Here is a 60,948-nt window from a genome sequence, read left to right on the forward strand (position 1 = left end):
TAGAAAAATCATACCAGCCTCTGTCCCACACTGATGATGTCACCAAAGTACTTGATAGCTGGCCGGAATCTTTCTTGCATGTCGCAGCAAAAGAATGCTGTGGTGCCAGGGGATAGGTTGCCCAACATCGTCACCTGAACAAACCCAAAGACAGTTAATTATGTAAACATAAATAGACTCAGTACAAATTTTTTCTATACATTTTAATTTTTTTATTTAGTCCAGACAGTAGTCCAGAAAGTTGTTTGGTTGGAACAAAATTGATGGGTCTATGGATTATGGCTGACCGCCAAGAATAAAGAGTCAGCAGCATTTTCATAATCTTTATCCTTATCCAGCTCAATCCTCTGTCAGACATTCCTGATAATCTCCATTCAAAATCTTAATTCCAATGGTTTTCAATTTATCTAACATATCTGTAATATTCCACATCATGGTATAGCATTTGTGGGTCATTATAGAGTATGATAATGTTTACCAATTGCCCCAAAATACGTACTGAAAATGAATATTCTCAGACACAGAACTACATTGGTATATCTACCAATATGGGGCTTTGGTTTCATCCAAAGGTCACTATGACCTGCTGGGTTATCAGCTATCAGGACCAATGTGTCTACCAATCACTCTACAACAGAGGGCTCAGCTGGTGATACCGTATGCACACAAGCGTTTTTACTGGAACTACTGAAACAGGACACATTTGCCTGAGAATCAGACTCAGAGCCCCTTTCGATCCATACACACACCTTTTTACAGGTTTTATAGTTTGACTCACACCATTTTAAGACAATGTAGGCTACTGTCTTCAGTGGGTAGGCCTACAACATCAGCGGGTAGTGATTGCAAGTGTGTGCTGCTGAATTTGTAGTCTAAAGACTCACCTCTGTTTGCAGCGGCACTAGGCGAAGTTTGCATTTCTCAGTCACCCCAAATCCTTTCGGCAAATCAATGTACTGTTCCCATTCGTCTGAATACAGTTGAATTATAAATTTACTGTGGACGTCGATCTGAGGTCCATATAATGACAAAAACTTCTGAATAAGCAATTCATATCCATATCCGACGGGTACAGAGGACGGCCTCGAAAACAGAGAAAATGAAAATAAAACATGGACATGATTGTTGTTGGTGTGACCATCCGCCATGATGGTTTGTAATGTTCTTCCGTTTAACAGCCTACTACAGAAATGAAGCAGAAATGACACGCCTGTCAGTGTAGCCTATAGGGGAAAGGGACATTTTCCATTTCAGTTTCGTAGCATAATCTCTGTTTACAGTGTGACGTACAGTTTGGCTGTTATACAGAAAATGTTTACTCCTCGACAGGTCTGCAAACGCCTTTGTAAACCGAGATTTGTTAAAACGTTTGTTAACCGAGACCGTAGGTCGAGGTTTACAAACAAATCGTTTTAACGTTTAATCGTTTAATGTTGTCAGAGCAATCAGCTGCACTTGCACTGGTGACGTCACTACACCTCCAAGGCAACATATCAACAACATCAATTCGTCTTCTGTCTGCTTGCGTTTGCGGACCTGGGGGGTGTTCCATCAACGTCGATTAAGGAAAAGCTAGACTTATCTCGCCAAGTCTCACTTACTTTAGCGAGAGTTCCGTTCCATTAAGGTGGCTTATTTTAGTTCTAGCTACGTAACCAAGGTAACTTATACTTCGGAACTAGCCTGATCCATGTCAGGCTAAAAGTCAAGCTAAACTAAAATGTGTTGCAAATAATTTCAAACAGGCGGAAACAGAATCTCAAAAGACAGTTCCGTCGAGTAAATTCCTGCGCGCAAACCACTTTAGTCCCGTGTTCGGAAACGTAAATTCAGACTTTTTGAAGTGCAGACATTAATGATTTAGCTACATGTTTACTTCATCTCCAAAATATATATTAATTTAAATAAACAAGTTAAGAAATAATGTCACTTTTGTTTTCAAAAGCCATTGGTTAATTGACATAAAATAAGGACTTAGAAACTAAGCAGAGCGTCTAGACAAGTTACAATCAATTATGGCGTATCCGTTCTTTGACAACCCTGTGGTGGATGAAGGTGCTCAGATTATACAAAGAGCGTTTATCCCACCAGCCCCAAGGGTCTTCAGAGACAGAAGTAATGGTTCCCTGACCAGTATCTGTGGAAGAAGTATAGGTTCAGCAGGCCCAGCATAGTTTGTCTAGATAAATGTAATTGTCATTATTAAAAATAAAAAAACATAAATATATATATATATATGAAATAACACTTTAGCAACTCTTAAGGATGGCAATGAACACATAAGAGCAGCCTACCATCCTTTGTAAAAAGTAATAGAAAGGAGAGTAGACTATAATAGTAGAAAGGAGGGTAGTAGACTGCAGTCTATGTAGGTAAGCCTAGACTATGTAGTCTGCTGGAATCACACACAAGGAAGCAAACCCACTGTAGCCAAGCCTTGACACTGTTCAGTCTGTCTGCATCTGTCTGTGTCTTTGCATGTGGGACATTCTTGAATGGGCAACTATGCCAGGAAATATGAAGGGTATACCTTGCTCCAAAGCAGTACCTGAATATTATCATCAGTTTTTCAGGTAATCTTGAAACACAAAGAATCAAGGAGGACTTTTTATTCAATTATATAAAGTATTTTCATTGTTTAAAGTAGCCTATATGTTGACAAGCCTGTATATTACCTCTCCTCTGGCTTCCCCAATATTATAGGTGCAATATACTGTCCCCATGGGTGTATCCAGGCCCATTGGAAGACTCAGGGGGTGACTGCCTGGTGCCCCCAGGGTTGAAAGCGTTTCTAAAATGCCCAGAGTGGCAAAAATTAGACCAAGTGCCCTACTGTCTGCCATTCACATTGTATTGCACGGATTTATTAACGGATTTATTAACTTTTGAGAACGTCTTCTAGACCAATAGGAACAGCGTATTGCTCCAATTATTACACTAGTATATAAGAAATATGATTATGAAATGTATTAAATGTTAGGATGATAAACAGCTTTTATTTTATAAAAGTATTTTATGTCATTGAATTGTTCCCCAGTTACATGTCACTTGATGTTAGCTATAATTTGTTTATTGTTTTGTAACAATTATTATTTATTTTGTATTATTTTGTGTTCAACTCAATAGCCTAGTGTACAATGTTAAGCAACGTAATGTGATCTCTGCTCTTGAAAATAATATCCTCCAGAAACATTACGATTGACAAGACAATCTCCAACCAACAGTAGGCCTACAGCATCTATCATGTTATCTATCATCCTGTCCTGCTCAGTCCTATGCAGATTTTTTTGGCGTGCCTGTCCGAGGTTTTAAATGAAATCATCGGAATGGCTACTTCTAAAACCTCATACCAAAGGCCTGACTAGTATGGCTGGCATATTTACTACAAGAAATATTTTTTTTTATATAAAAAGAAGACCTTATATAAATTCTGTATAATGTCAGCAACATTTATTTTTTCATGTTGTATATCCACAAGTTCCTGTTATTGGTTGGACTAGTTACAACACTGAATGCTTTGCAATAATTTAAGTAACAACACAGGTACACAATCTCTCTCTCACACCAAACTTTTGATAAAGCTTGAGATTCCTGTGCACAATGTTGTTTGGACCCCAGTGGGATAATAACTCATGACAGCAGCTTGTGAGGTCTTCCCAGTGTACATATAGTGCATATAATAACAGTACCCTGAGAATAAATAACTGAAATGTGCTTTTTACTCAACTTCAGTTGCTGAGTATGGAAACTATAGTTATATACACATTTATGGCAACAACACAGGAGTATAGTATTGGTTCAGTAGGAAGAATTATTTTAGAAATTTGTACAAACGCATTACAAATGCAATTGAGCAAAATTTGGCTAGATATAGAACATATTTCCACACCTACCACAAAGGTGTCGAAAGATGAAACAATGGAAGGAGGTTGCTAGAACAAAATGGTCATTCTTTTTTCCTTAACCTCTTCAACGGTAAGCAAAACAACTTCATAACCAGTTCATTACTATTTTCAGTACTGAGGAATTATAATCCTAGCCAAAAAAAATTGGACTAGACTTTCACAGTGCTATCAACATGTGTTTACATTGTAAACTACATATTGTTTTACAACATTGGCAAGACAGATTCAATAGCAGTAAAAACAATCAACAATGTTTATATTAACAATGAACAACTAAGAAACGTATTATTCAATCAGTCCCTATTTTAACACACCAAGCGCAAGATTCGGTAACAGATTCCTTGTGATGTGTTTCCATTAACTATAACTGGTGCTGGCCAAATGTTTACAGTATATGTCAAACTTAATTTGACAGTGCTCATCACTGGGAAGATTTATGTTGATATATACTTAATCAATAAACATTAGACAGAATCTTGTTCTTAGTGTATTATTGGCCAGCCTTATACTGTAACTGTCGGTTGGCACAATAAAATTGTTTTGTTTCCTTCTAATTTTAAAGTGAGAAAAGATGGAAATTACATTACTGATTATTGATACGGAAAACATAATTTTAATATACATACATACATTATTGTTTTTACTAAAAGTGTAACTAAATCTCGTTGAGAAACTGGAGGATACATAATAGCCAAACTTTGATTCAAGAACACCCATTTGACTTTCAATTATGTCAAGTGTATTTATCAAGTGGTGTGGTTATTTCATTATCAACATTATGTTTATTTTCATAAATGTATCTAGTTGTAGTAACAATAGATATTTTACTTCAATATGTCAAGTATAAAAGCTCTACAGTTGCTGAAATATTTTGTGAGAATTAGGAGAGGCCACTCTTGAGTCACATTAGATTCTGAGACTGACTGTGCTGATTATCATTGTTGACCACTCCAGGTCAGTTTGATGTTTTAACTGGACGGGTTTGAGAATAGACATGTGGAAAACAGACACCCCGGTCAGCTTTCACTGAGGTTTTACAAATCACATAAGGCTAATTCAAAATGTGTTCCACCGTGCTCATGCTCATGAGGACATTTGATCAATCAATACTGTGTTGATGCCAGTTATTTCTATAAGAACACCTTCATAAATGATTCGATGAGCCTTTAATAATGGGTTCCCAGTTTTTGTTTCTTATCAAATGTACAACGCCATAAATGAGAACATCCAATTTACAGCCGCTCTTCTTTACAGCACCATCACGTAGCCTTCTTCGTGAACCAATCTTTTTTTGTTTTTAGCCATGTGAAGTAGCTACAGTTTCCATTCACCTGCCAGAATACTCTCATAGATGGAGTCAGTGAGTGGAATGTAGGACTTCTCAGAGTAATCCAAGAAATAGAGGAGGTCAGAGAAGGTTGAAGGGTTGAAGCCAGCCTCCACTAGTCGGAATTTCTGCTGCTTAAAGGTACCAGTCATTTCCATTGATTCCTGAAAAATAGATGGCACAGTTGTGATCTTATTTTACGATTATTTAATTAATAGCTTTCAGCCATTATGCTTTGGCAAAGTATGCGTAGAAAACTGACTCAAAGGAATACCTTGCATTTCACGTATGAAAAAATAAACATATATCACATATCACAATGCTGCTTTTTCATGTTCTGTCAGCTACTAAGGGCTGTAGTAAGCCAATCCTGCCAGAAGGGGCCAGCACTGTCCCACAGATGTTAACAAATGTTCTTGATGCCCCTGTTTAATTTAACAATCAACCTGCAGTACGAATCATTTTCAGATTCTGATTGTGGACGTATTTTTTTACCAAGACCGGTTTTGTAAAAGTTTGGTCAAACAGATTCTCGCATAAAAAAATTATACAAGCACATCTTTCAAAAAAGCATCCAAGCTGACCTGAATCCTTATGAATAGTGGACGAGCATATGCAGGTAAATGCTTCATAGCATAGTCGAATAACTTCTTCCCATCAAACGTGCAGTTGGGCCTCACAATAATGGCTGCCATTCCAGCTCTTCCCTCATTTCCTATAGATACAATGGCTTTCCATTAGTTTTACAATTTTTCAACAATGGTGTCTCAATTAAGGAGATCTGACAAACGATCTTTAATTCTGATTTCAGGCAGGGAAAAGTGCATCTCAAGAGAGTGGTATGGTTTAATTGCTAATATTACATTCATAATTAATTTCACATTGGGGACAATTATAATATCAACACTCCATGACCTTTCAGGGCAGCTTCAACTGTTTGCTTGCCAACATCAGGAAGTTCCATGAGTGCATGTTACAGACAATACGCACGCACACACAGTTCCTATAAGCATGCTGGTTTCAGTGAGAGGAAAGGCCCACATAAAGTACCTGGAATTTCAACCCCGTAAACATTGGCCTCCTGGATAAAGTCCACCAGTCCAAGTACTTCTGTCACCTCTGTGGTTGCCACATTTTCCCCCTTCCACCTGAAATCATATCCACTTGCATTTTATGAATGCCTGTTAACACATAATAAATTATGGTATGGTGTGAAAGGTTTTAGAATACTACAACAGAAAAGTAGTCAGTGTTATCAAGCAGAATACAAGTTGTATGATTTTCTTTAAGAATCAGTACAATAGAATGAAACCAAGATCAAGGAAAAAGGCAGGGTAAGAAATTGTTTTTATAACAGCTGCAGTAGATCCTTGTACACCACAGCATTTCTGTCATGTTAAATTGAGAATTACATTTTTACACGTCTTCATTCATGTATCTAAAATATTTTCATCGTGAAGCAAGTGATAGGTACAGTAAAATCACACTTCGTACCTAAACGTGTCCCCCACTCGGTCCTTGAAACAGATGAAGTCCTCATCATCTTCAGCCATCAGGTCCCCTGTGTTGAAGTAAGCATCTCCTTTCACAAACACATTCCTCATCAGCTTCTTCTCAGTCAGCTGCTTGCTCCCTGCATAGCCAAAGAATGGGCTGGTGGGACCCACCTTGGACAAGAGAAGGCCTGTGTCACCTGAAAGGAGACATCCATGTAAGGGGAGACATTTTATACACCCACTGAGATCAAATTAGTTTTTGAACAGGATATGACAATATTATTACAATATATTATATTAAAAGCCAGAAAATCAGACACACAACTCAATAAGACATACGCAGGACAAAATAATAAGTCCATAATCCTTTCCTGTACTGTACGACGAGCCAAAGAAATTTACAATTAGCTTTACAAACATTTACTGGGTGGAGAAGACTCGATGAATTACAAGGTATTTGTGCACAAATTTGTGCACAAGGTTTGAATATGTTTGAATATGCTAATATGCTCTTACCCTTTTTCACGTGTTGACAAAATCCCTGCTTGTCATGCACTGGCTCATCTTTGATTATGTCGTATTTCACCAAATCATACTTGAAAATAAGCTAAAAGAAGGACACAGACACAGATAATATTTAGTTCATATGTGGATATTACTGGGGATCAGAACTGGGTGGTATTGCAGAAATCAAGCATTGTGATGGAGCCTAATTCCAAAGGTCAAAGCACAGAACTGTATGTTCCCTCTGAGACTTCGATGGTGTGTGCTTTACACACATACAAACAAGAATATGGCATAATGTCTTTTAGCCAATGGCATTGAATTACTAGAGCTTGGTAATGGCTCTGAGAAAATAGGTATTACATTATTTGTTGTGTTTATTTTCTGATTCTGTTCACAAGTCACTACCATACCATAATTTCAGGAATCTATGTGCGCTTGTGTGTCTGTCTGTGTGGTTTTATAGTGGCATTTTAGGGCAACGAGTGTCCAACAATTATCTCGAGAACCGAGCACTGCAAAGTTGTAGTTTTGCATATGTCATTTGTTTCAGAACCCAAAGACATGCTGTGCTGTGTTTGACGTTGTTTGGGTAAGCGCTTCGACATCCATACAAATATATTGTAGCGACAATGCTCTTGGCACCCAGAATGCACCGCGGCAGGCAGAAAACCTAAGAAGTATAAGGTTTTAGCTTAGTTGGATAAGCATTGTTTAGAGTTCTATTGTTGTGTTCGTTCTGTTTTGATATGTGTAATGTGATGATCTGTAGTTTGGATAATTTGAGTGTTCACCCTGATTGTGACTGTTGGCTAGTTAGATGGCTATACAAGCTGTCCGATGTAAAAGTGTGTCTGTAATAATAAAGAGTCGTGAGCAATATTCCTTCTCAATTCTTGAATGCTAGCTGGCGCTACAATATTCTTAATATCACAGCGACACTGAACTGAATGCTTGAGCCTCTGATCATGAGACACTGCCCCATCCCACTATCAGTCCTCAAGGGTTATGCAGTTGGGCCGCCAAACAAATGAAAACAAAAATATGAAAAATGAATAAATATCAAAATATTTATATACTGTCAGACGGGGGGGGGGGCGGGGCTACTTTGTGCGATACACTAATGCGTTCTGCAGAGAAGGGAGACTGGCGTTGGTCACAGTTTGGAATGGAAGGGAGAAAACAGGACAAAGGCGGATATCGCTATTTTTTTATGACGACAACGTAGTTAAGGCGGCAGGCGTGTGTTGCTTAGGCGGCCTCCTTAACTGAAAAGTGCTGCGGGAAACCCTGCTGTTGTTAAATGATTATAAAAATATAATCATTTGCATGAATGAAGTGCATAAGTGACTACATGATGTGGAGGTTGAACAAGTACTTTTGAGAATTTCAATTGTGATTAGAGAAATGTAGGTACCAAAGCCACTGAGAACAACTGTCATCATCACCAGCTGCATCACAGGCACTGCACAAATCTATAATTCCAGAAATCTGTGTGTGTAACTGACATCTCACTCAGTGACTGTATCCCGGGCACTGTGCCCCATCTATAATTCCAAGAATCTGTGTGTGTCACCTACTACATCATGGGCACTCTATATTTCCAGGAATCTGTGTGTGTGTGTGTGTGTGTGTTTCACCAACATCACGATTGCATCATGGGCACTGTGCACAAGTATGTTTAATGTGTGAACTTCCAATGTATATTTAACATACGTACAATTGTACAGGAATAATTAAATATTATATATACTGCATACTGTATGTTATTACAAATCTAGAGTAGTATTTGCATGGATGTTCATTTTTTTAAGTAAAAGTTTTATTTAAGAACCAATTTCTTCTAATTTTGGGAAATTAAAAGAACAATCTTCAGAAATCTTAAATCTAGCACCAGTAAATCAGATAAATTTAATGTACACATACTATGACACAGTACACTAATGCTGTTTTCCAGGAAACATGTTCACAAAAGCAGTCACACTATGAATATCTGGCCTACCAGTTACTGTACTGTGTAAACACACAGAAATATTTCAGGCAAGACTTGAGTGTTTTTCAAGCATTGAAACCATTCTCACTTAACGTCCTAATAGCCTATTAGTAAAAGGGCCATACATTTACATTTGACATTTTGTCATTTAGCAGACGCTCTTATCCAGAGTGACTTACAGTAAGTACAGGGACATTCCCCCGAGGCAAGTAGGGTGAAGTGCCTTGCCCAAGGACACAACGTCATTTTCACGGCCGGGAATCGAACCAGCAACCTTCGGATTACTAGATGATACACCTTGATACATTTGTCCGCCTATGAGTCTAACAACTTCGGAGTTGTTAGACTAGAAAATGTAAGAGCAATGTACCTGTTCGCACTTTCTGACACATATGTGCTTATAAAGGTTTGTAGACAGTCTAGAGTCTAGACTATGTTAACTGTTTAACTAAACCTGTAGGCAGGGTAGGTAATGTTTTTTAAAGCACTTTTTGTCATATTTGCTGAAATAAACTTCACACCCTTATAGCAATCAATAAATCAAATGCACTGACAGTAAAATTAAATAAATCTGATATCAGTTGCTGTTGCAGAACTCTAATAAACACAACCAATCATTACGTTTGTACCAAATGCAACTAGCCTGTCTACCTACCTACCGGCGCACACTCTGCCCGTACACTCTTTGCAGTAGTCAGACAGCGCATTTATGTGTTTTGGGGAAGTAGCTTTGAAGGGAGGGGGTGGGATATTTTGGGTTGGATACTTTCAAACTCAAGCCAAAATTGCTGGTTTCACAAAACGTACCTACCCTGCCTTTAATTGAGCTTATAAAATGTTAACGGACTAAGATAAAAATGTATTCTACCAGTGCACAAACAAGGTTAATTTAAGTAACCAACTACTACACCTGTTACAGCACTGTAGCTATGTTGGTCTGCTGTACTGCTGTATCATGCATAAGAAAACACAATGAGTCGGTAGAGTGAGTGGTCATTTGAATTTCCTTTCTTTTCAGACTTTTCACAAACCATACCTTTGCACATAAAACATTATTTTCTTGTTTTCAATAACTGTATATTTCCATCTTCACTTATTGTAAACTAGCACAGTTTATGTTAGGTTGTAGAGACAAACTGCTGCCATAAATGTTGGCCTGTACATACTGCTCCTATGCTGTTCATGGTAGCCTAGCGTAAACGCTAACCACTGCCGGTTGCCATTAATACATTCCCCAGTAGTACACATTTCCTGGTGGAGTTATTTTCAGGCACCCAATGGGATTGCATGCTAAATGTGTCTCCTTGGTGACAGTCCCTTAGCAACAAACACAGATAGAGCTAGAGTCAGGATGCACCATGCTGATATTCAAATGGAGTAGATGGCTTGGGGATGCATGGAGAGGATTCAGGAATATATATATACCTGAATCCTATATTTAGATATAGATATATATAGGATGTCTATATCTATATAGATCATGCTATATTATATGTGTATAAATATATATATATATAATATAGCATGATTAACTGTTATTAATTGTTATCAACAAGAGTACACATCTTTGATAGGGACAATCACACATAAAATCTGTGGGGGGTGTATGTCAGCAATACTGTCAACTATTTCCAAATATCACTTAAATTTGATAAGCATTTGGTTAAATACATATGCAAATTGAGGGTAAATCCAAATATATGACACTAAATCCTTATTTTTACATGTTTTGTAACTTCATTCTGGGTCAAGAGGCTTGGGCAGTGAGACATATCCAAGAATAGTTAAGGTACTGTAAGAGATAAATCCAAACTAAGTCTCCTCATTCCCCTCCTACTCTGATAATACTATCAGTGTGTGGAGTCTGCTGACCCCCTGCCTTGCTTGCTTGCCTTTCATACAACAGCTCTAGTTTTAGTAAGCCTCAATCCTTCAACAAATACCATTTAAGTAACTACACAATGTTATGCAGATTGTTTGGATTAGCAAAAGAGGAATACATATGATTTATTTGTTTCTTGTAAGGACCTAGAGTGAATAGGACTGCAGTTTCAATGCTTTCAACTGTATCCCGTTACCATGTGACAGTAAAAGTAGATTAAATCAAGATGAGTATCTGTCTGACAATGCAGTCTACTTATGTGACTTATGTGATTATAAGCTTAGATGTTTCAATTTAAGGTGAAATATAATTGTTAAGGTTCCTAAATATAAAGTACCATACATGCATGTATTGGTTGCCCAAGTAAATATATTTCACAATCTCATAATTTCTCAAGATGTACTGTATGACTTTACAAACTAGATTCAGCAGCTCTGGTAAGCTTCCTGCTGACAATGTTTGACATCTTGGTCACCTAGAACCCCACCTGCAACCTAGATAATTCCTTACCTATATATAGAACTTTGTGCTCCTCCACCAACATGTTGTTCATGGGCCACATGCTCATCTATAGGTAGTTTAAATCCTTTTTAGATCAGAGACTAATTTGCACAACCTCAAAATTCATTCATGGCATTCATAATTCGACAACCCATTTGTAATATCAACATTATCCATGTATAATTTCTGTATAGTATTTTAAGAATTGTTATGGTGGGGTCGAGCCTTATTGGAGCTTAGTTAAGTCAAACATGCTTCTAACTGATGTGGCTCACCTTTTGGTAACCTGTTTGACATGGTCCAGGAACAAACTCATACACACACACACGCACACACACACACACGACTCACCCACCAGCACATTCACAAACACTCTGGTACGAAATGTGACATAGCTATGCATTCCTACAGATATACATTACTATAAATACAAGTAGGAAATGAGTAAAATCGTGTTAACTCAACATCACTGCAGAACCTGAAGAAAGATATAATGGAATGGATTATAATGCTGGGTGACCAAATTTGTTGCTATGAGTCTAGGTAAGAACACCCCACACCTTTATGGTTGACACAAGGGCAAGTGTTCAGATAAAGAAGAACCAATATCCAAGATCCAAACAAGTTTTGGATTCTGCTCCTGTTAACTCGAATCCAGATATAGATGGATTTTTTTTGTCAAATATTATGGAAAGACTTTCTAAAACTGACTCCCCTAATAGCATATCTCAAACTAGAGGACACAGTTTTAGTATCTCAAACTAGCTGTTGTATCTGTATTTAGTTGCTAAAATAACTATGCTAATGCAGCAAAACACTTTTTGTAGACATCTGTGAGAGGCATATTCGGAAAGACCCATATTCTTTACTAGATTTAAAATAAGTAAAGAGTCACAGTTGGGCTACCACGCAAACCACATGTCAGACAAACTCACTTTATAAAAGAAGTTGGAACGTCCCACCACTCCGATCTTGCCAATATGGTTCATGAAGCACAGGTTGCCCTCGGTGGAACCATAGAGCTCACACATGCGGATCTCACCAAAGCGCCGATGAAACTCCCGCCACACATCCTGTCGTAGCCCGTTTCCCACTCCCATATGCACCTTGTGAACTTTTTCTCCCTCGATCTGATGGGAAATGTAGTACAAAAAGAATGTTAACAAAAACAGGAAGCAAATCTGTGCTTATCTAGTGCTGCTAACTAATGTAATGTAATAGTATGTTACAGCACACTGACAGTGATAAACAATTAGTAAATAAACTGAGTTAAGGCCAATGTTGACTACCTAAACCTGGTATTCCTTTTTAAACTGACATGCAAACAGGCCAGTTTCTCACTCAAATGATTATGTGGTCCTGTGAGCACGTGCTTGTATTGAGGGAGAAAAGATGTGTGTGTGTGAAGAAGGGAGTGTGTGCGCGATGCATATGTATAGAAGTGTGCGCGCCTGAGTAGTCTTAATAAAGGAGTCAGTCACACCACCACATTCTGAATCTGGCTGTGGGAAAGTACTATTCCATGGGATATGACTGCCCTATCTGCTTATCTTATTACTCACTGTTCCTAATTGTGGTCCTCAGAGTGGAGGAAAACAAGAACAGAGCTCAATCATAATATCATATTCATAACCATTTGAGTCAGTAACAATACTACGCTGATAATAGAGCCAGAGTCCTTTGTTTTGTAGCTGCCATGGCTGAATGAGTGTTCCAGCTTGGCTTGTGTGGGTGTTAGCATGTGTATCTACTTGTCTCAAGCGTGAACACATGCGCATGCATTGAAAGCAAATGTAAAGATTGTCCATATGTCCATGCTGGTGGTCACATATTGGGTCTTTGAGTAAATGTGTGTGTATGAAAATTATTTTATTGATGAAGTAAACTTCTGCCCATCAGCCTGTGTACACAGCCAGCCTTGTGCCTTGTCCATTGGGCCAATGGGGAAAAAAGGGGACAAAGGGGGCTTTGAGCACTGTGCACTTGTTCAGTCCCAGCAAGCGTTTGTGTGTGTGTGTTTGTGTGGGCTGGGGGGTGTCTGTTTGGTGTCCCTAGATACTCCATGGGAAGACAGACACAAACAAAAGTTTATCCTGTCCTTCCATCATGAAAATGCACAATTGGGTACAATGTTTTTAGAACATCGGTTCATTCTGGTGTTGTCTGCCTTCGACCGAGGAAGAGAGAAAGTGAAGTTTTCCAGGAAAGGCATATAATTGCTGGAACAAATTTGATTTAATAAATGTTACAGGCCACAGAAAACCCCCTAACTTGTGATGCTCATACCACTGCACATCAACCTCATGGTTGTTATTTTGCAAGGCGGTGACCTGGGACTCAATAATTTATTAATAATAATTCATTCAAATGTTTAACAACAACCCTCATTCTGTAAACTGTTTAAATGGTAAACTCTTGCAAACCATCAATAGTAGAGTTAGACCAATATTGGTTTGTCATTACCAATACCGATGTCTGGACAGCCTTTGCCAATATGTAATATATCATCTTTTTTTGGAACGCCATAAATTGACCAAAACCAATACAGAAAACTGCTTTACACTGATAATTTGATTGTCCTCATGAATTCAATTGTTCCAAAATCTGTCTAGCGTAGCCATTCAACTACTATGACCATTTGTGGCTTGTGACATGCATGCACCTGCACATATTTATTAAAAGTTTGACAGACTTGTCAGATTACCAATTACAGCATTGGTAATCGATCAATATCAGATGATTGGCACAATAGATCGACTACTAGAAAGCTTATGATGAGGGGTAATAAAATATTGAGAAAAAATGAGAGTAATTAATAATGGATTCTCGACCAACGCTAAACTATTGATTTACCACTGATAAAGAGTAATAAAGCATTGACAACCAATTGTCAAATCAAAATCTAATCTAATTGTTTAATCAATGTTGACATTAACAATTAAGTCAACTGATAAATGAGACAAATACCTCGGGCTGGTTGCAGAGGTATCGGCAAAGCTCACCGATATACTGAAAGATAGTTACATCATAATTTCTACAGTCACTCCAGAACTGTGAGGCTGAGAATTTCTTTTTCAGGACACATGTAGCACCTATGAGAGGGAGAAGAGCATAAGTATGAGGGTTGCATATGCCAAGTAGCAAACTTTTCAACTGGGTCTTGGGTTTCTCTTGACCAGACAATGATGGCTTGTGTACTTGGCCAAATAAACTCAGAACATTTGGTGCAGGTCCTTCAGTGATGCAGCTGTGACAGTATAAAGTATAAAGTTCTTTCACTATTAAGTAAACACAAGTTGCACTTATTTTGACTGTCTGACTGCCAGGAACATAGTGGTCCAACATTTTGAAGGTCTTTGACCTGTGTTTCCAAGACTGAGTTTGTCAGGACGTTGCACTGTCAACTTCGCAGGTATCAGGCACAAATATACAACTAGCCAACAAATTGCCAATATAGTATTGCAAAACCATGGATAACATCATGGATGTGGATATGCAATATCTATTTATTAAAAATCCATAATAAAATTGAGGACAAAAGCCTGCTTTCATGAATGTGGTTTTGCAGAATCCATTTGTACTGTATGTGTCTTACAAATTATATTGTTAAAATGTATTTTGTTCATTTTTACTTTATCATTTTTATAGTGGTGGGACGATCAGCTCACAATTCAATATTGTCACAATTTCAGAATTAGTCAGAATTATAAACGAATAACGAATCTTTTGGCACATGTCTTTAAACAACTTGAATTCAAAGTCAGTTGCTATCCCTTGGTTGCTATGTCCTTTCCAAATTCTTCCATTTGCATGGCAAAAAGAACAAGAAGAGCCTTAAACACAACGGGGTGGAACTGGAAAATTAACATAACTTCCATTAACTCAAAATTTCAGAAATGAACAGGCATGTACCATGTTGTAACTTGTTTGTTCAGGGTTATTGATTACATCCAAATCTAAACTACACTATTCTCCTTTACTTAGATCTGAAACTACTGAATCAATTAACATAAATGCTGTGTGGGACCCCACGTACTTGCTTTCATCTCATGGTTGTTTTCAAATGAATGGTCAAATGGAGAAGGGGAACTAAGGCTTAAATGTAGGAACTTCTGTATATGAAATCAAAACAAATATGAATGGACAGAAGGCAGTGGCGGATCCTACCCAGCAAAATGGTCCCTCCGATGCCAATCATGGAGGCAGCGCTATGGTAGAGAGGGAGTGGGGTGTAAACCACATCATTTTGGGTTGCTCCGTAAGCCCAAAACCCTGCAGCTGCTTTCAAAGACTGGATGTGGGTAATTACTGCAGCCTTGGGCAGACCTAGGACAATGTTAAAACATGAAATTGTGTTAAAACTTTTAATCTTTGTTTCTGGACTGACTGTTTCGGAATGTGGTTTCATGACCTATCGTAATGTAAGTTAGCTAGTTGTATAATATTCTCATACATTCTGATAATCAAGCTTTAAACATACAGTCATATTTCCAGAAGTGCAAATAGTAATTTCTTATTGCAAATAATTGGCTGTAGTAGCAATGGTGTCTGCCCTCCCAAACAAATGGTTGGTAATATGCAGGCCCAAAGGTAATTCGCAAGCGAAGAATTCCATCAAAAACCCCAAAACATTTGACCTGTAAACAGAGCCCATTGCCACCAGTGTAGGGAGTTCTGTGAATTTAGGGTTGCCACCCGTCCCTTAAAATACGGAATCGTCCCGTATTTGAGAATAAAATAGCGCATCCCGTTTTGAATCAATATGGGACGTGGTTTGTCCTGTATTTTCAGAGTTGTCTTCAATGGAGCACCCCATGCAAATCATCCCCACCCGCATTCTGTGAAGACTCATCCTATTCTGCCCCGGATTGGGTAATACTCGCTGCCATCGTTGGTTTGATCGGTTTGTTTCAGGTTCACGGCCAATCACAGTCACAGGAGGGTGGGTCTCTTGGCGGAGAGTCGATTTGAAAGAATGGCAGAGGCAGCTCCAGATACCCCCGCATAATAAGAAGTACACTTATAAAAGGAAGTAGGCTTGACATGCTCCAATACTGCTACTACGTTTTTTTTTTGTTTCAGTTTTTCTTTTTTCAGTTTCAGATCTGTTTTTTAGTTTCAGACTTTTGGCCCCGATTTTGCGTAGGGGGCGTGGCTTCAACTCAGAGGCGGGAATTATGAGTGACCCCCCCTGGAGCCAGGCCCGGGGGTGGGGCTCGATGGCCTTTTCCCATGGGGCCCGGAAAGAAGTACTCGTTCCCAGCAGATGAACGAATCGTTCACCACCAACCGTGTCTTCAGATCAATATTTCGTTCTTCTGCCAACCGAGTCTTTGGATTAATGTTTCGTTCTTCTGCCAACCGAGTCTTCGGATCAATGATTCATTCATCTGCCGGGTATGAGTCTTTGGATATTTTTTCATGTGACCTGTATAGGCTCAATACTGGTAGCTAGAGGAAACCGAAATGATTCGTTCATTTTGACTGGGTCTTTGGGTACGAGTCTTTGGATCATTTTTGACGTGACCTGCATAGGCTCAGAAGAAGAAACAGTATGAGGTAAACAAAAAGTATTTGTTTACCTCATTCACTTTCGCGTGATTAGGTTTAGTAAGACCTGAATGATATTCGTTCACCAGTGATAATTATAGGTGTTGTTTTTTTTACTTTTTTTTTTTTTTCTCGGCCATGAGAAAATGAACGAATCGCTCTCTGAGACCACATTTACATTTATTCATTTAGCAGACGCTTTTATCCAAAGCGACTTCCAAGAGAGAGCTTTACAAAGTACGGAGGTCACTAATAATAACAACAAGATAGCCCCAAAAACATTGCGGGAAGCCAAAACATGAAGCACATATTGTGAACAACCAAAATAAGTGCCAAAGGGAAGAACCACAAGAGAATGTAGTTAAACAAGTTACAATTAAACAACATGAATCGCTATAAGTGCAAGTGTACCTGTAGAAAAGCAAGCAACAGTAAAAAATATTCTACTACTCGTTACTCACGACTACTACTCGTTACTCCCGAGTCATACTAATGATTCGTTCAAAATGAACGAATCGCTCACGAACGACACAGTCGGCATGGCGTCTACTCCGCCAAGGCAACACGCTGGCGCCAGCGCACAGTTAAGACATGTGAAAGATATTACCGTTTTTGAATAGATACTTGGGACATTATCCCCGCAGTGGCATTTTTTTGGTCATTAACACATACCCTCAAAAAGGCTAATATCTTTCAGTCAGTAGGCTTGTACTCCGATTTTACAGTTTTCTTGCGCTTGTGCGGCTTATATTTCGAAGCAGTTCATAATCCGGTTTTAGAACAAAAAAGTGGCTTTGTCTCAAGATCTCTACAGACCGTGCAACTAATTTAATGCTCAACACTTGAACGGGGGTTTATTACTTGAAAGAGGAATTATTTAGGCTACTGTGTTGTCTCAGTTACACTATCAGGGCTTGGAAATACAGTGACTTGCTAAAGTAGGCAAATGGCTAGTAGAACATAACATTTCATAATAATTTCAGTTAATCAAACAGCTGCAAGACCCAGTGAAATGGTATAGGCTAGCTAGCTCTAGCAAAATAACGCTAGCATTGCTAACAACATTACTAATTCAACTTTGGTAGTGTAACCGAGCTCTTTGTAAGTTCGTTTTATATCTAATTGTATATGATCCTGTGGACAAAAAGATCCTCAGGATTTGCAAGTTAGCTAAACTTATACTATATCTAAAATACTTTTGTAGACATAACAATGGATTCTGCCACTAAATGAGTGACTTGGCTTTATTTCTGGACATACTATCCACAACCGAAGTGTGTTACACAATACTGTAGATCGATGCGGCTTATTTTCCGAAAAATACGGTAATCAGATAGACGAGAGATCGGTTCCCAATTTAGCCTAACATTGTGTTTACATTTGTGTTAGTAGGTATAATAAATAATACCTGCACTGTGTCCTAGCTTGTACACTGACATTCTAAAATTATACATCCAAAGGGTTTCTTATCACACAGATTTAATTTGGTCTTGTTTAGGCCAATTCCAAAACTTTTCTTTGCTATTAGTTAACATAATATATATGAACATAAATATTAGACTGTACATTTGTAATGTGGTTGGGCACCAAGTTATTTATATTTTTCAAGTCCATTTCTGCTTGATTTCTGCTACCTGTCAAGTCAAATTGCAGTGTTTTTTGGGGTGTGTAAATTCACTTTGTTTTGTAAATAAACTATGCACTGTGTTATTTCTGTAACACAGAAATGCTATTATAAGTCCCCGGTGCTTTTTTTCAAAAAAATATTTTGGATGTTCCAGCACTTATAGACCCAGATTATACTGTATGAAAACAGTGACCCAAGACTCTGGACTATGGACACCCTGAAGTAGCCTTGGCCACCCCATAAAACTCTAGTTCCGCCACTGCTTTCCACCAAAGTGAACCGGGAGCTATTTCGCAGCTGGTGCTAGAGCCAGTTCGGAGCTGGTTCAAGAGCGAGAGAGCCACCACAGAGCCATGTCAACACGTCATTGTATACGTCTCATCTTTCCCAGCAACGCTAGCGCGGCAGCGCCAAACACAAAGCAGAGCACGTTTAAAGGCTGTTTATCAATCCGAAGAACGCGAGGTTGAGATGCGTGTTTTCTTGGCTATTGCGCAATACCCTGGACTCGCAGCAGAATGACAACACTGGCATTATCAGCGCAACATTTTATAAACTTTTGCTGTATAGTGCTTGTGTATTACATTTGTGTTAAATATAGACTCAATAGCTCATAACATTTGTGTTTGTCATTTCACTCATTTGATAGGATTATAACGCAGCAACTAGTGTCTGCACTGCTATGCTAGCTAGGTAGGTTATCGAAAAGTCGGAGCAAATTTACAAATTAGCAGTTTCATCAAGAAAATAAGCACATTTTCAGCAACTACACTGCCCACTTCTCGTTACATTTTAATTCAGATGCTGATTTACAAGTACCGTTTAGCTGGAATATGAATTGTAAAAGTAAAAACTGCAATGGCGGTAATCCCGCCCCAAGCGGTTCTTGCTTGGTTCCCAATCTAGTCCAGCTCCAAAGTGGTGCTATTTGCGAACCACGTACGAACCACTTTTCCGGTTCTCAGTCTGTCGAAAGAGAAAGAACTAGTTCGCGATTAAGCACCGGCTCAGAACCGGCACCCAAAATGCGTTGGTGGAAAAGGGGTATGTCTGTTATCCCCGTGGGGGATTTAACTTGTTGCTCCCTGCCTCATGTCATGCATGCTGCAGTGAAGGCCGGCAGCGCTTCCCAATGTACATCCATTCCGCCAATGTTAAACCATTTGTAATGTGTATGAATAAATGGTGAGATCAATCACGTGAGTGTCTTGACTGAACTTTTTTGTTGTTGTTTGAATACATGGTTTTATTTTTTAAGTTTTAGACCAAAACTTACATTTTCAATGTGAAGCTTTAGTTTTTCAACTATAGATTTTTCCAATTAACAAAACATTTGGCCATGATTTAGCTCCATACTACTTCTGGTCCCCTGATGTTAAAAGTCTTTTTTTGTGGTCTCCCTGTCAGACTTTGTTTGCCTATGTTTATTATCGTCATAGCTCCGATTCAGCTATATGACCACTTGAGTTGTGATGGAGAGACTGAGTTGTTGATTTACCACCACCCCCCCCCCCCCCTACAGCCTACAGTGTTAACAAGCTTTTTAAAACATCTATGTTGTAGGCTAGTAGTTGTCTCGCTTGCGAAAGAGATTATCAGTGACAGACACTAACCTGTACAAAAAAACTTTAAATAAAAGAAAACTGCAATTAATGTTATATGAACACTTACCAGTGGTACCAGAGGTAAATATGTAGAGAATGGGGGTCTTAAGGGAGGACACAGACCTCAGGCTCGGTAGGATTGGCTTGTCAGAGGCCTGCTCCATCTTGTCCAACAGAGTCTGGACATCCATGCATAAACTCTCCCTCTTCATGGCCCACACAGATATGTTGTCCTCCCGAAGGCTGGGTAAGATGTCCTCTAGAGTGTCCAACAGGTCTGAGGAACAATGGTGAGAAAGTGACTCAAACTAATGGCAATTTGTGACTGACTGAAGGTGATATTCAAGGTTCAACAACATCCAAGGCACTGAACAAAAGTGACTTGTGGAAGTGACAAACAAGCCCTTGTTCTTAAGATGTGGTCTGATGAGACTAAAGTGGAAGTTTCTGGCCTGAACACTGTACACATGTTGGGTAAATCTAACACTGCGCTGAGTAAGACAATCTCTGATTACAAATGGTCAGCTTTGCTTGACCATATTCTATAGAATAGATTTATATTTAATTTCAGAAAGTAAACTGAACGCATTCACTACAGAATGTCATGTTTGGCAAAATCCAATGAGAATCAGAATGAAACTAGCTTGACAGATCACCGACTTGAATTGCAAGAAATGAATACTACAAATACCACGTAGTACCTGTTGACGCAAGAGAAGAGACTCAATGTAAATGTAAGAAATGAGTTGCTATGATTTAGCCTAGTAAACAACACTTATTGGAACTTAATTTGAAACCAATAAGGGAGTCACTGAAATAGTGTTTCCAGACAGCAAATTAAACAAACTTGTGTGTGTGATGTGCAAATATCCCAACCAATTACTGTTGTTGCTTATTTAATTCAGTTGACAACAGATGAAAGCCATAAGCAAGAACTATTGCTTTCATAATACAATACGACTCTATACGGTGATATTCAATGTACTGTATGTAGTTTTCACTTCCAAATTGGAAAGGTACCAGTGGAGTAACATAAAACAAGAGCATTTTGCGGGGGCTTTTGAATTAACGTTGTATTGATCTTGAGCTTGGACAAGCAAGGATGACCCTTTTGGCTGTTCATGAGTCACTGACCCTAATTCACATAAAATATGAAATGCACAACACTGAGTACCACTAAACAATGCTTGTTAAGTGTGGTTGCTCCCATGAATAAGCATATTTCTTCGACATTTTATTTTGGGCCTATACGTTTTTCCTTGATAAAACTATTCTAGCATTGGCATGCAGTATACAGCTCTGGAAAAAATGGAGAGACCACTAAACCTTTTTCTTTCATTTTTAAAAAGGTTGAGAAGTACAATTTTTGAGTAAGGAACAGAAGAGTCCTCACTCAGTTGTTCTTCTCAACTTTTTTCTTTAAAATTTTTCCAGAGCTGCATGGATTCCGATACCAAGTTATTTTCAGATAAGTTACTAAGCACAATATGTATGAGTCAGACCACATTTACCTAATTTGTCACGTGGTAAGGGGTGTGACAGGTGGGTGGAGCAATCTCAAGCGTTGCAACATATAGTTTTCTGTTCAATTTAAATTAATTTCCTTTCGCATTCTTGTTTTGGTAGATTATATGTTACCTGTATATGACGTACTGTACAGAGGGCACTGTGTTGTAAAACTGCTTCATTATCTTAACATTTACCTAACGACGGTGAATAGGCTATGAAGAGCTTGAGCGTAAGTGACACATTTATCACAAGAAGTATCTAGGCTACACAACAATGCGTTTACCTGCACCAACAACAAGAGTCTTTGTCCCACAGCAATTGAAACAGTGAAGTAATGATCTTGACTTTATGTTAGTGTTGAGGAAAGCCACAGAGCATCCGAGTTTGTTCAAACCGAACCAAACGCACACAAAGTCGGGTTCGTTGTTCATCAGAAGCGCAACACAGTCTCCTTTCTTCAGAGTCCCTTGTTCGAGGAATATATTAGCCACTTTGTTGCTTCTTAAGTTGATGTCTTGATAGGTGTAAATTATCCCCTCAAACATTAAAAAAGGTTTGTTAGGGATTTTTTCTGCCTGTTCGACAAATCTGTCCATGACAGTGAACACCTTTGAGGTTAATTTGTATAATTCCAGTTGTGCCCCGAATCTTATGACTCTCGCCAAATAAAATAGATCCTTCCAAAAGTAGGGAAAGCATAGTTTCTGTACAACGTGCACGGAAAACAATCCCGCCACAAAAGCTGTTACCCATCCTAGTGAGGAAAACATCATGCCTACTCAGAGCAGTTTTTTAAATAACTGGAAAAGGAAGACAAATTGATTTTTCAAGACTGTCTACCCCAATACATTGTCGTAAAATTAAGTCCTTGCTGAAATACTCAAACCGTTCAATTAGTGTGCTGTGTCCTCTCGTTTCTATCCTTATTTATAAAACGTACATGAAATCATGTGACTCTTGTGCAAGTATCTACCCCTGTGGGCGTGTCTATGTAGAAGTGCATTTCTTTGCATGCTTTCTGGTTGTTGCTGGCTGACTGTAGATAACAACATATTTAAGAGAAGCCTACTTCCCTGCGTTGAGACATACATTAGACCTGGGCGTTATTAAGAGAAGACAACGAAGGAGCTCGCTGTGACTTTGAGACGTCATTTCTCTTAATAAAATGCTGTCAGTAGGACACTTGACTGCTGTTACATAGCCTATTAGACAACAACCGGAAAGAGACTACACGATTACAGTAACTGTCAGTGAACTCTCTCCTTATATCTCTCATTGCATGAATATTGTCCTAAAAAGGGAAGTCAGGTGTCTGAGCAGTTAGGGAATTAGGCTAGTAATCCGAAGGTTGCTGGTTCGATTCCCGGCTGTGCAAAATGACGTTGTGTCCTTGGACAAGGCACTTCACCCTACTTGCCTCGGGGAGAATGTCCCTGTATTACTGTAAGTCGCTCTGGATAAGAGCGTCTGCTAAATGACTAAATGTAAAAAAATTTAGAACATGTTTTTGTTTAGTCTATTTAATTTCATTATGTCATAAAGCATTTTTGCTTTACTTTTTTGTGCCCAACACTTTTGCATGTGTAAATAGGACTGTCTTTTATAATATCCTCTATCAGTTGTTTAATATTCCAATAATGAAAGAAACTGGCATTTTAAGTGTTTTCATTGAGATAAGGAGGAATACTTCTCCTAATTCTCTTTGTGTCTAGTTGAAATGTACCCATGTGTCTATACATTTACAAAGGTCACACTGTACTGTACTAGACCAATTTCTTCTTTACCTTTTGACGATTTGGTGTTACCTCCGTTCTACCTCCAGAGTACCAAGCCCTAAATCTGTTAGAGTACCAAGCCCTTTGAATCTGCCATTCAAAGAAGACAGTCTGAGAAACTAGTCAAACAGGACATTGAGAAACATCACTAGCTGTTCTCACACATTCGCCTCCATTCATTCCTTTTGTGTGAAATAGAGCAACGTTTTACTTTACTAGTGTAAGTGTAGCCCTGCTTCATGGTGGTGCTACTAAAGTGGCAAAATTATAAATTTGGCAGGTGCTATTCAAAATGTTCTAATCACAGTTGCCATTAGACAATACATTTTTATTTCACTGCAAAAGTAACTTAGTAAGAGTAATAATAACAGTAATAACTGTAAAAAAAAGAAGGCTAATAATGTAGTAACATTAATCAGTAATTAGAAACAAGTGAGTCAAATAAGCCAAGTGACACCTGGTAAAATGTCTTTGTGAAAAGAAATAAAGAAGCATGATTTAGGGCTTTGTTTGTGGCATGAATTAGAGCTTTGTTTAGAGCTATCTATCCATGGGTCATTACTTACAACCTTCTGGCCTCACCCATCAGGTTAGTGTGTGTGGGGGGGGGGCAAGGCACAGTTCAAGCCCACCTGGGGACCCTGTAGAGCAGTGTTTCTCAACACCTGATTCAAATGAGTGTTCGTTATCAGGCTTCTGCTGAGCTTCATCACGACCCATTCGTTATTGTTGTAGGACGTCAACAGTTGCTATGTGTAAGAGGGAACATCTTTCTACCCAACGTTGTTCCTGTAGAACTACAGTACCACAATATCATCAGTTGTAGCTAACCTGTTTCAGATTACCAACCAAAATCAGGAGCACTGGATTACTTTTGTAACTTGTGGGACGGTACAGTATATCTTCGTTAAAAGGTTGCCATGCGTACCTGTTTTCAAATGTGAGATCATTCAAACAACTTATATTGTTCTGTAGATGTTGTAGATATTGCTTATATTGTTCATCTTCAAATGTAACTAAATACATTCTAATGGCGACAGTTAATGATTGATGGTAAGTACTGTCTATGGTCTTTGCAATATTGAAGCAATGCAACATTAATCCGTAGATTTCTCTAAAAACAACACATTCCCTCACATTCATTCATTACGCACACCCAATACACCCACTCCTAACAAAATAGTTCAGGTAAAAAAAACAATGCTAAACTTTAAACTTTAAGCTCTGATGCTCAGCTCAGATCTTTTAGATCAGGCCAGTTTCTATCTCCGGAACCTGCCTCAACCATTGAGGTAGGGCCACAGATTCTTCTGCTTTTTCAGGTCACCAATTTCCAGTTCTGAAGTCTGCCTGACCAAACTAGGCTGATTGAATCCCATGTCTGTCATATTACATCACATGCCAATCAGAGCCAGTCTGTCCTAAGACTATCCTATCTTAGAATGGAATTAATGGACCAATAGGTGTTCCTAGTGGTTGTCCTTTCAAGGACAAGTTAGCTAACAAGGAAACCTTTTAATTTGTGTGGTATTGATATTGTGTTACTCATCCATGTTCATGGGTATGATGGATCCACAATATTATTGGGGTTTTAAAACGATTCAGCCATGACAATTTCTGTAAACAAACCAATTTGCACCTGGCTAGGGAATAGTGTGGCGAAAATGTATTTCATCGTATCGAAGTGATGTATCAAATTAAGTATTGTAGCAACATTGTGTGCAGGTTCCAACTATTTTGTAGGTTATCACACAAGGGTAAAAAGTACAACATAAGATAAACCTTTATTCGTCCCACAATGGGAAAATTTGGGCATTGCAGCAGCAAAGTGGACAGAAGTATACATAAAATGTACAAAGTACGAGATATTATAAAAAAGATAACACAAAAAGATATTGCACAGTAGTTTGCACTTTAAGTGTGTCCATGAGTTATTTACAGTGGTTGAGTCCTGTGTGTGTTTGTGTGTAGAGCAGTGCTAGTTGTATAGTCTCACAGCAGCAGGAAGGAAGGACCTGCGGTACCGCTCCTTCTCGCACTTAGGGTGAACGAGCCGGTCGCCGAAGGAGCTGGTCAGTGCAGTGTCCTACATAGGGTGGGATTCATTTTCCATCATTGATGATAGCTTTGCTACCATCTTCCTCTCTCCCACCACCTGCAGGAGACTTTCAGATATGCAGGGAGACAGACAGCCTCTTGGTGCTACAGGATATTGTATGTTCAAACAGCAGCACCACGGAGGAGGGAGACGAATAAAGGCACACAGCAAACGTTTTCGTTTAATTTGTACTTTTTCACTTACACACACACTTATTACCCCTGGGTCCAGTGGAGCCGAAACACCACATACTGTGTAGGGTGGGGTGCACAGTAAGCACTGAATGAAAAATTATTTTACATTTTCTTTTTGTAGGTGTGCCTGTGAGGTGTGCTTGGTTGCAGATGGATCCGTTTTTTTACTGAAAATGTACAACTGATATTTCTGTATATTTTCAATAAGTATGCTTACTTATTATTTATGAAGATGGCACAGAATAAAAAGCATACATTTATTGCTGCTCATTTACAATTCAAAATACTAAGAGGTAAGTGTAAAATGAAACAGGGTTCTCTTGTCATTTCCCTTAGTACAAGAGGGAATGGTGAGAGGCTATGTTGCAGCCTCACATAGTTGAAACAGTTGCATTAAAACGGTTTAAAACTTTAAATGTGCTTTAAGTTTTGGACTGACATTTTGGATGCAGTTTGAAGATCTTTCAAAACAACTGTAGAATTTATTTTTTTATTTTTAAACTAAGTGCCTCAGGGCAAAACAAATGTATCTAATAATGACTTTGTACTGTAATTTAAATGGCACTTGTTTTTCACAAAACAAAGGTAAAATGATTGGTGTCATTATTCAGGGTTCATACACATTTGGACCAATGGATTTCCATGACTTTTCAATTACTTTAAACCAAATTTCCATGACCAAACTTTTTGTGAAATCTTGGTGTATACGTTAAAAAGTGATAAAATGTAGTAGTTAAACAAACAATCAGAATTCCAAAGCATACAGTATACCTTAAATGACACAAATGAATGAGACAATAGTTGATTAAAGAATAAACATTTATAAATGTACTCTGGTTGACAGGCATTCATAACACTGATCACTGATAAGAGCTTTAGTATGTAGTAGCATCCAGCTAGTGCACACATTTCTTTCTCTTTTTTAGTGCAAAATTTAACAAAATGTTGAGTTGGCAACTAACTCTTTGACCATTAATCAACAAAAACAATTTCACATTTAAACAGGTTTATAAAACAAAATTTGCATAACAAGTGCTTTCTTTTTGTGTTTGACTGACACACACACACACACACTTCTGTCCCCTTGAGAGGCTAGTGAGAGAGAATAGCTGGTGGCAACCTGACCAAGTTGTAATGAGAAAAAAAAAGTGCTTTCTTGCATCTTACTGTCCTCGGGACCTTAACTGAACAGTCACTTGCCAGCTTAGCGTTTCATTTCTGCAAGCTTCGCATCTATCTGCTTTTCGATCTCCAGCAGAGATACCTTCTTCTCTTTTGCAGTTTGGCGGAAGCTGTTGGATTTGGTGATGAAGGTCAGTTGGCTTGTAGCTTCTGCTTTCTCAGCATATTCATCTGCTGATTTCTGAAGTGCGCTAATATCAGTCTCCATTCTTGCCTTCTTTTTTTTCAAGTCATCCAGCTCATCTGTGAGGGCCTTTCTCTTCAGGTCAATTCCTTGCTTCTCCTTCTTTCTCTTCTCTTCATCCAGGTACCCATGGTACTTCTGCCTGGCTCTTGCAGCTGAAAGCAACAGTTCTTTGGTGATCTCTACCTTGTTTACGCCCCCAACAGACCTGACATGGTCGACAATGAGCCTGTGAGCCACCAGGGACATCTCCTTCTGATTCTCTACGATCATTTCCTTGTTGATTGAGAATCCACGCTCAACACTGGCCTGTCCATGAGACAGGACAAGCAGTACCTTCACCACATCCCACACTCTGGAAAATGATGGTTTCGACCCCATTGTCTCGTACAGGAGGGTGTCCACCCGGTCTGTCTTGGGGTCAAACTCCCTGAAGTTGGCCTGAAGAGCAGCTGAGTCACAAAACTCACTGAACTCTCGGAGGATGTCATCGCACACTGACTCGTCTACATATTTGGCCTCAACAAGTGTGTGCAACATTCTTCTCATTTGGGGCACGCACAGATCCTTGGACACGGCCATGCGTCTTGGGTTAAGGCACTGCATGCTTCTCACCAGTTGGTGATGCACTGGGCCCCTTTTCAGCAGCTTCTCAGTCAGGGTGATCAAGAGTTTCTTACAGTCCAACTTGACCTCCAGAAATCTTGATCTCTCTCTGAAATCTTGATCTCTCTCTGAAATCTTGTTGGAAGACTTGAGTTGGTTTAGGGTGGTTTCTGCTGCAAATCCAATGTCAATATTGGAAGAGTCTTTGTGCAGACTGCTGTCCTGAAAAGCAACATGGAGGAGCTTCAGTGTGGAGGTGGCCTCCCTCAGGGTGTTTTCCTTCAGAAATCGTCCCATGAGCCCTTCAAATATTGAAATGAAAATAATGATAAATTTCAAATTTTTAACATTTTAATTTTGATCACTCTTAATTGGCAAATTCACAAAATAATAGGTCATGTGTGAGTATGATACACAATCTGATCAGACACGCCAAACAAGTGAATAGTACCCAATTCATAAATTCATATTCTAGATGCTGATTAACTCAAATTAACCCTCATTACACTAGAAGAGGGACGGTCCCTCGCAACCCACCTTTTACATTTTAATAGGTACAGTACAGAGAAAGTTTCAAAGTTGTTCAAATGCTCTATAAAGAAATATATTTTTTATACGTTTTATCATCAAGTTATGTGGCGGTGTTGTATTAACCTATTACATTTATCCAACATATTACTCCAAGACTAATTGAAATTGTCAAAATGTTACAAGACATTTAAAAGCCAAAATAGAATGTTATTCTATTGCAATGCTTAAAACAAATATGAACATGTATGCCTTCAAAATATGTTTATGCTTACCTTTCATTAGTTTGAAAATTTTCTCACTGAGGAAGGGAAGCATGGGTTTGTCTGTTTGGTAGGCGGTGAGGAATGGAGTGACTTCTCTTGCAACGCTATTCACACCCTCCAGGAATTCGCGATGTTGCGATCGCACCAATTCACGTGAATTCAACGATTCCCCGCAAATTCAGCGCGACGTTGCAATTTTAACCAATCACCACATTTTTCCCGCAACTTTGACCAATCATCGCCGTCTCGCACAACTGTCTCCAGTAGGGGTTAAATCCAGTGTTGCGCCTGAACGTGTTCATTGAACGAAAGTTCATGAACTTGTTGATAATTTTGGTGAACGTGAACTGAACGTACTGTATACTGCCTGATAAACGATACTGTGAACGTATTCATTCTGGTGTCTGTGAATCCTTTCACTCTTTTTAATTTCGTTCAATAAGGTGCCAGATTTCTAGAGACTTCCAGGCGAAAAACACACCGTTAACAGTCCTGTATCCAGGGTTGCCCAACCAGTCAATTGCTGCGTGTGATTTCTTCTACTGTCTATGCCTGGCAAGCGTGAGAGCGCCGAGTTGAGTAGAGGCCGAGAGCGGTATTGCAGACAGATAGAGATTTCAATCTTTTTGGTTAAAAAAAAGGGAGATTCCTCCCTTCAATGCATGCGAATGTAAATCCTGGTTGGATAAGGATTAAAAATGGGATATGATGAAAATTGGCATGTTGGTAAGGTTATTTAGGGGACCATTTCTCAATGGTTTTATTGTTTGATGAATGTTAGTTAGTTACTTAATTTTCAACCAATAACTCAATTAAAATTACAAAGAGGGAAATTCGCAACTTTTTATTGCAACTTTCACTTGCTCCCGCAATTTCATCGCAACAAACACCTAAAAAACACCGAACTATCATCACAACTTTTTGGAAAAGCTCCCGTGAAATAAGGAATTTTAGCCCACAACTATCACAAAAAAGGCCCGCGGAATCCTGGGGGGACTGGCTATTGAAGATTGCCACTTTCACTGTGAAGAGAGGATCTGCACAGCGGTCCTTCAGAGCCTCAAATGACTTCACCTTTGGATTGGGTAGTTCACCTTTTCCTACCATCTCAACGTAGGCTTTTACGTGCGGCCAGAGCAGCATTCCTTGTTCCGACACGTTGACATTTTCGATCCATCGGTGATTACAAAATCGAAGCATGTTGGTGCTGCAACCAGTTGCCGTCACAAAATCTTTGTGACGAGCAGGGCTGCGTTTCCCGATAACGATGGATCGTAGCAACGATCGAGCAAAATAACGGAACCATCGATATTTCTTACGTGCGTTTCCCAAACATGCTCGTAAGGAGTAGGCTAATCTATGCGCTTTCAAAAGCTATGAATTTTCAAGAGACACTTTAGCTACTGTGTCTTTGGGAACGGCCTGTAAAACTTAGATTCGTCGTACGATGGATTCTACCATCAACGTAGGCTTACGACGCTTTCGGGAAACGCAGCCCAGGGCAGTTGTGGAACAGCCAGTAAATGCTGGAGAGTGTGTGTTCAACTTCCCAACCTGTAGATTTGCATCCATCTCTGAATGCGTTGTGGAGTATATGCAACCCACACGAACCAATGTTGACGAGCGACTTTCCCACATCCTTTTGCACACTCTTTTGGAGTATTTCGAACACTTTCCAGTTCACATTCGGGCCGTCCATAGAGAGGTTGTTGACTCCAATCTCTGACAGCAGGTTGGTCATTTTCCCAACGACATCAAGGGCAGATGAATGGCCCATGAACTCAGAGCCAATGTGTTTGGTCTTCACATTGGCGCCATCCCATAGCCTCACATGCAAATCCATCTGTTTGGACTGTAAATAGTGGTTCAGGCTTTCGTCAAATAGCATTACATAGGCCCTTTGTTTCATAACGTTGGACAACGTGAGACTCTTGAAGTGTGGAGCGAGTCCGGACGAGCAGAGATATGCGCATTTGCTTTCGCCACAAGCAAATTGTGTTGCAATCTGGCTATCGGGGAACATTCGTTGAAAGAGCAGGCTGGCATCTTCGGATTATTTAAAATAATAATGAGAATTAGCCACCTTCAGTGTCCACATTACCTCCACAGTTAGGACTTCATTTTTTGTTACAGCACCGGTTATCGACCCCTGCTTGGTAGCAGCCGAAGAGAGAGACGTGCTGCTAGGCGTAGCAGTTGACCTCGCTGTGGTGAGAAAGCCGGTGATGGGTGCTGCTGGCTAGTTAATGCCGCCTCTCCCATGGTTGAAATGTCGAATGTTTTTCCACCACACAAATGCCATTTTGCTCGTCCCGGATCTTTGTCTGTTGTAACCCATGACATGTCCCTTTCCATTTGTAGCCAAGCATGGTTAAATCTACACTTTCCTGGCATTTTGAATTATCCCGCGCGCTTCCCTGAGTTACTGTTGCTATGGCCATCAAACTTTTCGGTTAGTATGAGAGTGTATGCCTGCTTATATTTTGAACGTATTTCTTTTAAAAGCATGTGAATTATTTAAAACTCAGCGTAAATGAACAACATGAAAATATGATTATAACAACTTTCCATGACTTCTCCAAAACGTTTGGGATTGTATTTTTTTCAAGCACTTTTCCAGGCCTGGAAATAACCATTTTAAAATTCCATGACTTTTCCAGGTTTTTCATGACCGTATGAACCCTGATTATTCATATGGTGTCACAAGCTAGATTCCCTTCTTCTTGTCAGTGTCCTGGAGGTCCATCTGAATTCTTTTTAATAATTACCGTATTTCTTCGATTAAACGCTGCCCTCAAATAAACGCTGCACCAAAAATTTACATTTAATAAACGTGGAAGAAATACGGTAGTAGCAGCATGTCATTTTAATGAACATTTTCTTGTGTTGCACTAGGGGCCCACTGCTAGCTAAATACGTTTCAAATATCACATCAACATACCTTACTTAGCAAATGACACTAGCTAGCTAGAGATAGCTGTTAGTCGGCATTAGAAGGGAAGCTTACGAAAAAATAACTAGAAAACGAAAAGCAGTCTAGCCTAATTGCTAACGCCTGTCTAGGTTATCTATTAAAAGAACTGGAGAGAGGCAGGTGCTCTTGCGTTAGCAAGCTAAACTAGTTTACATGGCTACAGATAGGTGTTTTCGCTATATAGCTGTTCTTGCATTCCTTGCAAATCAGCGTTAATAAAAAGCAGATGAGATAGAGATAGCTAGTCTAGCTAACATTGACATCCATTATTTTTACGGTCTATGGTCCTAACCTATATCTAACAATGTTGTCACTGGCAGTATCTTAGATGGAATCATGATTCAAACAGTACACTCTGGGAACTGAAAAAAATCCCCCCAAAACGTAAATAAGCTTGAAATGTATATGAATATAATAAGTTTACTAGAAGTGATCATTATGTGTCAGTAACAATGTCCCTGTCTGAAGACTAGGGGTCATATGATGTGACTGGATATCCGTGCTGTAAGTAGGGAAAACCGCGCTTATCCACTCCAATCTTTTGGATATTTAATGGCATTGATTGCTCTACAGGACTTATGATCATCATTAGGGTGTTGATATCACAGCCTGGAAACATAGCTAGCTACATGTTATCACCCTGGCCTTTGCCTGTGGCGTTTCTGCAGCTGTGTTGCCATTTTAGGTAGCTAGCTATCTACCAGAAGTTTACAAGGTATTAAACTAATGTCAGAGAATGTCTAATATGGGGAGAACTGCCACTCTGGAAACATCCGGCTTCTGAACTGAATTTTTTGTGTAATTTGAATGTTGAATTCGAAAGGGGAGGCAAAAAATAAACACTGCAGGGTGTTAGATTTTTTTAGTGGCTTTTTGGTCTTAAAAAGCCTTTTAAAATGTCAATGACATTTTACACATTGTACGACCAAAGATACTGCTTTACGGCAAGCTCTGGTCACTTCCTTTGTTCTCTCGAGGCATCGACAACACAGCTGACAGGTTAGGCTCTCCCTGTCAATACGCATGCTAAAAAGAGTTTTGGCTTGCTAATGTTGTTAATGCTCTGACATTTTGGTTCCCCTTCGGATGCCATCAAGCGGGATCTCTGGTCTTTGTCAGTCCTTCACTAACCAATCAGCATTCATTAGCAGAATGCTAGCGTGTTATGGGCAACAACGACTCACCCTGTAAGAAATCGAAAGGACATAAGCACTCGTTCATTCAACTTTCAACCTATAATCCATGTTGAACATGCAAAAAAATTCCAATCCAATCTGACATTTCTCAACGACAATCAGACGAAAGAGACAAATTTAGCCATTTAGCTCCATAGACTCCCATTCATTTTGCACTCGCTCTTGATCACCACCAGTGGAACTCTGGTGGAACTGCTACCAAATTCGGTACAATGGGTCTTAAAGGGAGTCGACAGGCTAGATCTCGAGAGGGGTGATCTCGAGCTGCCTCCACCATTCTTTCAAATCGACTCTCCGCCAAGAGACCCGCCCTCCTTTGACTCTGATTGGCCGTAAACCTAAAACAAACCAATCAAACCAACCATGGCAGCGAGTATTACCCAATCAGGAGCAGAATAGGAGTAGTCTTCACAGAATGCGGGTGGGATGATTTGCATGGGATGCTGCATTGAAGACAACTCGGAAAATACGGGCCAAACCCCGTCCCGTATTGATTCAATACGGGAGGCGCAATTGTATTCTCAAATACGGGACGATTACGTATTTTTATTTCATTAAGCGTAATTAAATTCATAATGTAAAAAAATGCAAAAACACCAACAGTTAAAGATGCCTTTTTATTCCGATGTGATACTGTGTTGTGATATAGCCTAATACTGTTTTGTACAATAGTATCCGAGTTGGTAGACAGTCACTGTCAGGGCGCAGTGTTACTTGTCCATGAAGTACACACTTTCTGCAGATTACTGTACCTGTTCAGAATGGACAGGGGACAAAGCTGTTCGTGTTAATTGGTGGTACGGTTGTAGCTTGTTCAGTTTAAGCAAATGTTAGTTTGTATTGTAGGCCTAATCATAAATTGTAGATATTGATGTACAGAATGTTTCATTTGAAGCTGACGATAACCATCCTGTCATCAGCAACTTCTACTATTCCTGTGTGGCTGGGAAAGAGATATGCAACCATTTGGTTGCCTGTTGTTTCAGTGCAGTACCACGCCTATATCCAACACAAGCTTTCTGCAAACTATCAAAAGTCATGGTTTTGCATTTTATAACGTGCGTAGTAATGACATCCATTTTCTTTTTAACAGGGAATCCATCCTGGACCAGTTCACGGTTTACTTGTAAGGAAACTGAAAACTGCTGGCAGAAGTGGTGTTAAGTCATTATAGGGCCTACGAAGATGATAACATTATTTCATATATAGTCGAGATTTAAAAAAATATCTTAACATGTCCAAAATAAATATGTCCTGATTATGTTTTTTGTTGTTCTTACCTCTCTACAATGTTAAACTAGTGGTGATGGAGATTTGTAAATTTGGTTTGTAATAGTTTTTTTTTTTATTCTGCCAATGTCGTTAAAGCGGCCCGGAAACCGCTTTTCTTCCTGAGGAGACTGAAGAAATTTGGCATGGACTCAGTCATCCTCACTAACTTTTACAGATGCACTATAGAGAGAATACTGACTGGTTGCATCACAGTGTGGTATGGGAGCTGCACAGACAGGGACCATAAGGCCCTACGTAGTGTAGTCAGGTCTGCTGAGTTCATAATTGGCAGGAAGCTCCCAGCCCTACAGGACACACACGATGCCTCAGGAAAGCTGGCAGGATTCTAAGAGACTGTTACCACCCATCCTTCAGTCTTTTTGCCCCGTTGCCTTGTGGCAGGCGATACCAAAGCATTCGGTCTCGCACATGCAGACTGGACAACAGTTCGAGTCCCGGCCGTGCCAAATGACGTTGTGTCCTTGGGCAAGGCACTTCACCTTACTTGCCTCGGGGGAATATCCCTGTACTTACTGTAAGTCGCTCTGGATAAAAGCGTCTGCCAAATGACTAAATGTAAATGTAATATACTGTATTGTATATTATTTTGTATATTTAGGAGGTTTATTATATTGTAGCTTATCATAGATGTAATCTATGTTCTGACCTTGTGTTGTTGTGTGCATCTGACAATAAAAGATTTGAAACTTGAAACAATTACGTTTCGCCGTTACGCCTGGGACACACTGGCTGCGAAGCGCCTGGACGCGCCGCGATCTGCTACGACTGAGCAAAAGCTGTTCACACCAGATGGACTTTTAGCTTTCCTTTACGCTGACATGGTACATAAACATGGCATTGGCTATATCCCAGCATTGATCCTTATCTACGTTGTCCTTGTCATATTTGTGCTGGGGGTCATACAACTCCCTGTGCTTTTCAACTTCGAGAATGTATTTTATGTCGTCCATCTCCTTGAATTTAGAAATCGACTTGGGGGTTCTCTCTCGGTAGGCTATATCTGCACGCGTGTGTGTTGCGTGCAACGTGTGACAACTCGCGTTGTCACGTGAGTAAAAAAATAAATAAAGTCTACAACTTCACAAATGTTCACCGTAGTCTACAATTAATGTAGTAAAATCTTAATAACATGGTTTTTTATTCAAATTTATCAACTAATATGGTGTATTCTATCATCCTGCGGCTGCAGGATCTGAACTTACACAGCTAATCAACATTCGTAAAAAAAAATCAGGAAACCTAAACCCAATGCAAACCTTAAAACTTACTTCAAATATTATGCCTTTTTCAATTTCGAGATTTGTATCATTCTAAGAAGTACTGATATTTTTTATCGTCATCCTAACAATCCAATGTGATTTAATGGACAACTGATGGCCTAGCTGTTATCCTGCTCGCCGTAAAATTGCACAATATCTCGGCATAATATTTTGCTCCTTGGACATGCGCGTTACAACGTTCACATGAGGCATTTAAATCTTTAGGGTAAAGATCTCTGAAAGTTCACAAGCTCACATTCGTTACAGAGCACACCAGAGCAGAGCAAAGTCACGCCCTTTTGCGTAGCCAAAAGATGATAACATGGATATTAAGTACATTTGGTGCAGGACTCTTCTCCCTTCTGATATACCAACGGATGTTTTACCGATTCTTTTGGGAGGATTTGATTTATTACCTGAAACTTCGGAAGGTCGGAAAGGCGTTGATGTCTCGCATGCAAAGAGGGGTAATTACTTACATCGACTGCTTTCTCAATCAGGCAAAGAAGACTTCTGACAAGCCTTTCGTAGTATTCGAAAATCAGACTCTCACGTACCAGGATGTTGATAAAAGAAGTAACCAATTTGCTACAGTATTTAAGACTGTGGGTAATTTGAAGCAAGGCGATATAGTTGCACTTTTGATGAGCAACGAGCCTGATTTTATCTGTGTGTGGTTCGGACTATCCAAACTGGGCTGCGAAGTTGCGTTTCTCAACTTCAACATCAAGTCAAAATCACTTCTCCACTGCATTCAAATCTGTGGAGCGAAATCACTCGTCGTTGGCGCAGGTATTGCACATGCAAATTTGTCAGGGCTGTCAATAAGAAAAGCTTGGTAGCCTATTCATGTAGATCTGTAACATTCACATTTTCCTTTTCCAACAAAGTCCCTTGACACTCAAATTTAGGACATACTGAATCAAGTCAATGTAGCATAACTTAATAACAGATTCATTATTTTTCTTATGCTGTGTAGAAGAGCACCTTGATCTGGTTAATTCAACCTTGAACAAAAGTGCTTTGTGTCTGACCTGACACTTTAACAGTATTTTAGGTTCTTAACCTGCAGGTTATTGGATGATGTATTCTATTGACATGATAACACATGATAGGAGTAGTGCTGAAGAATCCCATTTTGATAACAAAACAAGATCTTGTTTGGCAAAGCACATACCATGATTAGGCTACTATGTAATCTTCAAGATTAGATCCTATTTTCAGATTTATTATCATAAGTGACCAAAGTTCCTTTTTAAACATTGAAGCTAAATGTATGCATTGAAGGATGTTATAGGCTGACGTACCCAATAGCACAGTGTGATGCCAAGCCCCAGTCTAGAAAAATATACTTTGAGCAAACAACTTTTTCATTACCTGTATTCCTTTCTCCCAGATTTGGTCAGTTCTCTTGACAACATTTTGCCCACCCTTGAAGAGAATGATATCAAGGTATGGGTGTCTGATGCCAGCTCACCTCATCTGTCGGTCAACACATTACTGGACAAGGTGGAGCAAACCTCGTCTGACCCTTTACCCAACCGTCCTAAAGTTGACCTCATGTCTAACTTCTTGTTTATCTTTACCTCAGGAACTACAGGTATAGTATTTTAATATTGTTGCATTACCTTTTTTACAAGCATAATTTGGGTAAATAGCTGTAAAATCCCAAATTTAAAATGAAGGAATGCATGATGGATTGGGATGATTCATTGGCTGAGATATAAAGGCATAGATTGTAAAGTAAAATAGATTTTATAGATCCTTATGTTTGTCATGTATACTCATTGTAGCATAAACCACTTAATTGATAGCATGATAAAACTGCCAGCTGAATGGAAAAGCCCTCACAACAAATGCCACAGATACAGTGTAAAATAGAAGCCAACAGATCAAACTACCTCAAAATAGCCAAAAAATACAGCTAGCCCACACATGCATTTTTCTATCTCATCGGAAAGGTAACCAACACATCAATTTAAACAGAAATCACTGACTTGATTTTACCCATATATTTTAAACTGGCTTTAAACCACTTTAAATACTTTGTTCAACACCAATATAAGTTGCACAAGAGGCGTTTCCCCAGCCAACAAGGGTCCCAGCGAAAGTTGTAATTTGCAGTGTCTAAAACAATCTACTTTTTACTGTGGGGAAATGTGTTTCAGATTAATATAAAACTTTTTTTTATTTTTTTTATTTAAGGGCTGCTGAATTTATACTAAATGTACATAAATGGCTGCCAATCCACCATTACTTTGTATAACAGTAAAACCCACACCTTGTAAGTCAGGCCACTTCCAAAAATGTGCTGAACTCTGAGCTTATTATGGAGTATTAGGTGAAAGACTTTTGTGAGCATTTGGATGGCAATTGTTTTGCAGGACATTTGAAGGAGACATCCCAGCCTCACAAATTCACTGGTCATGTTTGACTTATTTTTATCTATCCAGATTTTCCACATCGGTACCTTTTTTGTAAGCAATTAATCCGTTTTTATTTCAATGTGATATGAAAGTGTGATATAACAGACATGTTTCAGTCATATTTGGATCACATGAACTCAAAAAAATTGTTCAACAAATAATAACTAAAGCTGTTATCATATTGATAAAAAAAAAAAAAAAAAGACCCATTATTTTCAGTGACCAGTCCTGTTATCTGTTCCAGGACTTCCTAAGGCAGCCCGAGTGGGACATCTCAAAGCCGCTATGTGCATGTCATTTCTACGACTATGTGGAGCCAGGTCTGATGACAACATCTACATTCCTCTACCTCTCTACCACATGACCGCATCATTGCTGGGGATTGGTGGATGCATCGAACTCGGTAAGATCGACTGTTTACTTGATTGCAATGTGTATGAATTCACGCATTAACTATACACTCCTACAGTGCCTGCATAAATGTTGGATTAGTAAAGTCAAAATAGTGATTGTTCCATACATGGATTATATGCATTTTACTTTGACAATTAATTCAGCGGTGGACAAGACTCTAAAGCAGGTAAAATGAACAAAAAACATTTTAGACATCCTCAGAACAGGGTTTTGAGTAAATTCAGCTTTTAATCCATCAAAGATTTGCTGAGATACGACCCAATTTCCTGTTTGCCGGCTTTGCCGCAGATTTTGATTGGCTGTACCGATCAAACCGTTTCGAAAATCTAAAATAATTTTGATAGTTTGTGTGAGGATTGCCATGACGATATACAGCTAGACTACAGGTAGCTAGCGACTGCGTGGTACCTAGGGATGAGTATTGATAAGATTTGAACAATTCTGATTCCGTATCAATTCCTGCTTATCGATTCGATTCTTATTGGTCAAGGGGGGGAAAAAGAGCACAAACCGGTTTATTTACATTAATTTTCTTTTATATAATTTTCTATAATGCTACACACCATATACAGTATGTATACATACACATTTACATTTTGTCGTTGCTCTTCTTCTACACTTCTATTTGACCTTGGCTGAAAATGGAAGATTCTATAGCTAAGCTATGTCAGTTATAGCTACGCTAGCTTAGCTATAGAATCTTCCATTTTCAGCCAAGGTCAAATCATATAATATGACAGTGTCGCTCAGTTTAATATTGGGTTAACACGACAACGCAAACGTTTGCTGATAACACACGCCCTCCGATAATTAACGTGAAGTAATCAATAATGGGAGACGAATGTCGGAGCAAAAATGTATGCTTCAAAAGACGGGACAGAAGATAACTTGATCGACTACACACAATAAAGGCAAATTGCTTTGTGTGTGGTTGTGATCACTTTTGAGGAGTTTAGCTCTAACTTGGATAGTTAGAGATGAAGCGCGAACGTTAGCTGCGCTGCTGCATGCATTGAACACATGACATTCCAGTAACTTCATTCCATGCTGTGTGTTCAAATGCTTCTTCATATTTGTGGCATTTCCTCCCTTCGACGAAATAAGTTTTACACGCCCTACAAGTGGCGTTGTTGAGTGAAATACAACCAAACTTTAGAACGCTTCTGCCTAGTTGCCATGTTTGCTGCAGTCTGAATAAACAATAAAAGTTCGCGCATGCGCAACGGCACAGAGAACCGTTAGCAGAATCGTTAAAGAATTTGGCTGATGATTCCAAGTAATCGGTTCACTGGGAACCGGTTCTAAACAAGAACAGGTTCTCGATACCCATCCCTAGTTGTACCTGGCTTCCTTTGCTGTGGCTTACAGTCTCGCTAAACAGAACCAGTGACATGGCAGGCTCGTTGGCTTTGGTTGGATTTGAACTTCTTACGTTGCCCTTGCCAGGACACCAATTTATCCTAGTGAGCTATTCTCAGTGCTGGAAATTACTGTGTAAAAATATAAGCAGTTTTTCAACTGGCAAGCGGTTGTCAGATTTGGCCCAAGTTTAAACAGCTGTAATTCAGTATTTTGACATGTCAATGTGATTGTGGTTTGAAGATAATCTGTGCCAAATTTTGTGAATATTGGAACATTTTGTTGGAGGAATAGGGAAAAAACTTTTTATAAAACGTAAAATGGCGGCCGCATCAATTCATCTGGTATCACAAGTTAACATGTGTCAGACACGGGATTGCCCCCTAGCGGTTAGATGACACAACCTTTTGTGGTCCTCTTTGGAACAGGGTCCCGAGCACCTGTACCAAGTTTGAGGTCAATTCAGCAAATATTTCCTGAGATATGATCTCACTTCTTGTTGGCGGCTTCGCCGACTTTGATCAGCTTTACCGGAAAAACTGTTTTGAAAATCAAAAACCATGTGAAAACGTTTGTGAGGCTTGATCTGAAGAAAAATGGTGCAAAATGTTGCAGCGCCACCTAGAGGTGAAATGGCATGACCTATTTTGGACCTCTTTAGAACAGGGTCCCTAGTCCTTATACCAAATTTGGTGTCAATGCAGTAAAGAGGTGCTGAGATATGACCTCACTTCTTTTATGGTGGCTTGGTTGACGACTGATTGGCTGTTCCAGTCAAAAGTTTTAGATAATCAAAAAACATGTGATGTCTTTTGTGAGGCTTGGTCTGAAGATAATCTGTGCCAAATTTGGTGAAGATTGGACAAACCTTAGAGGAGAGGTAGCGAAAAAACTTTATATTCAAAATGGCGGCCACATCAATTCAGCCACATCAATTTGATTGGCTGTAACTAACAAATGGTTGCGAAAATCAAAGCTCCAGGGGAAACTTTTGTGAGGCTTGGTCTGAAGATCATCTGTGGCAATTTTGAAGAAGATTCAACAAGAATTGTAGGAGGAGTAGCGAAAAATGCTTTTCCTTTACATTCAAAATGGTATGATGTCATATAGTGCGTTGAACTCGTCTTGATCCAGGGAATCCAACGATACCTCATGTTGGAAAATGCGGCAAATGGTTCAAAAGTAACATGTGTAAACACACCAACTTTGACCCATTGGTGGCACTAGATGGTTGGAATGGGAGACATGAAACCTGGTGAAATTGATGAGGGGACTGGTCCCAAAGAGTGTGCCAAATTTCACAACTTCTGACCATGTGGTTGGGGCTGCCATAGACTCCCATGACAGATGTGTAATAATAATAATAATAATAATAATAACTAGAGAGGGTACAATTTCTGGGGAAATTGTAGGGTGTGCTTGCTTGCATCGGTTGCAGATGGGTCCGTTTATTAACTGTAATTTTTACAACTGATATTTCTGTATATTTTATATAAAAATGCCTACTTATTATTTATGAAGATTGCATCGATTTAAAAGCATAGCCTACATTTGTTGCTGCTCATGTACAATTCAAAATACAAAAAGTGAAATGCTGTACCTACAGTAAGTAGGTACAGCATGTCCCTGTACCTACTTACTGTATGTCGCTCTGGATACGGGCGTCTGCTAAATGACTAAATGTAGAATGAACCTAACCTATATGACTTAAACGTCACCTTAAGTTTTTCCCTTGTACAGTAGTGATATTCATTCATTAAGAACAACCTTTGAAACAAGCTATTTTAAGTAACAACGTTGTCACCGGCAGTATTAGATGGAATCGCGATTGAAACAGTACCATCTGATAACTGAAAATATTCCCCCAAAAAACGTAAATAAGCTTGACATTTATTTAGGGGGAAATGGCTAATTCAAAAGAAGTTTGCTGGAGGCGATCATTGTCAGTAACAATGCCAAATACGACCATTTGATCTTAGACTAGAGCCCTGCACGGTGGAGAAGCTGACCTCGGTAAATTGTGCTACGAGCAAACTAGCCTAGCTGCTGTTGCTAGCCAAACTTAAGGGGATTGTTTGAATGCACCGGAAATGAAAAACGTTTCTTTTGACAAGTTTAGGCTGTGGCATTGAAGACAGCGACACACCACACAAGCTTGAGTTTAAATACATTATTTAATGTGAAATTACTTACTGTACATGCAAGTCTTGAATTACTTAAATGTATGATGCTGCCAGTACTGTGCGCAACAGTCTTACTACCATAGATATATATATATATAAAGACTAGATGCTTTACGGCGGAGTCCAGAACATCCGCACATGGCGGCCATCTTGCTACAGTCAAGTCGCTCACCCATAACATTAGGTGCATTCGACATGAACTGACTTCATGCAGCGCTGCAGCCGGCTGCAGGCGGCTGACTTGAAACAGTGAATTCTGGTTAGACTTTTTGTCCGACTTGAGACGGCGCAGAGGCTAGGTCACTGTGACGTAGCCATCAAAGTACCGTGAGATCGATTCGAGAACTGCCGGCTGTGTAGCCGAGCGCATTTTCTCAAGAGCAACTGCAAGGGTTCTAATCATAGAGTTAATATAACTAGAGGAAGCAACTTTTGTCTTCCAAGATGGCGTCCCCATTTATTTCTATGAAAAGTGCTCTGTGGCGCAGTGAGGCAAGCGAGAGCGCGAAACTGGACCGCGCCATCTTTCCACTTCCGACTCTTCCGGTCTAGCTTTAAACTGTGGCTGTTTATCCATCCACGTTTTTTTCCGTTCTTGCGAACTCGTTTGACGTCATCTTTCATTGCCTAAGTACAGTTCCAATCCAAAGAACACAAGTCACCAAGAACCCAAAAATACCCGGAAATGTTCCTGATCCGCCCCTTTTATCAAGGATGCATTGGATGGTGACTTGACCAGCGAGAACGCTTCTGATTTCCCAGAAGTCCTTGCGGACTTGCAAGACCATTCTCGCAAGGACGCTTGCAAGAACGTTCTTCAAAAGAATGTACTTGCATTCTCAGCGTTCTTCGGATTGATAAACAGCCAGTGGCTCTTTTTTTCCCCAAGCTCCGAGACCTCGTGCACGCTTGCAACTAGCTGTACACGTCATACTTTGCGACAGCCAGTGGCGAGCATAGATTTATATGGTTGCGAGTGTGTGAGCTAAGGCATGCAAACTTTACGTAAATATATGCTGTCATTGTATAGTATTCCTTTCACTTGGTTGTTAGAAATAGGCTATAGGGATACATAGGGCTATTCTAGATGGAACTCATCACAATGTTGCTTTTTTTCTTGTGATTTGAGTATGATTTCCAACGCATTGTATCGGATTAAATAAAACTGTTAACATGAACACCTAGCTCCGTCGTTGTTCTCGCCAGGCAAAGAAAGCTCAATAGTTATTTTGGTAACAGAAATCTTCCATAATGCAGACTTACCATAGCTTACTGTCAACTGTATTTTCAAACGAAATGCCACGAAAATCACACTGCCTTCAATTTACATATCAGTGTAGAAATGTGGCCTGTGTTTTATATGTTCTACAAAACCAAACACCTATTAATGGATATAACGTGATCTAAGACTTGGAAATAATGTAATAAATAAAAGCTTGAGAAGTGTGTCTAAAATATACTTTATTTAACATTTGCCTTTGAAAGGGGCATATTAACAGAACTAGGCCTATAAACAAGACGTTTCCATCAAATATAAGTGGGGGTGAAACAGTCACTGAGGACCTTCATTGTCCCACAAAAGCAGTCTGGCTTGATGACACGATTTAAAAAAAAAGAATAATGGGTGTGTTTAACAAAAGCTTCTGAAGGCAAGACTAATCATATTTATATCATTTCTTATTGTGGTTATCAGTTAAAGTATTAATCTTTGCTCCAGATAGACATGTCAACAATCTATGCTCACGCTTAACATAATGTAATATTTGCCATCATGTCATGAACGTAAAAACGTTGACAGAAAAATCTGTTTTTAAATAACGGGAATAAACTATATTAACAACATTTCATGTATGTGTGACAACCATTTGCTAAACTTGCTACAACAGGGCAGGCAACTCAAGCCATTTCTCACTGTACTCATTCAATATGGCTCATTCAGCTCAAGGTAAATCGGCTATCGGCCAATGTGCCCTGTTAGTATCCGCGAGCACATTTGCAGGCAACTTTTATTGGCGTAAGCAATAAATGGGGTGCTAGTTTACCCATTTCGGATTGGTTTCAAATTTAGCAAAGATCAGGAAAAATTATTTTATGAAAAAGCTAGTAGTATGAGCCAGGTTCGAGAATCGAACTAAAATTATTGGGGGAGATAGTTGTAAATGTACCCAATGTAAATGTTGACTGGAGTTAATAGAATGAAAACGACCGGAAGAGCCGGAAGTCTAACAAGAAATGCAATACCACCTACATCCACCGGGGCCGTTGCTTCAAGCCGAGGGGTGGGGGCTTGGTTCTAATGACGACACAGCTATTTCATGATTGGCCAGACTCACACACGACAACTTTAACGCGTGTTTTGTAATTATTCTGACACATTCAGTTTCGCCAACGCTCAAATCCGGACCAAACTGTTTAATTGAATAAAAAATGTGTTGAAGAAAGGGTTTTAGTCCACCTCTTCACTAACGGAAAAACTAAGTTTAATTATAAATAAAGTAAAGTAAGCAAACAGCGCTTGATCGGCCATGACTGACGTCAACGCAGCAAACCACGAGAAGCTGGAATGTCCGACTTTACAGAGCCGTTTTCAACTCCTCCCCGACTGCAAGCGGCTACTCTCGCCGGTCGTTTCATGCAGCCGCAGTCCATGTCGAACGCACCTGTTGTGTTGGTGCTACATGTACTTTTTAAATGACCATAATTTGCTCAATTTTCAACCGTTTTTGACGGTTTGGTTTGTTATCAACGTCAGAGATGTCGTTATGCCACTGCATACTTCTATTCTTAAAACAACAACAAAAACGTCATTATTCATAAGCAGTGATGGGCAAGCTACTTGATATGTGTAGTGAGCTAAGCTACTAGCTACTCTACAATAAATCAGAAGCTACCACTCATAAAAATGTAGCAAGCTAAATTACAAAAATCTGTCAAAAGTAGCTTGATACATTAGTAGCTACTTTCAGTTAAACAAACTGCATACCAAATCAATGCAATTTTAGTGATCAACACAATTGTCAGTCAGATAAAGGCTAAAATATGTTTAGATTTATTTATTGAACAATAGCCTAATCCACAATGCTAATACACAATTGCTGTTATCTAGTCAGACTGGCCGCGCAGGCGCTGTGTGAGTGGAGATGAGACGATGACAGCCCTCGCCATACTCAGTTCTCGTGAAATCGGTTGTAACGTGAACTGCAGAACGGGATATGTGAGATGCTTTTTCAGTGCTTTGTCAACACAATAATCCACCAACCTTATGTATGAACATCAGAAATGTCCAGGAGAAATTAGCTTTCGAGGACGCTACTGCGCTACTTGATCAATAAAAGAGCTTAGCTACTGAAAAGTTACTTGGTTTTGTAAATAGCGACGTTACCGCCAAGCTACTGACAAATGTAGTTAAGCTAGTAGCCCACCACTGTTCATAAGTATGCAGTGGCATAACGACATCTCTGACGTTGATAACAAACCAAACCGTTTCAAAATCGGTTGAAAATTGAGCAAGTTATGGTCATTTAAAAAGTACATTTAGCACCAACACAATGTTATGGGTGAGCGAGTTGACTGTAGCAAGATGGCCGCCATGTGCGGACGTTCGACTCCGTTGGCCGGCAACGCGGACGAGACATCTACCCTTTATATAGGCTATATCTATGCTTACTACATCTATGCACGTCGAAGTTATGCGTCGTTGCTAACGTGTGCTGACGTTGTGACGTTGGGCTTGCACTGATTCCCTTTGGCGACAAAAGGCACTTTTCGCCACAAAAACTTAATTTCAACTTAAACCGTGCAACGGAACTTAAATACAAATACAAGCAACGCAATTGCAAACAACACAGACCTTTTGACACTGGCGTTGTCTATGTAGCGCAAATATTGAGGGATCCTTAGGGGTGGGAAAAGAATAAAAAGAATAATATATATGTGAGAGAACAATGGTTGTGCTCGCCGAAGGCGTGAGCACACCCAATAATAAGAAAAGCTGCTTGGCGGCTTGGCCACCAATAAAAGTTGCAGTGCAGTTTAAGAAATAAAATGCAGGAGTGAGATGCAGAAATTGCTAAACTTGAATCTGGTTCAATTAAAGGCAACAGCGAACAGTAAAGTCTTCAATCTGGATTTAAAGGAGCTGAGGGTCTCAGCAGACCTGCAGCTTTCAGGGACCTTGTTCCAGACATGTAGAGCAGAAGAACTGAATGCTGCTTTAGTTGAATATGGCTCAGCAACTATAGCACGTATCACCTATGGACATTGGTTCCATTCCCACTGGAATCTTAAAATGTACAGAAAAAGCTGATGACTTGTTCAGGCACCCAGTAAATGGGATGTTCATGTTCTCAAACTTTGAATTACTTTGTCCTCCCAACTTTCTGAAACAACAAGCTGTGTGAACAGGTTGTAAAAATAGTTGATGGTTTGTTCTGGCCCAAAGGAAGTGGCTGCACACACCCATAGACAGATGTACTTAATACACTACTGTACGCTTTGTCCCAAAGACTTCCAAGACAAATTTTAATTGATTATTGTGTTGCCTGCCAGCCAGCTCTTAACTTCTGAAAAATCTACTATTTGTTTGCGTGGCCAAACTCAGAGCCAAATTCCCAAAGGAAGTCAACACCAAAAGCACAATTCAGGAGCTACTGTTTTAGATGTCTCTAGTGTTTAACTTAAACTTTCTTTGACATACTCAAGTTATTCTAGCCACTTCCCACTTGAATGCGTTTCCCACAGAATAGTTTTAGTACCAATAATATAACAGACACAAAGGAACCTGACAAAGATCACACATTTCCAGGAAGGGGACCCGTCCCGAATGGTTTTTCAAAGATTTGTCTGTAGTAAAACCAAAATGACCCTGGATGGCCTTTTTGTCATAACATCTCATTTCCATGGCCCTCCCAAATTGTTCCAAGAAACCATACAATTGGTTTAGAAGTTATGACTGGTCATTTATATTGTAATGTAGAGGAGCATTATGACAATGTTTTATATTAAGTATGCACTGGCCTGGACCACCACACACCTTATAACTACTGTACAGTTCTATAGTTCAGAATATACTATAATTTACTTATAGTATATTCATATTTATACTATTTATATAGATATCTTGTATCATCATATTCATCTTATGTATCTATGTATTACCACTTGCACATACTCTGCACTTTTCAGTTTTTAGTTTTGCATTTCTGGTTAGATGCTAACAATATTTCGTTGTCTCAGTACTTGTACTTTGTGCAATGACAATAAAGTTGAATCTAATCTAATATAATATTGGGGGTTTAAAGACTTTTAGCAATGTATTATGACTGATGCATGTTTTATCGGGCGGAGCTGGTTCATGCAGGGGACTCAGAGACTCGCAAACGTCATTCAGCATCACTGTCACGTAATGCAACCTGACAGCCAGGGTGGTATACTTAAGACCAGGTACTCACCCACACTCCGTCATTGCTCAGCCCGACAGCATGTTCAGCGCTGTTCTCTTCCTACCTTCACCTCCCCGGCCTCCACCCTTGGTTCTGTGTGCCCCTACTTTGGGGGGAATGTGTATCAAGCTCTCTGCCACAATATTGAGATGGTGTCTCGGCGGAGAGCCGGTGCAAGCAGAACCATATCGCCAAGATCAATATGTGTATTCTCAATAAACATTCTTAAACTACTACTGTCTTCCTGCTTGAAGCTCTCTTATTTTGTGTTTTTGGGTCACAGGTGCCACATGTGTACTGAAAAAGAAGTTTTCAGCCAGTCACTTTTGGAAGGACTGTGTAAAACACAACATCACAGTATTTCAATACATTGGGGAGCTTTGTCGCTACCTAGTTAATCAGCCTGTGGTAAGAAATGATCCTGATCATTTTAATTCAGCTCTTTACATTTCCTATCAGACGTTTTGTTATTTCAATTCCTAATGTCCTCATCTAAGCTATTTCATATGGGCAGAAACGTGTTGTAACTAGTGCGCTTATGCAGTAGATGTCTGTCAGAAATGCAAGTTGTAGGTGTTGTAAAAACGTATTGGGTCTATTTTACATATAAAATACATCATACAAGCATTTATGACACAGATACTTACACTTGTGTTATATTTAACAGTTATACTTACAGTAGATTTTTATTTTACCATTTACATATTTCTACAGGTTCCTGAGGAGAGAACCCATGACGTGCGTGTAGCAGCAGGGAGTGGCCTCAGGCCAGATGTGTGGAAAGAGTTTGCCAGACGCTTTGGTAAAATCAACATTCGGGAGGCCTATGGTCTCACAGAAGCCAGCATCGGCTTTGTCAACTATACAAGTGAAATTGGGCCCATCGGACGGGCCAGCTATTTCAACAAGGTCAGATGGGGAGTCATTTGTTTTTTTATTTAATTAGCTTGGAGGCTTGAAAACTGTTTTTCCTGGACGCAAATATTCAAGACACACAAAACCATCCACGTATACACTTGGACTAGGATGATATGGAGTTTCACCACATCATGTATTATTTTTATGTTTTGGACTAGTTTTAAAATGTGACAACAAAGCTACAGTAGGCTATAGTAGGCAGTGGCAGAACTAGAGTTTTATACATGGGGTGGCCAAGGCTACTTCAGGGGGTCCAGAGTCTTGGGTCACTGTTTTCATTAATATATACAGTATAATCTGGGTCTATAAGTGCTGGAACATCCAAAATATTTTTAGGAAAAAAAGCTCAAGCACCAGGGACTTATAATAGCATTTCTGTGTTACAGAAATAACACAGTGCATAGTTTATTTACAAAACAAAGTGAATTTACGCACCCCAAAAAACACTGCAATTTGACTTGACAGGTAGCAGAAATCAAGCAGAAATGGACTTGAAAAATATAAATAACTTGGTGCCCAACCACATTACAAATTTACAGTATAATATTTATGTTCATATATATTATGTTAACTAATAGCAAAGAAAAGTTTTGGAATTGGCCTAAACAAGACCAAATTAAATCTGTGTGATAAGAAACCCTTTGGATGTATAATTTTAGAATGTCAGTGTACAAGCTAGTACACAGTGCAGGTATTATTTATTATACCTACTAACACAGATGTAAACACAATGTTAGGCTAAATTGGGAACAGATCTCTCGTCTATCTGATTACCGTATTTTTCGGAAAATAAGCCGCATCGTGTATGAGGCGCACCCCCCCAGAATGAGCACTTTGTGTTTGTAAATCGGAGTATAAACCGCACTGGACTATAAAACGCACTTTGAAAGCGAACAACGTTTCCGTTGCGCCGATTAACGTTGAGCGGACCACTGCCCACGATTGATTACTTGCCATCTAACTAGACAACATTCCCAATTAGGGTGAACACTCAAATGATCTAAAGACCATAGCATTACACATTTCAAAACAGAACTAACACGACTATAGAACTCCAAACAATGCTTATTTAACTAAGGTAATGCCCTTAACTTAGTAGCTTTTCAGCTTGCCGCAGGGCATTCTGGGTACCAAGAGCAATGCACGAGTATAGGTTGTGGATTGTATGTCCAGAAATTAAGCCAAGTCACTCATTTAGTGGCAGAATCCATTGTTATGTCTACAAAATTATAGTATAAGTTTAGCTAACTTGCAAATCCTGAGGATAGCCTACTGTAGCAGACCTTTTTTATGTGACAACGGACAAGGGTGTTTAGTCCCTCGGGAGTTGCCGTAGGCTTGATGCTGAACGCATTTGTGAAATCAGTGAAGGCTGTTCGAATAGCGATGTCAAGAAGAGCAGTGGTAAAATACGTTATGAAAAGGAACCGCGTCCGTGTCTTTTTGTCCACAGGATCATATACAATTAGATATAAAACGAACTTACAAAGAGCTCGGTTACACTACCAAAGTTGAATTAGTAATGTTGTTAGCGATGCTAGCGTTATTTTGCTAGAGCTAGCTAGCCTATAACATTTCACTGCGTCTTGCAGCTGTTTGATTAACTGAAATTATTATGAAATGTTATGTTCAATTAGTCATTTGCCTACTTTAGCAAGTCACTGTATTTCCAAGCCCTGATAGTGTATCTGAGACAAGACAGTAGCCTAAATAATTCCTCTTTCAAGTAATAAGCCCCGTTAAAGTGTTGAGCATTAAATTAGCTGCACGGTCTGTAGAGATCGCAAGAAAACTGTAAAATCGGAGTACAAGCCTACTGACTGTCTCAGTCTGTCTGTTATTGGAGTCGAAGTTCTAACATTAACTTACACAGCTACTGTAGGCTAATCAACATTCGTAAAAAAATGTTCAGGAAACTTAAACCCAATGCAAATCTTAAAACTTACTTCAAATATTATGCCTTTTTCAATCGCGAAAAGAGCTTGTGGAGCTGTGGAAATATTTTCTATTCAGCTGTCTGTTGTTATTCTTCTGTATCTCGCAACAAACGTCTCTCTTCGATTTGAATAATGCACCGCAATGCAGCAAAATAAATGCTTCTTTCAACAAGAGGTCAAATGAGATGTCAATCAGCATCAATTACATTTTGGGGTGGCACCCGGGATGGCCAATCAGATGTCAGGGGTGTCCAGTGCCACCCCGGACACCCCTCTGGCTCCGCTACTGATAGTAGGACAATGTTAATGCAATTAATATTTACACTAAATAACTCATCATGATTCAATCTGTGGTTTATTGTTCCACTTTATTACTACTGTATTTTTCGGAAAATAAGCCAAATTTTCTATAAGCCGCACCCCATCAGAATGGGAGCTTCGTGTTTGTAAATATGAGTATAAACCGCACGGGAATAGAGGCCACACTTGATATGGGAACAATGATACCAAGCAATGCACGAGTAGGCGATCTTACAGCATGCCGCTGTGAAACAAACTTTGGTTGTGAATAGTAGGCTATGTCCAGAAATAGTGTTTCGTGTATTTTATAAATGTTATAAACATTTCATTTATAGTTCATGTTTGTTAGCAATTACATCCAATGAATTTATTTTATCAACGTTCAATGACTAGCGAAAATGTGGTTGACAATAAAATATTCAAAACACTTTACTTTATTTCGGTAAGCAGGCTAAGAAAGTGCGTAATGTATGTTTTCTATTGCCCGGGAATTAACTAATATTTAAATAGCATTCACAAAAAAAGTGTTTCTACTGTTCAAGGGGAAATACCTAGCTAGCATGTGACCGACGGGCCACCAGTAAACTCACTATGATTCTAGCATCGGCACAGACTACTAGCCTGAATTGACTACAAGCGGCCAGTGATCTCTCCCTAGTGAGGTAACTTCAACCCAATTTTAGATATTTTTCTATAAACATATAGTGGCTATAAACGCTAGCTGTCAAATCTGGGTTTGGTACGTTTGACAAGCCTGTAAAGCCAGGCTAGCCTGTACTATATGTAGTGTTAGCTGTCGGCTAGCTTATCAAAAGTCTCATACAAGCTGTACACAATTGTTTTGTTATAAAAACGCGCTATAAGCCGCATTGAAATATAAGCCGCACCACCACAAGAAAAAAATTGTCGCGGCTTTATTTCCGAAAAATTGTGTTTTGTGACACATAGCTAGCACAGCAATGTTGAAAATAATGTTTTTTTAGGTGAAAGAATGAAGGGCATTTGTTTTGAGCTAGTGACCTTGACCTACAGACTGAAACTGCCAGAGACTGAACTGCACTTCTAGGACTGTTTTATACCTAAAAAGCAACCCTTATCTGTTGCCACGCTATCACCAACAATATCTGACTATCTTGCCCCATTGTCTTGCAGCTGAATATGCCCTTTGAACTCTTGAAATTTAACCCACAACTGTTTGAGCCGACACGAACAAACACTGGAAGATGTACAAAAGCAAACAAAGGTGACAGGAATTAATTATCATTGTTGAACAGTGTGTTTCTGAATGCACATAAATTGTATGTATATAATGTGTGCCTTGTCAGGCCTGTGTTTGCATGACCCTGTGCATCTATATTTAGTTGATAAATGCCTTGTGTTTGTGTGCACAATTCTTTGGATCTACATCTATATCCTTGTCTTTTAACGGGATTACCTATGTACGCGGATCCATAGGGGAGACAGGCATCCTGGTTTCCCCCGTGTCGGCCTTGAACCCCTTTCTGGGCTACGCTGGGAATGAGTTGCAGTCAGAGAAGAAGCTCCTGAGAGATGTGTTCAGGGAGGGAGACATATACTTCAACACTGGGGACCTCATGCTCCAGGACCACCAAGATTTTGTCTACTTCCGCGATCGTATTGGAGACACATTTAGGTAAAGCTGTACAGATAAGTTGAATTAAGTCAACTCAATTCTCAGTCTAAATACTGCCCATCGTCACTATTGAATGCTAGATTTTCATTGGCGTAGTGATGTTTCGGAGACTTTAGTTGTGTTTTGTAAGTAAGGGGACTCAAGCTCAAACCAGGGAATGGACAAGTGGGGGAAGAAGCAATACCGACAAGCAATGACACCCATAACAGCTGATTTTAGTTACTGTAGTGCACAGTTCATTTGAATTCAACATGTTCAGTGAAACTGTATAATGTGTATGATGTCACATGGTCATCATTTTGAAATCCTCCACACAAAAGACTCCTTCCAAATATCCTCAATGTATGTAAATGTAGGCTACATACATTTCAGATAGTGTACTGTATCTCTTCTAGCTTTTATCAACGTTTCAAGAGTTTGGCACAAAAAGTTAAATAAACCATGAGCACATATCCATCCATATCTAATCCTCTATATCCTCTAACCAGTTTATGAGGACAGTTATTAAGTGGTTCAGTTTTATTTTCATGTCTTTTTCAGCCCAAGCTCTTTTATTGCATGTCCCTTCTGAGATTGTCCTAAATCATTTGCTGCGCTCCGTTCAACCGTTCAATCGTGTGACTGATTGCCTTCTCAATTGTAGTCATGCATATGCTACTATCCGAGTATAGCCAGTAGCTAGCAGTAGTTCCCCACTCTTCCAGTTAAAGAAAATCTTAATTGAAAATCCTCCCCCCCTATCCGTTCTCTCCCTCCTCAACTCCCCTCGTATTTGCCTTCCAGGACCTCCAGGCCCTTTGGCTGTTGTTCGGTTTGAGCGTAATCCAAGTTGGCTAGGTGGCACTAAACTGTAGCCAAGAGAATAACCCCCCCTCCCCCTGTGTTTTCTGTCCATTCATAAAACAATTCCGAATGACATAAGGAACGCAAAAATTTGTAGAGGAATGTCTATCTGTCAACTATACGTGCTGCACTTCTAATTAGACAAACAACTCAGAGTCCCCCTCTGACAAGTGGATCTGCCTTTCGCTCCCACCGCGCTTCTTCTGTGATTCCATGATTGTTGAAGGGGGTTAAACTGGGGGGCTTTATGGGATTCCCCTCCCTGAGTCACCACCTTACCACAGTGGAGGGGTTTGCGTGTCCTAGTGATCCTGGAAGCTATGTTGTCGGGGGCTTTATGCCCCTGGTAGGGTCACCCAAGGCAAACAGGTTCCAGGTGAAGGACCAGACAAAGCGTGGCTCAAAAACCTACCATGAAGAAAACGAACAATGGTTCCCAGTTGCCCCTGCCCGGAAGCGGGTCACCGGGGCCCCACCCTGGAGCCAGGCCCGGGGGTGGGGCTTGATGGCGAGCGCCTGGTGGCCGGGCCTTTTCCCATGGGGCCCGGCCGGGCACAGCCAGAAGACACAACGTGGGACCCCCTTCCAGTGGGCTCACCATCCGCAGGAGGGTTCATAGGGGTCGGGTGCAGTGTGAGACGGGCGGCCTTGGCGGTCCCATCCTGGGCTGCAGAAGCTAGCTCTAGGGACGTGGAACGTCAACTCGCTGGCGGGAAAGGAGCCGGAGCCGGAGCTGGTGCGCGTGGTAGAGAGGTTCCGGCTAGATATAGTCGGCCTCGCCTCGACGCACAGCATCGGCTCCGTAACCAGTCTCCTAGAGAGGGGCTGGACTCTCTTCCACTCTGGAGTTGCCCTCGGTGAGAGGCGTAGAGCTGGGGTGGGAATACTTGTTTCCCTTCGGTTCTGCGCCTGTACGTTGGGGTTCACCCCGGTGGACGAGAAGGTAGCCTCCCTCCGCCTTTGGGTGGGGGGACGGGTCCTCACTGTTGTTTGTGCTTACGCACCAAACGGCAGCGCAGAGTACCCACCCTTTTTGGAGTCTCTGAGGGGGGGTGCTGGAAAGCGCTCCTCCCGGAGATGCCCTCGTCCTCCTGGGGGACTTCAATGCTCATGTGGGCAATGACAGTGAGACCTGGAGGGGAGTGATTGGGAGGAACGGCCCCCCCGATCTGTATCCGAGCGGTGTTTTGTTGTTGGTCTTCTGTGCTAGACACGGCTTGTCCATAACGAACACCATGTTCAAGCATAAGGGTGTCCATATGTGCACTTGGCACCAGGACACCCGAGGTCTCAGTTTTATGATAGACTTTGTAGTCGTGTCGTCGGATCTGAGGCCGAATGTCTTGGACACTCGGGTGAGGAGAGGGGCGGAGCTGTCAACTGATCACCACCTGGTGGTGAGTTGGCTACGATGGTGGGGGAAGACGCTGGTCAGGCCTGGCAGGCCCAAACGTAATGTGAGGGTCTGCTGGGAACGGCTGGCAGAATCCCCTGTCAGAAGGAGCTTCAACTCCCACCTCCGGGAGAGCTTCGACCATGTCTCGGGGGGTCCGGGGACATGGAGTCCGAATGGGCCATGTTCCGGGCCTCCATTGTTGAGGCGGCTGACCGGAGCTCCCCACAGGGTTCGGGAAAAGTTTGATTTTCCAGCTATGGCAGCTAGCTCCGTTACAGTAGTGGTGAAGGAGTTGGCTAAGGCGAACGCTAGCGATTGGTTATGGCAGATCAGAGTGGCTCTGGGCAGATCCAATAGTTTTAAACTTCAACAGAGTACCCGCCTTCAAGGAAGTTAACGCTTGTCAATGGAGCGATCCCAGACCCTCCGTACAAATGAAATGTACGAGGGTCTGGTTAGGACCAGGCTAATATCACCACCAGCCGTCACTGAATCCATCTAATAATGCCAGGAATCTGTGTGTGTGTGTGTGTGTGTGTGTCTGTCTGTGATTTTAAAATAGGATTTTAGGGCAACAAGTTTCCCACAAATATCTCGAGAACCGGGCACGGTGCAAAGTTCTGATTTGGCAGGTGTCCATTTCAGAATCCATGGGAGTGCAGTACCGCGTCTCACACAACACTGTGTGCAGTTGAATGTTGAAAATGATTCTCTTATGAGTGGTATGTTAAATAAAATATTCCTATAAAGTGCACCGCTTTCTTTGATTAAAGTCAAGCAGACTCCACGACAACACCGATGCGGCCATGTGAGCAGTGCTGACTGCTGGCATAACATTGACTCATCTTATTTCAAACGGTTTCCATTATGGATGAAATGCTGGCTTAGCTTGGGTGCCAGACAAACTTAGCTCGCCCACAAAAAAATTGGGTCGGGAAGTTGGGGAAAAACTATGTCCGAACAAGAGCTGTTCGGACCAATCAAATTGTCAGGGCGGGCTTTATACGATGATGGACAGATGATCAACGGTAACGTAATCAACCACATCACCAAAGAGCGCTTGGGTTGAATTCGTTTTCAACAAACAACATACTACGTTGCTCTGATTGGTTGTAGGTCTATCCAATTGAGTGAAGAGGCATTTTTTTCCGGGTTAGGTTGAAACACGCCCCATACTCACAGCCCAACGGAGCGGTATCAGACTCATATTCTGACTAGAATTTTTTTTTATGATACTTCAATATCAAATGCGTCTGCCGAGGGTACGGGGACACCACAGAGAACTGCACAGGGCCACACAGGAAGGCCACACAGGCTACGTGCTTGTGATGTGTCGTTCGTGAACGACACATCACTAATGATTCGTTCAAAATGAACGAATCATTAGTATGACTCGGTAGTAATGAGTAGTCTCAGAGAGCGATTCGTTCATTTTCTCGTGGCCGAGAAAAGTTAAAATAACAAAACCTATAATTATCACTTGTGAACGAATATCATTCACGTCTTACTAAACCTAGTCACGCGAAAATGAATGAGGTAAACAAATAGCCTACTTTTTGTTTCCTCTTCTGAGGCTATGCAGGTCACGTGAAAAATTATCCAAAGACTCATACCTGGCAGATGAACGAATCATTGATCCGAAGACTCGGTTGGCAGAAGAACGAAACATTGATCCGAAGACACGGGTGGTGGTGAACGATTCGTAAAGTCTGGACTAGCACTCAATTTTTTTGTTTTGGTCAAGAAAAGTTGCCTCGAACTGCTGGCGGGTACGAACTGGGCACAAGCACAAAAGGGAATATTAGCCGATCGTCAATTTACCTGGAGCTGACTGAGCACAGGGAGAAAAGGCTTGATGATCTACAGTTGCATGCACTGCTGTAGCCAGTTCAACTCTTAAATGTTATTTTGAAGTAAGTTGTTAATCTCCATTTTACCTTTACTTTAGGTGGAAAGGAGAAAATGTCGCCACAACAGAGGTTTCAGAAATTCTAGGAAGTCTGGAATTCCTACAGGAAGTCAATGTCTATGGTGTCAATGTGCCAGGTCAGGTCCTTGTTCCTGTGATGTAATTTATAATCTGATTATGTGACTGATTACTATGGAAGGCAGTGCATTAATAAGATTTTGTATTCATTTATGCAGCATGTTTCCATGAGTTACAAATACTGCTATCAATGTTTGTAACCCCAAATTCATAATCAATATAACAGGGAACCGGAATGAACAGGGAGTAACACCGGGTTAGTTGTAACACTATCTGTTTGACCAATAAGAAAAGGAGGAGTGATTAAATCAACATTGTACACTCCTATACTATTTTCCTTTTAAGCTCACATGAGAAGTGGCATGTCTCTGTGAATAGCATTGTGAATGTTACAATAATAAAAAAAATCATTTTCAGGAAAGAAGGTAAAAAAAACAAAAAAAGATCATGATTATTTTTGCTTAGCGTTCATTGTATTATAGATATGTTTTGACTTACATTACCAAAGGTAATAGTTTTTCTAGTTTAATATGATGCTTTGCATACATGCTAACTTTAAACCCATTTTTTTACAATTAGTTATGTAATGGGTGCTTGGGGTGGAGATAGTTGCAATGGTTCTTTCGATATATTAATACACCTGCTGTATGGAATGGGCCAAAAAAGAGAAAACAAAGCAAAGAAGCAAAAGACTAAGCCCAGTGACCAAGAGGATTCTGACACATCTTATAAAACAAATTTCTGTATTGTGTCCATGAAACACAAACTAAGAAGTGTGGGTGAAGTGTGTACGTCGGGTCCACAGTCAGCCATCTGCATGTGTTTTTGGTCACTTAAAATTATTCACTTTATTCAAAACTGTTTAATAATAATTCTTCAATACAGTTCTTGCATACATTGAATTGTTTGTATGTTATTTCAGAATTTTTTCTCTCATTGGTACATTTATCCCTAGCTAGTGTTACAAGTCACCCAAGTAGTGGGGTAGGTTGTAACAACCGAAGTCTTTGTATTTGACATTAACTCACATAATCTGTGATTGTATAGTAGACACACATCAATGTTTGATAACCCTGAACAACCAATCAGTTACTGTCGCTCAGACAAAAGGTGTTACTTACATCCCCGGTCTCCCCATGTGAATGTATAATAACACAACATACTTTTTTTTTTTTTTACTGTTTTCCCTCACAGGATATGAGGGGAGAGCTGGAATGGCAGCTTTGGTTTTAAAGCCAGACCAGGATCTGGATGGTAAAAAAATCTACAGTCTTTTGGTTCAAAGTCTCCCTCCGTATTCCTGGCCCTGGTTTCTACGGATACAGGTGAGACAATGTAGCCTGGCTCTGCCCTCCTACGTACTTCCGCTCAATTTTGATTTTGCTTCTGTACTAGGTCTGGCCATGAGGTACGCAAGTCAGATGTCTCCGGTTAATTTTCTACCGGCCAATCAGCGAACAGAGGCAGTGGCTGAGAACGATAACGTTGATGTTGTGCGCTAGTTTGTGTTGTAGTTCCGTAATGGCGGCGGAGAAAGATGCGAGCGAAGCCATTCGGTCCATTGTGGCAACGCTGCAGAATATCCATAAGCTAAAGCCAGAGCAAGAACAAGTTTTGCTGAGTTTTGTTGGTGGACATGATGTTGTGGCCCTCCTCCCCACGGGGTTCGGGAAGTTTGATTTTCCAGCTACGGCAGCTAGCTCTGTTACAGTAGTGGTGAAGGAATTGGCTAAGGCGAACGCTAGCGATTGGTTATGGCAGATCAGAGTGGCTCTGGGCAGATCCAATAGTTCACAATAGTAAACTTCAACAGAGTACCTGCCTACAAGGAAGTCAACGCTTGTCAATAGAGCGAGGCCAGACTCTATGTAGAACTGAAATGTACCAGACAATTTGACAAAGTACATTGTGAAAATGACGCTGAAATATGCTGTATGGTACTATAATGATCAAAACTACGGGCTACAGTAATAAAAATATAAATCCAAGAAAATCTGAGATGAGTGCATTTACTGAAAATACATTCAATCTGAAAGGCACTTCGATGACTGTTGTATTCTCTAATTCTCTCTGTCTCTCTTTTTTTTCTCGCCTTTACATCCTTTTTCCTAATGCCAACCCAAAGATGGCCATAGATGTGACAGAGACATTCAAACAGCAGAAGGGGAAGCTGGTTCAGGAAGGCTTCAGTCCTGAGGCAGTCCACGAGCCCCTATACTTCCTGGACCTCTTGCAGAAAGACTACATATGCCTTACTCCATCTCTGTATAACAACATTATCTCTGGAAAGATCCGCATCTAAAATTGTAGAATTTTTGAACTATCTGACAGTGACTGCAGCAGAAACATAGAAGTGCATTTTTAAATGCAAATTTGATAGATATTCGTTCAAGACAGATCTAAACGGATGGAGGTTGTGCTGTATTTGACCATTTCTTAATGCTGTCATAATTTTCAACTGTCACCTTTTAAAACACTCCTTAAAGTAGTAATCTTGTAATTTCAGATGGAGCACTGTCTGAGGGTGTCCTTTTGAGCACTCGTATCTTATTTTCAGGATCTGTCAGTTAAAACCAGTAAATGATAAGATTACAATGGTAATGATTACAATGTCACGGTTGTAACCTGGTTATCATCCTCATATCAGGGCTTGTGTTTACACATATAATTGTATATTAATCACTATTAGAAATCTCTGGATGTTGCATAATATGCAACTGTTTACAGTATTTGTTTGAAGACTTGTAGTTGCTTTTCCTGTTTTCATCTGACATACTGACATATCTATTCAACTTAAATCTAAGCTACATGTTCTAACCCTATAGACTGCACCCATGTCAACAAGCATAAACATTCCAATTCTAGATATGGACTATGTCCTTGCTGCCATTGATTGTGTGTGTGTGTGTGTGTGTGTGTGTGTGTGTGTGTGTGTGTGTGTGTGTGTGTGTGTGTGTGTGTGTGTGTGTGTGTGTGTGTGTGAAAATTACACACCAAAAAGTCTCGTTAAGGTAGAAAACGTGCGATATAAGTGAAGTCCATTTCAACTATGAAAAAGACACCTTTCAATTTAATTTAACCAATGATCTTCTTTGCCACGAAACATCTTTCTTGAAATTAACACTTTCATTTAAAAGGTTGGCAGTCATTGAAAATAGATTGGCTACAGGTAAAATATGCATACCGTATTTTTTCTGAAAATAAGCCGCATTTTCTATAAACCGCACCCCACCAAAAGGTACGTTCAACTTCATGCAGCGCCAGCGTCGCCTGTAGCCGCCTGCAGCCCGGCTGACTTGAAGCAGCCAATGGCATTCTCATTCTTCCGCGATAATTAAATGCTAGTGTGAAATGACCATTTCAAATCAAACAAACTGACATGATGCATTATTTTAATGAAGGAATTTCTTTTAAAACAGTATCTGCTGGTTTACATGCACTGACATATAGGCCTACATGAGAATATGATAAATGTTTGCAGGGGACGTATTTAGGCCAGGGAAGTTTACCGGAGACATCTGACCAATATACGTCAAGCCCAGACGCAGTACAGAAGCAAAATGAAAATTTAGCAGAAGTACGTAGGAGGGCAGAGCCAGGCGAATAAACCGCAGCTTTATTTCCCAAAAATACGGTATGCTAGACAAGATGTGTTGTGTGTGTGAAACCTTTTTTTGTGGATGTATGTGTGCTCATTTGTCCGTTGCGACCCTTTAGCCTACAGAAACCTACTTTTTGCTTGTCTACATTAAAACAAGTGCTCAGTGCCCGTGATGCAGTCAGTAATTAAGATGTCAGTAAAACACAAATACAGATTCCTTGAACTATAATAGTGCCTGTGATAAAATTGGTGTCACACACACACAGATTCCTGGAATTATAGGGCACATAAGTGCCTGCGATTATGTCTGTGACACACACAGATTTCTCAAAGTATAGATAGTTGTGCCCGTGATGCAGCTGGTGATGACAGTTCTTCTCAGTGGTTTTGGCTTCTCAGATCACAATTGAAATTCTCTGTCATCTCACATCTATTCTAGTCAAATTGCCAATGCTGTGGTAGCCTACATTCATGAAAATAATGTAGCCTTCATTTATCTGCTGTTTCCTACGTTATAAATTGTTTGTTATGTTGATCAAGATTTACTATATTGGTTCTCTGTTGTCTTACCACCATAAACATATAAACATTTAGTTCATAACAGAAGTAATTACATGCACAATAGTTAACCAGTTGTCATAATTGTAGGCCTAATTCACAACAGTGCTTGCTGCCTGCACATTTGCAATGTGCAGGCAGTTTTTACATCAGTAAACAGATTTAACAAAATGTATTGATCTAAAAGTATGTCCACTTTATATTGTCATTCTGTAAACTAGCCAGCCCCTTTGAAAGCAGCTGAATATCGGTTGTAAAAGCGAATTTTATTCTAAATAACTAAACAGAATTTACTTATTTTTCTTACTACGCTTAGTTTCATTTAATTGTTAATTACATTAGTTCAATCGCGGTACTGCACTCCGTTGGATTATAAAAAGGACACCTGCAAAATATTACGTTTGGTTCAATTTTGGCTCCCCGTTCTTGAGATTAGAGTCAAACTGGTGGCGATCCAAACTTGCAGCAAATATTTTTT

The 60,948-nt window shown here is 40.0% G+C and overlaps 3 protein-coding genes across 5 annotated transcripts in view; 1 reads left to right on the forward strand and 2 right to left on the reverse strand.

Annotated features, from left to right (window-relative positions):
- The window catches only part of isoc1 (isochorismatase domain containing 1), a 10,500-nt gene extending 9,223 nt beyond the window's left edge, over positions 1-1,277 (reverse strand). The window contains exons 1-2 of the mRNA XM_062484439.1: positions 885-1,277; positions 15-134 (exon numbers count right to left, since the gene is read on the reverse strand). Coding sequence (XP_062340423.1) covers positions 15-134; positions 885-1,148 — 384 coding nt within the window. The 5' untranslated portion in view covers positions 1,149-1,277. The remainder of the gene's footprint in view (positions 1-14; positions 135-884) is intronic.
- A 3,730-nt stretch (positions 1,278-5,007) lies between these two features.
- Positions 5,008-22,822, reverse strand: slc27a6 (solute carrier family 27 member 6). The gene is made up of 10 exons (XM_062484431.1): positions 22,182-22,822; positions 20,457-20,666; positions 15,776-15,934; positions 14,576-14,700; positions 12,544-12,738; positions 7,245-7,335; positions 6,727-6,925; positions 6,283-6,380; positions 5,817-5,947; positions 5,008-5,396 (listed from the first exon to the last, which is right to left on the reverse strand). Exons 1-10 carry the CDS (start codon positions 22,669-22,671, stop codon positions 5,220-5,222), a joined length of 1,875 nt encoding a protein of 624 aa, XP_062340415.1. The 5' UTR covers positions 22,672-22,822; the 3' UTR covers positions 5,008-5,219.
- Positions 22,823-32,592: 9,770 nt separating this feature from the next.
- Positions 32,593-60,080, forward strand: LOC134038827 (long-chain fatty acid transport protein 6). Of its 3 annotated transcripts, none has more exons than XM_062484434.1 (10): positions 32,593-32,704; positions 36,850-37,053; positions 38,124-38,282; positions 47,560-47,684; positions 47,991-48,185; positions 51,584-51,674; positions 51,887-52,085; positions 56,273-56,370; positions 57,506-57,636; positions 58,437-60,080. In XM_062484434.1, exons 1-10 carry the CDS (start codon positions 32,602-32,604, stop codon positions 58,611-58,613), a joined length of 1,482 nt encoding a protein of 493 aa, XP_062340418.1. In that variant the 5' UTR covers positions 32,593-32,601; the 3' UTR covers positions 58,614-60,080. The 3 variants fall into 3 exon arrangements, with proteins under 3 accessions (XP_062340418.1, XP_062340416.1, XP_062340417.1); XM_062484432.1 differs by lacking the exon at positions 32,593-32,704 and adding an exon at positions 35,503-36,245; XM_062484433.1 differs by lacking the exon at positions 32,593-32,704 and adding an exon at positions 35,505-35,920.
- Positions 60,081-60,948: the final 868 nt, after the last annotated feature.

The sequence above is a fragment of the Osmerus eperlanus genome, chromosome 18, assembly GCF_963692335.1.
Source record: "Osmerus eperlanus chromosome 18, fOsmEpe2.1, whole genome shotgun sequence".
NCBI lineage: Eukaryota > Metazoa > Chordata > Actinopteri > Osmeriformes > Osmeridae > Osmerus > Osmerus eperlanus.

Bases quoted from the DNA above. Each gene is read 5' to 3' on its own strand.
- LOC134038827 (XM_062484432.1), top strand. From the start codon at position 35,768: ATGATAACATGGATATTAAGTACATTTGGTGCAGGACTCTTCTCCCTT. The intron at 48,186-51,583 runs GTCAGATGGGGA...ATTGTCTTGCAG, and splicing joins GGGCCAGCTATTTCAACAAG to CTGAATATGCCCTTTGAACT. The intron at 51,675-51,886 runs GTGACAGGAATT...GCGGATCCATAG, and splicing joins ATGTACAAAAGCAAACAAAG to GGGAGACAGGCATCCTGGTT.
- slc27a6 (XM_062484431.1), bottom strand. From the start codon at position 22,671: ATGATGTTTTCCTCACTAGGATGGGTAACAGCTTTTGTGGCGGGATTG. The intron at 15,935-20,456 runs GTAAGTGTTCAT...ACATTGTCCTAG, and splicing joins ATTTACCTCTGGTACCACTG to GTCTGCCCAAGGCTGCAGTA. The intron at 12,739-14,575 runs GTATTTGTCTCA...ATTTCCCATCAG, and splicing joins ACCTCTGCAACCAGCCCGAG to ATCGAGGGAGAAAAAGTTCA.